This window comes from Carcharhinus amblyrhynchos, chromosome 22, assembly GCF_965287045.1.
Source record: "Carcharhinus amblyrhynchos chromosome 22, sCarAmb.v2.hapA, whole genome shotgun sequence".
NCBI lineage: Eukaryota > Metazoa > Chordata > Chondrichthyes > Carcharhiniformes > Carcharhinidae > Carcharhinus > Carcharhinus amblyrhynchos.
This window is the reverse complement of record NC_137345.1, coordinates 23,709,651-23,781,739: the sequence shown is the minus strand read 5'-3', so window position 1 is coordinate 23,781,739 and position 72,089 is coordinate 23,709,651. Positions and strand designations below refer to the sequence as shown.

The 72,089-nt window shown below is 43.4% G+C and overlaps 1 long non-coding RNA gene across 1 annotated transcript; it reads left to right on the top strand.

The window, feature by feature from the left end:
* The first annotated feature begins 12,757 nt into the window (after window positions 1-12,757).
* Window positions 12,758-62,332, top strand: LOC145356772 (uncharacterized). Its single transcript, XR_013889214.1, has 4 exons — window positions 12,758-12,778; window positions 44,266-44,398; window positions 60,677-60,843; window positions 62,329-62,332. It is a non-coding gene; the product is annotated as an uncharacterized LOC145356772 (long non-coding RNA).
* The last annotated feature ends 9,757 nt before the right edge of the window (window positions 62,333-72,089 follow it).

Genomic DNA, 72,089 nt, shown 5'->3' with positions numbered 1-72,089 from the left:
CTTCCCATCTCTTTTGAGCTGGCAGCTTCCATTCCAGGGCATGCCAGAGGTTAAATACCCCAATGTGGGCATGCATAAGGGAACCAATCCTACACAACTCCCTGCAATTTTATCCTCTCTCTGCCTAGATCCCCCTGGCAAAGGCTGATAAAATTCAGGCCAAGAGGTTTAATCCATTTTGCAGTTTCTGCAGATTTGAATGTCTCTCAGTCAATTTTTAAAGTCTTCCCTGGTTTTATTTTGTATTGTCATTCTTTTTTATGTCAAGAAATAGATTTTCATGCGCGCCTTTCCTTTCCTGAATCCCAACTGGCTGCTGTTTATTTGGTTATCATCAAATATACATTTAATTTATTGCTTATAACTACATTATTTTACCTGGTGCTGTTGTCTGAGTTTGCTATCATTTTTGAAATTGGTTAACTTGTTCCAATCTACTGGGACCAGCCTCCTTTTCTTCAATTCCTTTCTCATGACTGTAAACAATTGTATGTCTTGTAAGTATTAATGATCAGTAATAAATGTCCTCAACCTTTGCAAGGTTTATTTCTTTTGAACCTATTGTCTAACATTTCTGTCTTGTTAATGTAAAATGGCGAAATCTTTAATTCTATTTAGATTATCATTATTTAGGGTTGACATGTTATTCTTTGCTTTTTTCCAAGTAATCATGAGGGAAAGCATAATATATTCATAATGTCTTCACCCTTTGTTTTAGCCTTAGTGGAGTACGTTAGGGTGCCACAGCAGCACAATGGTTAGCGCTGCTGCTTCACAGCTCCAGGGACCCAGATCCAGTTCTGTCCCTGAGTGACTGTCTATGAGGAATTTGCACATTCTCCCCGTGTCTGCGTGGGTTTCCTCCGGATGCTCCGGTTTCCTTCCACAGTCCAAAACTGTGCAGGTTATGTGGATTAGCCATGCTAAATTGTTCCTTACTGTCCCAACATGTAAAGGTTGGAAGAATAAGCCATGGGACATGTGTGGGGTTAAGGGGATAGGGCAGGGAAGAGGGCCTGGGTCAGATATTCTGTCAGAGAGTTGATGCAGACTCGATGGGCCAAATGGCCTCTTCCACAGTGTAGGGATTCTGTGATTCTATATGCCTCCTGTTGATAAGAGAGGCTTTTGAAATTAATTTTCTCTTCTCTCCTCCTCCATCATTGATGGTGGAATGAGACTAAGTGGTTGATACATTTTTTGGAAACCTACCATAATAGTTTCCCATTCCGAGAGATAACTTGAATCTAGAAATGTTTGTTGGCTGTGAAACCTCCTTTATGGTTTTTATGTTGTCTTCCAAAGGGTGCAAACAGTCTGCATTCACCCTAAAACCTAAATAGATAACCTCATCTCCTGTTAATTCTTACCCCTGTTTCTTTAAATTGTTTCAGAACTTCCTCCAAAGATTGCCCTGTGTTTTTCAGGTGTGGCAGTGTGGTAAAACATCGCCAAGACAAACCACTTCATTTGGGGTGCCTTGTAATAGACTTTTCATTGTACCTTGGAAAATGGTGCAGACTGATGACACTCAAAAAGCAGGCATGTATATTGGTATAAACCCTTGTGAGTGTTACCAATCTCTATGAGTCTTCATCGAATTCTAACTGCTGGTAGGCATGACTGAGGGCTAACTTGGTGTATTTCAAATCTCCAGCTAGTTTGGCATAGAAGTTTTCTATTTTAGGAATGGGGTAACTGTCTATTTGAGCTTCTCTTATTAACTGTAAATTTATAGTCCCCACAAACTCTAACAATCTGATCTGGTTTTAGAATAGGGACCTTGGGTGGGGCCCATTCTGAGAATTGAACAGGCTTGGTGATGCCTAAATCTTCTAGCCTCTTGAGTTCACTTTCAACCTTATAATGAAAACATAAGACATAGGACAAGATCTGAAACAAAATGAAAAATATTTTAACTTTTTAGTGCCATCCCTACCATGCAGAAGAAGACCATCCAGCCAATTGAGTCCGCACCTTACCCAGGCAACCCCCCTCTATCCTCCCACCTCTAATCCCCACCTTATCCCTTTAACCCCGTGCATTCACCATGACAAATCCAAGCACATCTTTGGACTGTGGGAGGAAATCGGTGCACCGGAGGAAACCCATGCAGACACAGGGAGAATGCGTAAACTCCACACGGACAGTCACCCGAGGCTGGAATCGAACCTGGGTCACTGGCACTTCCGAATCCTAATTCATTTTGGAAGACCTCGGAATATTTACATAGCAGTTTCTGAAAACCTCCATATCACAGATTTAATATCTCTAACCAATTTAATCTGCTTTAGCCAATCACACACCAATAAACAAGGCCGATGCCCTTAATTACCAAAACAGGTAACTGCACCGCCTGATCCTTGTGGGACACCGTGACTGTTGCCCATAAAGTCCACAATGTTTCTCTGGTATAGGTAAATAATCTAGCTCCTGACTTGTTTAATATCAATGGTCACACGGTGGCAAAATGGTTATCGCTGCTGCCTCACAGCGCTGGGGACCCGGGTTCGATTCTCGGCTTGGGTCACTGTGTGGAGTTTGCACATTCTCTCCATGTTTGCATGGGTTTCCTCTGGGTGCTCCGGTTTCCTTCCACAGTCCAAAAATGTGCAGGTTATGTTGATTGGCCATGCTAAATTGCCCCTTTAGTGTCAGGGAGATTAGCAGGGTAAATATGTCAGTCTACAGGGATAGGGGGCTGGGTAGGATTATAGTTGGTGCAAACTTGATGGGCCGAATGGCTTCCTCTGCACTGTAGGGATTCTACAGTCTGAGGCTTCTTTGAAGGTAACAAAATGCTTCCTTCCCTCTGACTGTAGCTGCAGCTGCTGTGTCGACTTCCATTTTAAGAAGTCTGCCATTTACCATTAAGGCTACCTCTATAGGGGGTACTTTACTCACTTGGACTTGTTTAGTATAAACAATATGTGTCCCTTGCTGGGCTCGTCAGCCAGTTTCTTCACACGAGTTAAACTAACCGTAGTGGGATTTATTTGCACATTCTAACTTAAGTCTCGCCATATTTGTAAATGACCCTTTTTAATGCACCTGAAACACACATAATTCCTAAATCAGCAGACTTCTCGGGAGTGATCCCCCCCACAACAATAACAAGCTTCTGCCCAGGGTGCTAGATCCCTTTTACTGGATCTTCAGTACCCGCATTCAGGTTGGCCTTCACAACAGCCACTTTTCATCGCAAGTGGCTTACTTTGTTTGGCACATCTTGCAATTCGCTTACGCCCTGTTCTACATATGCAGTCACTGGAACCAGCTTCGCAGCTTTTTCTAGAGAAATTTTGTCCTCTGCCAATAACCTATTTTGTATAATCAGGCTGTTTATACCACAGGCCAAATGGTACTTTAATATTTTTCCTAAAACTGGGCTGAAATTACAAAGCTCTGTTAATCCTCCCAATCTGGCCTTGAAGTGTGAAACTTTCCCCGAGTGTTCAGATTGCTGAGAGAAATTTGTACCACAAAGATGAGGGCTGGATGTTGAAATGATTCTGAACCAGCTCAACTATCTGATCAAAAGTTTGAGTTTCTGGAGCATCAATGTTAACATTTTGATTAAACTGTGAGTCTGTGGGCTGCAAACTATGAGCAGAATAACCTTCTGCTTTTAGAATCATAGAATCCTACAGTGCAGAAGGAGGCCATTTAGTCCATCGAGTCTGCACCGACCGCAATCCCACCCAGGCCCTCCCCAGAACCCCATGCATTTACCCTAGCTAGTTCCCCTGACACTAAGAGGTAATTTAGCATGGCCAATCCACCTAACTGGCACATCTTTGGACTATGGGAGCATGTGGAAGAAACCCACACAGACATGGGGAGAGTATGCAAACTCCACACAGACAGTGACCCAAACTAGGAAACCTGGGACCCTGGTCTCTGGAGCTGTGAGGCGGCAGTGCTTTCAACTGTGCCGCTGTGCCACCAAAGTTGTTACCTCGTTTGTTACAAAAAGTAACAGAGCCTCTCAATATACTAGTTTTCTACATTGTAGTTGAAATGCTCTAATTTTCTGATCAAAGGCATTTCAACAATGTGCCTGTTCCTTGCTTATTTTTTTATCTTCGATCCCCCATCTCTACCTCCTCTAGCCATGCATGCGATTCCCAAAGAACTTGAAAAGATTTTCCTTGTCGCCAATATAATAAATCAAGGATGACTGAATGAGGCCTCAGAACAAAAGGTCCTTATAGCCAATGCAACGATTAACTATATACACAAATCAGATTTGACAGAATAACCATGTGACTGTACGCTACTCCTCCAACTGCCGAACCTGCCTAACCCAGGTTACACGCTGTTGCACTTGATTGGCTCAGCTTCCCACCTGGACACTCCTCAGGGAAGGCCCTCTTAAAGGGACCACAGTACCACAGCTGACATTTTTCATGGCTGGAAGACTAGGACCAGAACTCAGTAAGTGGGAAAGTCCAAACTCACACATACTACTCTGTGGCACAGTGTATATTAAAGGGCCAATGAGACATCAATACTGACTTTTTTTTTACATCTGCACTTTCTCTACATTTTCAATTAATTTCCAGGAAATCGTCTCCAGAGTAGAGAATTGTTCAAACGACATCACAGTTTTCCACAATTGGCGATACGGAATATTGCATCACATGTTGCTGGCTGTCAAAAATACCGTTCAAGATCCCACAAAAAGTCATTTGTGGAACTGTTTATGCACAATTTTGGCATGATGTAATATGAATGGAAGAAATTTAAATATTTAAGCTTAAGAACATAAGAAAATAAGAAATAGGAGCAGGAGTAGGCCATCTAGCTCTTCGAGCCTGCCCCGCCATTCAATAAGATCATGGCTGATCTGAAGTGGATAAGCTTGTGAATGACAATAGATCATGGCTGTTCCTATTCAATAATTAGCATCATTTAGTGTGACAATTTGGGTTGCTATGCTCGCAGATTCATAAGAGAAGTTGGAATGGGATTTGGCGACTGCACACCTAATGCACACCAAAATAGTCTGAGGATTTGTGTGATGTGTGTTAGGCATTTTCCATCTTTGTATGACAAACCCAGTGATAACACAGTCAACTGTTAAAGTAATCTTATAAGCGACAGTGCTCGAGTAAAAGCTGTGAAGTGAATTGGCGTTTAGCTGCCAACAACTCTTATCCCTCCGAATAAGCTTGCAAGTAAATGCTACTTGGGTTGAACTCTGCAGGCTTGCATTGACACCAGCTATTGCACTTTACAGATCCTTACTGCACTGGCACACAAATGGCTAATGGAAGTGTTACATTAGTTTAATGAGACGATTACCCTGAATTCTTGATCCCTTCGCGAGCTGCTGAGCTCACTTCAAAAAAAAATGTTGTGCGTCGATGATATTTTCTGTGCCTTAGCAATCATTCGTTTCTCCAATAGTTCTGCTCTTTAATTAACTGATGTGTTAGTCATTAAATACTGTAAAAGAGTCAAGTTGCTTTCAAAATAGCTGCTTTTGGTTATTTCTGAGATTGAATCCCTTCTTCAAAATGTGGAATTGACATGAAGCAAAAGTCCCCCAGGGATGGGTAAGGGCAAAACCAGAGCTTTTACTGCAGTCAGTACAGTCATACCTACTTAGCTTTGTAATACTGGAAAAGCCTTGTCAGATAGAATTAAAGGCAAAGCTGTTTTATATTAACATTAGCCAACAATTAATCTTACCGATATGAGCACAAAGACAGCACATTGGTCAAAAACTGGAAAATAAATTCTTTCTGGATCCTAAAATCCCAGTCTACGCCTCCACAGCACAACGTGCACTTAGCTTCAATGGATCAAGGAGGCATTTTCCATCATTCCAGCTAAAGAAAACATTCACCATTCCACCTGACAACAGGCCCCAATCGCGTTTAAATTTATTTGGTAACGTGACACTCTCCTACCCTGACTTTTGCACAGCTGCAGTATTACCTCATTGGCGTTAAAGTGCTCAATGCTGAGGCTCATGTAAAAATACCATATACTTGTATCGAAGGCAAGCAGGGCAGTAACCCCTTTGTGGGGTTCAAATGATACCATGAGCCATGGAAATGAAGCTTGAGCAATGTATCCATATTTTGGCACAGTTCACGGGATTGAGAACTGATTGAAGGATAGAAAACTCGGAATGGGAATAAACAACTGATTTTTGGTATGGCTGCATGTCGTGGGTGAAATGCCACAAGGATCAGTGGTGGGCCGTCAGTTATTTACAAGTTGTATCATTGATTTCTTACTGATGTGATAAATCCAGGTTTGCTGAAAGGTGGGAAAATAAGCTGTGAGGAGGACACAAAGTAACTGTAAAGGGATGTTGACTGGTTATGCCACTGGGTAAGAAGAGGACAGGAGCAGATTTTTAAAAAATTAGTTTATGACATGTGGGCTTGGCTAGGCCAATGTTTGTTGCCCATCCCTAATTACCATTGTGAAGGTGGTAGTGAGTTGCCTTCTCAAACTTCTGCAGTCCGTACTGCGTAAGTACACCCACAGTGCTGTTAGGGAGGGAGCTCCAGGATTTTGAGCCAGTGACAATGAAGGATTTGTGATATACTTCCAAGTCAGGACTGGGTGTGGCTTGGAGGGGAACTTCCAGTGGTTGGTGATCCCACGTGTCCTCATTCTTCTAGATAATAGTGGTCATGGATTTGGAAGGTGCTGTCTAAGGAGCCTTGGTGAGCTCCTGCTTTGCATCTTGTAGATGTTACATACTGCTACAACTCTTAGTGGTGGAGGGGTTGAATGTTTATGGATGGGGTGCCAACCAATGGGCTGCTTCATTCTGGATGGTGTTGAGCTTCTTGAGTGTTGTTGGAGCAGCACTCATCTGGGCAAATGGAGAGTATTCCATCACACTCCTGACTTGCACCTTGTAGTCTGTGGACTGGTTTTGGGGAGTCAGGAGATGAGTTTTTCACTGCAGGATTCCTTGTTTCTGACCTGCTCTTGTAGCCACAGTACTTGCATGGCTAGTACAGCTCAATTTCTGGTCAATGGTAACCCCTCCCAGAGTGTTAATAGTGGAGTACTCAGTGATGGTAATGCCATTGAACGTTGTGGAGTGATGGTTAGGTTCTCTTTTGTTGGAGATAGTCACTGCCTGGCACTGAAGAGGCACAAACATTATTTATCATTGCAAGCCTGGATATTGTCCAGATGTTGCTGCATTTGGACATGGACTGCCTCATATCTGAGAAGTGGCGAATAATGCTGAGCACTGCAGTCATCAGCGAACATCCCCACTGCCGACCTTATTTGGAAGGAAGGTCATTGATGAAGCAGCTGAAGATGGTTAGGATGAGGACATTACCTTGTGTGATGCCCTGGAACAGAGATGATTGAACGTGCAACAACCACAGCTATCTTCCTTTGTGCTAGATATGAATCCAAACAGTGGGGTGTTACCTCCTGATACTCATTGGCTTTGGTTTTGCTGGGGCTCTTTGATGCCATTCTCAGTCAAATGCTACCTTGATAGCAATGGAGTTCAGCTTTTTTATCTGTGTTTGAACCAAGTCTGGAATAAGGTGAGGAGCAGAGTGCCTGGTGTAACCTACAGGTAACCTGGTGTAAACCTAATCTAAAGTGAGCAGGTTATTGTTAAGAAAGTGCCACTGGAAAGCACTGTTAATGACAACTTCCATCACCTTACTGATGATCGAGAGTAGACTGATAAAGCAAAATTTGGCCCGATTGGACTTCTCCTGCTTTTTGTGTACAGGACATACTTGACAATTTCCCTCATTGTCAGGTAGATGCCAGTTTTGTCGCTGTACTGGAACGGCATAATTAGGGACATGGCAAATTCTAAAGCACCGGTTTTCAGCACTATTGTCAGAATATTGTCAGTGCCTACAGTCTATGCAGTACCCAGTGTCTTCAGCTATTCATCAAATTGACTGAAGACTAGAATCTGCAATACTGGAGATCTCTGATGGAGATGGATCATCCACTCAGCATTCCTGGTTGAACATTGTTGGAAACGTTCCAGGCTTATCTTTTTCACTGACGTGCTGGGCAGCCCCATCAACGAGGATGAGAATATCCAGTGAGCTATTGTCCACACCATTCACAACTGGATGTAGCAGGATCACAGAACTCAGATCTGATCAGTTGGTTGAGAATACTGTGGAGAAGTATTAAATTATCCATTTTGGAAGGAGGACGATTTGTTTAAAGATGAGAGGATTTGGTTTGACTGCCCTTGAATTACAGAAAGTTGCCATATGGCACAGAACTTGTGATAGTAAATGGTGAGGTGGGGGGAGGGAAGCATGGGGGCGTTGGAGCATGAGAGTAAGAAAATCTTTCTCTAATTGTGGGCTTTGATAAGGCCGCACCCCGAGTAGTGTTCTCATCACTTTACCGAAGAAAAAGGGTACAATGTCTTAGCAAGGATGTAACCAAGGTTCATGAGATTGACTCCTGGGATGACAAGCTGCCCTATGAGGAAAGACTGAGTAGTATGGGCCTATACTCTCTGGTGTTTAGAAAAATTAGAGGCAATTTCATTGAAACAAAATAAAATTCTTCAAGGGTTTGACAGGGTAAATGGTTTCCCCTGGCAAGAGAGTCTTGAGTTAGGGCTTTTGTTCTCAGGATAAGCTCTTTGGGACTAAATTGAATAGATAATTCTTTGTTCAGAGTGTTGTGCATCTTTAGAATTCTCAAACTCATGTGGCTGAGTTATTGGGTATATTCAAGATTGAGATCGGTAGGCAATCAAGGGGTAAGGGAAGGGAATAAGGGATATTCCTAGAAAATGAAGTTGATGTAAAAGTTCAGTCATGGTCCTATTGAATAGTTCAAAGAACCAAATGGTCTGCTCCATTTTCAGATTTTTTACATTGTTAAATTAGTGCTGAGATGTTTCACTGCCTTTAAACTTGCATCTGCATATTTGTTTGTTATTATGTATCTGATTAGGTGCTTCAGAGTTAGGAGATGTATTGGAGGTTGGGGCACCTTCTTCTTCAAGCCTGGTTACCTCCAGATCGCCCTCTCTCCTTGCCATGTGACCTATCTCACGAAACCCTGATCTCCCCCTTGTGAATGGCTACCACCCTCTTCATCATCCTCGATCACTGCCACCGTAGGATTAATTTTCCTACGGTTTTTGGCACTTGAGTCCAGGCAACTAGCTACAGTGTCTCGTCTGGCCAGAATAGCACTATTCCTGGAACGACTGGAGACTGTCCAAGGCGGAACTTTCTCTTGGTGACGCGCAGAATTCCAGCCTTCTGTCAATCAGCACTCAGAGTGAGAAATGACATGGGTCTGCTGGAGTTGGCAGGGATCCATTCTCTGCTGACTCTTTGAATGATAGGGGTCAAACTGTAGGGTTGAGAAACATATCAGCTCGATCGACTGGTCCAAATGGCCTAATTCTGCTCCTATATCATATGGTTTTATGTCTTAAACTCCTGCCACCCTGAAAATTCTTGCCAATGGTGTCTACAATGCAACAAATATAATAATTATTAAACAATGTGGACATTTTGACATTGTTTCTGAGACCTTTGCATTTCATTTCACATTGATATTGAACTCCTATGTAAATTTTAAGTTTAAATTACCAAAAGGAAATGAACAGCTACTGAAGATGAACTAAAGTATCACACTGCCTCATCCCCACCAGCTAATTCAGACTGGTAAACGATATTGGTTAGTTGTTAGCAACAGTTCCCACCTAGGTTTGCTAAATTGTCATATTTAGAAGTTGATGAACACTAAGCCAGCCAAAGATTCTCAAAGATTGTACAGATCTAATTCAATTCAATTTTCTTGCCTAAGGCACTCCAACAGGGAAGACCAAATAACTAAGATCTGATTTAGTTGCAGAAAATATCATACTTTCAGCGTATTCTACGGACATACTCTCTTCCACCTTCTTCCATCGGGAGAAAGATACAAAAGTCCGAGATCACATATCAACTGACTCAAGAACAGCTTCTTCCCTGCTGCCATCAGACTTTTGAATGGTCCTACCTCATATTAGTTGATCTTTCTCTACACCCCAGCTATGACTGTAACACTACATTCTGCATCCTCTCCTTTGCTTTTCCCCTATGTACTCAATGAACTCTGCTTTGTCTGCATAGGAACAATGAACAATACTTTTCACTGTACACCAATACATGTGACAAAAATAAATCAAATCAAATATTACAATTAGGTAGCAGTAATAATACGGTTGGTTAGCTCCGTTGGCTAGATGCCTAGTACAAATTGTTAGAGTACAGGGCCAGAACTCCAAGGTATGTTATGAAGCAGACTAGACCCCAACAATCTCTCTATTTTGGCATAAATATGACGAAAGGATGTTTCGCTCCAGAGGTAATTCCATTGACAAATTAGGGATTTTTTTAATCAAAACAAGCTTTATTCAAAGCACATTTTAAGCATAACTCTAACAAAATGAAGTTTAACTCTGAACCATCAAACAATCTTTAAACACATAAAGAAACAACTTTAATTTTGAACTTAAGCCTATTTCAGTTCCAAATAAGCAACATTCTGATTTAACTGGCGGGGATGAGGCAGTGTGATACTTTATTTTTATAGCTGTTTATTTCAGGTGGGATAACTTATATATATAGACTCAAACATACATTAAATATAGTTAGCAAACTATATTTGTATGAAATTTTGGCAACAGCTGTGAAGGTTCCAGAGAGATTTCATGGAGAGAGAGAGAGGGAACAGCTTACAGATATGTCTTCAAACCCCAGCTAACAAATTGAAAAGCTGATTAGTCACCTAATTACAGGAAGCATATTAATGCGGTGGAAAGAATGCAGAGAAGCTTTACAAGGATGTTGCCAGGACTTGAAAAACTGAGTTACAGAGAAAGGTTAAATAGGTTAGAACTTTAGTTCCTGGAGCATAGAAGGATGAGAGGAGATTTGATAGAGGTGTATAAAATTTATGATGGGTATAGATAGAGTGAATGCAAGCAGGCTTTTTCCACTAAGGCTAGGAGAGAAAAAAAAACTAGATGACATGGGTTAAGGGTGAAGGGGGAAAAGTTTAAAGGGAATATTAGGCGGGGCTTCTTCACACAGAGAGTGGTGGGAGTGTGGAACGAGCTGCCAAATGAAGTGGTAAATGTGGGCTCACTTTTATCATTTGAGAGAAACTTGGACAGGTACATGGATGAGAGGAGTGCGGAAGGATATAGACAAGGTGCAGGTCAGTGGGATGAGGCAGAAAAATGGTTCGGCACAGCAAAGAAGGGCCAAAAGGCCTGTTTCTGTGCTGTAATGATCTATGGTTCTACAGTTCTCTGCTACATAACTAGTTCCTCCCAATAATCATTACCACATGATCTAGTATACCTGATCTCACCCTCCATTCTTTTAATTAAAAAAAAATCCCAGGAGAAATCTCCATTTATAAACTAGAAACTATTTGTTCCACATTTGTCAATACTCTATAGCTAAAATGAGTAATTGTCACGCTTTCTCAACAACTGTGCTGCATTCCTTCCAGACAAACTGACTCCCTGTAGAAAAGAAACTAAACCTAAAAGCAGTCTATAGAAACATAAAATATATCAATGGTATAGTGCAGGCACCACAGTGGCACAGCAATTAGCACTGCTGTCTCACAGTGCCAGGGACCTGGGTTCAATTCTGGCCTTGGGTGACTGGCAGTGTGAAGTTTGCATGTTCCCTGTGTCTGTGTGGGTTTTCTCCAGGTGCTCCAGCTTCCTCCCACCCTCCTAAAATGTGTGGGTTAGGGTTGATTGGCAATGCTAAATTGCCCCTTAGTATCAGGGGGATTATCATAGCATGGTAAATGCATGGGATTACAGGGATAGGGCGTGGGTGGGATTGTTTCTGGTGCAGGATTGATGGGCAGAATGGCCTCCTTCTGCAGAGATTATTTGATTCTAGTATCATCACAACGGTCTGGAATAATGTCAACCACATGGTTTTGATTCCCATTCCAAGTAAGGTAAACTTGGGACCTCCTTCCTCATTCTGCCCGAAAAAGTGGGAGGCAATGACAGGCCACAACTGACAGAAACTACTCAGAAAATACCTCAAGACAAAGCATCAACAGAAAACGAACAAACAATATGCTTTTGTGCAGAAGGTAATGATCGGATGAATTGCACTAATAACCCGGCTTACTGTGGGTTTTGAGTGCATAGTAGATTTGCATAGCTTTGTATATTATCTTGCTTACTAAAACTAAATAGAGTAGATTGCTACTAGGGCAAAGAGAAAGATTTTTGCCACAGTGGGCACAATCATATCTATCTGTTTAGCTTCTTCAAATTGAAAGAGTTATGCCAGGCATTGTTAAAGGAAAACTTATTTCATGCTGGCATGAGTGTCTCCATTTAGAAAACAAGTCCCAAATGGTTACGATAGCCTTATTAATCTTGCCAACATGAGCACATAGATTACTTGTTGGCCATGAACTGAGGGAAAAAAAAACTCTTCCTGGATTCATAAATCCCAGTACATCCTCCTACCTCCCAGTAACTGATGGGGAAAGGTTTCAATGGATTAAGAATGCATTTTCCATCATCTTAGTTTTTAAAAAAAAATCACCATTGCCCTCTGACGCATGGCTACAATCATTTTCAAATGTATATGGTAATGTGACACTTTCCTACTCCAACTTTCCACAGCTGTGATATTAACTCATGGATGTTAAAATTCTCAATGCTGCGGATTATATAGAAATTCAGCATCGCGTACAAAGAGACAAGGGGTTTGCAGGCTGTAACTCTTTCTGGGGTACGTTCAAGGTATGATACTCCGGTATTTAAATGAGTGAAATCATTTATAATGGAGTATTTTCTTTCACAATTGCTATGTTTTTCATTAAACCACAGGTGGCCTGCATTTAAATCCATGAACAGTCTCATGATAGCTAGTAACCAGATGCTTGTTCAAAGCAATTACTGATTGAAAAATTTCTGAATGTACCGGGTGAAAGAGGTAGCGATGGATTCAGAGAAAACAGGCTGTTATTTTCTCCTAATTTTCCTTTCTGATCATGATTTGCACATATTTAACTTTTAATTGTATTTTGCCCAAATTAAAATCAATAGAGAAAAATACAGGAGTAGCTGACACTTCCGGGTTTGGTGACTATCCGAACAGTGCACATGATACAATGATCCTTTGGATTATCTAGTCAATAGCACTTCCAGGTCAAGTAGGTAAAGGTGTGTCTGTTCATCATTATATCTCACATCCACTCATGGCTCAGGCATTTGTTCTTTTGTATACAAATGGTGATGGGCCATTTAGTTAGGAATTGCTGGAATGTGCTGACTGAGTCATTATCAGAAGTCTCAAAACACCAGTTGGACTTTAACCTCTTACAATGTTTACCCCAGTCCAAATTGAGCATCTCCACATCATGAGTCGTTGTCGACAGCGATGAGAGAGGGGATATTACAATTGTCTTTGGCATTTCAAGTAATGAAGGACAGAAGTTGAGTTCTCACATCAACAACACAAATTGCTGCCTTCAGACAGAACACATTTTTATTTCAGTACGATTAGAGCTTTTTGGCGGAATTTTCCCATGCTGCCCACCACGCGAGTTGTTGTGGGTGGGACACAGACAATGTAAAGGTCCATTAATCTTGGGCAGGGATTTTCCAGTCCTAGCGCAAGTGCGGCCAGAAAATCCCAGTTTGTTTTTCATCCTGACCCATAGAGATGACAGTATCCTATCTGATATACCATACAGACGTTCTGTAGAAGAGTCATATGGATTTGAACTGTTAACTGCTTCTCTCTCCTCAGATGCTGGCAGACCTGCTGTGTTTTTCTGTTTTTAGTTCAGATTTCCAGCATCCACATTAATTTATTTATACCACTGTTTTTATTGACTCAAAGCAAACGTAAAGCAGATCTGATAGGCAGACAACCAGGAAAATGCATGAAAGACAACACAGCTTCAATGCCAACTTTGCAAACTGAGGCTCTGAACATGTGGAGGTCTATGAAATTTCCCTCATTTATCAGCTAACATAGAATCATAGAATTCTAGAATCCTTACAATGGGCAGAAGAAGGCCATTCGGCCCAGCGAGTCTGCATCAACCATAATCCCACCCAGGCCCTATTTCCGCAACCCACATATTTACTCCCTGACACTAGGGTCAATTTACCATGGCCAATCAACCTGACCCACACATCTTTAGAGTCTTGGTAGGGGGAAATCGGAGCACCTGAAGGAAACCCACACAGACATGGGGAGAGCATGTAGACTCCACACAGACAGTGCCCTGAGGATGGAACTGACTCCTTCGTGATGAGGCATCAATGCTGATCAGTGTGCCACTGTGCTGCTCATGAAACCATGTCGGTGCACAAACCAAAAAGCTTGCTCTAAAATACAATGAAGGCGTTGTACAGAAGTGGCATGAGTAAACCAAATTTAGAAGAACTATTCACCCCATTCCTTGGCTGAGGGTAAAATGATGAGAAAAAGTCCAGCCAGTGAAAGATAAGCCTTTCCTAGGTTTGTTAGCTGCAACATTCAACATTCAGGTTTCAAGTTCTTTTTATGCGTTTCTACTTCATTTCTTCCTGCTTTCCTTTCCCACCCCCACATAAAATGTTAAGAGCACTTGACAAATGGTTCATTCCCAAAATCTGTCTTGTTTAAATAGATTATCATGGGTTTGGCACACGTTGTGGCAAATACAACCAGCAGAGGTGTAGGAATGAGAAACACTTTGGCGCTGAAGTCATGAAATCATTCAGGAGGCTTGGGGAATAGTGAGGACGAGAGGTTCAGTAATAAAAAGTGAGAGGGAGAGATGCCCTTGCTTTTACTGGCACTTTCTAAACTGACCAATATATTCTTTCACATTACCTCATCAGAAAGTGTGTTTCTGCTCAGACTTCTGTCGATCATGATTCAGTAACTGTAACTGTATGACACATGGATACCATGTGTGAATTATGGAACCATAGAATGATACAGCACAGAACAAGATCATTTTTCCTGCCTGTGCATGGCGCTTTGAAAGGATTATCCAATCAGTTCCACTCCTTTACTCTTTCCTCGTAGACTAGCAAATGTGTTCCTTTTCACATATGTACCCAGTCCCTTTTTTTGAAAGTTATTATTGAATCTGCTTCCACCACCCTTTCAGGCGGTGCACTCCACAGGAACACTCTGGGTTAATTATCGCCTGGTGATAAAGGGGCAATTATTGACAGGAAGTCGCGATGCAGTGCTTACCTGTCCTGGGTGCATCACCAGTGACTCCTCATTGTTTTGATTCCCTGTTCATCAAGTGACAACAGTGCTGGGGTGCTGTTGTGGAGGTTGGAGCCCACTACAGATTCTACAGGCAAAATTAGGGAAAGAATTCAGTGAAGCACCCACATAGGTGGCAGAAGAAGTAAAGTGGAGGTCTTTAAAGTCATTTATTTATTAGTCACGAGTAGGCTTACATTAACACTGTAATGAAGTTATTGTGAAAATCCCCTAATCGCCGCACTCAGGCACCTGTTTGGGTACACTGAGGGAGAATTTAGCATGGCCACTGCCCCTAGCCAGCACGTCTTTCAGAGAACCCAGAGGAAACCCACGCAGAAATGGGGAGAACGTACAGACTCCACACAGACAGTGACCCCAAGCCGAGATTCGAACCTGTGTCATTGACACTGTGAGGCAGCAGTGCTAACCACTATGCTACCATGCTGCCCTAAAGGTACACGCACAGTTTACTGCAGGATTCAATACATGGAAATGGTGTTTTTTGCTTCTTTGCAGTGCATGGTCTGGAGAATCATGGAGCCTGTATGGCCACTACCCTCCTCAGTGTCAAGGCCTAGTGCTGTGTCGCACACAGGGAGGAGAGGTGTCAGGTGGGCTGGAGATGCCTAGTATACATTGGCTGCAGGGCCCTGGGCTGTATTCCTGTTGATCCTCTTCCCTTTAGGTTCTCCCCTGAACTCCATGGAATGGAGGGACAGCTGAAGTGAGATCCAGAAGTGCTGCCATCCTTTAACGCTGATACTCATGGATTCCCACCAGTGCCTGCATTGGAAAGTTGAAACTCTGCACCATGGAATCCACATGCTCAGACATGGAAGTCACGAGCTGAGGCCTAGTGCGGACATCTCCTGACGTAGAGTATATGTCCGGTGCCAAGGTCTCCATTGTGGGGGCTACCCTTGCAGTTTTGACCTCATTGCACTGCAGTGACGGCACCATCTCCTTGAATAGAAAGTGAGGGGACTCCTCCAATTTTTGCACTCTGAAGAGCCTCTCTCATCCCTTTCTGATACTCGTGGCTCTGTCTTTGCAGCTCCAGCAGCTGTGGGCCGACCGGACCCAGGGCACATCATCGGCAAGGAGCTCAGTAGAGCAGTGGGCTCCAGCATCTCTTCGAGTGCCGGTTCCCTGGGAAATTCCTGCCTCTGCCTGCTGTGAATCTGCAACTGTGAGGTACTCACCAATGAGTGACCCAGAATCCTGCCTAGTTATTGAACCCACTGGGGTGTGAGCATTAAAGCAAATTAATGCGGATGGTAGAATCTGAAATCGAAAGAGAAAAAGCTGGAAAATTTCGGCAGTTCTGGCAGCATCCGTAAGGAGAGAAAAGAGCTGACATTTTGAGTCCAGAAGACCCTTTGTCAAAGCTAAAAGGCATAAATAGTGGGAGATATTTATACTGTAGGGTGAAGGAATGAAAGAAGAGCCACAAAAACAAGGGGAAAGGCTTAGAAGTGATTATGGCAGTCCACAGGCAGAATAGAAGGAGTGAATGGCCAGACAGCAGAGAAACTGAAATCAGAGGGTAGGCTGGGACAGATGGAGATGTGGAGGGAGATGGGTGGGAGAGTGGTAATATTAATTAAAAGGGGGAAAAGGGAAGCACAGGGAGACGAAAGGGGGGATTTAAAAAGTGGGTAAGAGTTGGAGGGGAAGAAAAATAAAAGAAAGACAATAAAGAAATAAAAGATAGAGAACAGTTAAAAATAAAATGAAAGCAAAGGGGTCGAGGCGGGTTAGAGTTAATTGTCCGAGGAATGTGTATCTGTGGTGGTGCCAGATGCAGGTGACAGCTGTGAAGCCTCTTCAATGGTGGGTTTGGAGAAGTCCTCCTCTGAACTGCTGGAGTCCAGCTGGTTCCTGGGATAATCCAGGCGATTCCACTGGTCAGCCTGAAAGAGAAGGGACACGACATCAGTGCATGACAGGGGATATGGAGGGAAAATTGATCACTCATTGGAGACTTGAGGAATGACAGCATAGGGGTTGAGCATTCTCATGTCTCCCTGTTGCCCCCCCCCACTTCACCAGCAGGGTAGGCATGCTCTTCCTCCTCACCGGCCAGCTCGAGGTCTTGATCAATGAAACATGTGATTTGATTTTAGCTTGGGCATGATTCCAGCTGGTTATGCCTGCTCATACTTATTGTGGTTGAGTTGTCCTACAGAGAGGAAGAGTGCAGTTGGGAGTGTTGACATTTAAGATGGTGATGAGGTGTGGCAGGTGTGGGGCTGGAGTGTGAGCAGTATAGCAGCTATTGGGGGAACATGGTGATTGTGGGAAGGAGAGGGCAACCTGGTGCCTGGTGTTGGCAAGGTGGCTGAGTGAGTGAAAGGGTTGGGGACGTGATGGGTGTGTGAGGAGGGTCCAGTGGGAGATGGGGGTGGGAGAGTGTGTGGTGGGGTGGTTCACTTACCCTGCTGAGCAAAGAAGACCATCCATTTTCTTCTGACACTGCTGCCTTGTTGCCTTCTGCAGTGTGCTTGCACTGACCAGGTCTGTCACTGCATCACAGTCAGGGATGGTGACACTGCTGGGAGGCTGTCTCCTGGAGTGGGGCTAGAGTGTGTCCCACCTCTGCTCCACTCCATCCAGCATTGTGGTGAGGGGCCCCTCCGAAAAGTGCAGTGCGAGCTTCTTGGCTGCCATCTCCTGCAGTCGTCGTGGAACAAGTGCTGGGAGCTGTTTATACGGAGCTCATGATGTGGAGATGTCGGCGTTGGACTGGGGTAAACATAGTAAGAAATCTCACAACACCAGGTTAAAGTCCAACAGGTTTATTTGGTAGCAAATGCCACTAGCTTTCGGGGAGTTTTGATTATAAACAGGGCATATAAAGGCACACACTCAGTTTACAGAATAGTAATTAGAATGCGAGTCTTTACAGCTAATCAAGTCTTAAAGGTGCAGACAATGTGAGTGGAGATAACATTAAGCATAGGTTAAAGTGATGTGTGTTGTGTCCAGACAGGAGAGTTAGTGAAATGTTGCAAGTCCAGGCAAGTCATGGGGGTTACAAATAGTTTGACGTGAACCCAAGATCCCGATTGAAGCCATCCTCATGTGTGGGGAACTTGGCTATCAGTCTCTGCTCAACGACTCTGTGCTATCGTGTGTCGCGAAGGCTGCCTTGGAGAATGTTTACCCGAAGGTCAGAGGCTGAGTGCCCATGACCACTGAAGTGTTCGCCAGCAGGAAGAGAACAGTCTTGCCTGGTGATTGTCGAGCGGTGTTCATTCAATCGCCAGGCAAAGGAATGGCTTCCATTCAATGAAACATGGTGCCATGTTGCTGCCTTAGAGCAACACTCCACAGTGCTTGCAATGTTTGAGAAATATAGGCAAGTGTGTGGATAGTTCCTCATTGACATGGACGTCACTTTATCTACATGGCTCTTGGCAACACTTCAACACACACACACACACACACACACATGGAATAATGCTACAGCAACAGCCATGGGAGCACCCAATTTGCCATCATACAATAGCTATGCTTTTAGACATTTGAACTGATCAAGAGGAAGGTTGTAATATGGTGTATCAACACTGCTGCATTTGGTGCAGGCATTCTGCTTCCTATATAATTCTGCTATTGACTGTGACCCATTCTGGACATGGAGCCTTGGAGATCGCTAACAAATGGTAGCTGAGAGAAGGAGGGAACTTTCAGTGGTTTTTAACATGAGCAACCTGAGATCAAGTGATCCCTCAGTGATTCAGATGAGCCATAGCAATTGAACCTGTCAATATCACTCTTGCTTTGCATCCAACTCAGCCGACTCACTCTTTTCAGACAAATTAAACTGCTGCATAAGACATGCAGGCACAATCTCAGAATGATGACCCTGGAATTCTTAATTAATCAATCTGCATAAATAATAACACTAGACGTAGAACATGGAACAGTACAGCAAAGGCCCTTCTGCCCATGATGTTGTGCCAAGCATGATGCCAAATTAAAGTATTTCCTTCCGCCTCCCCTTGGTCCCATATCCCTCTATCAGACTTCTGATTTCTCTTAATAAAGTGACAAAATTTCACCGAAATTAGTATTTATCCAATGCTTCCCAACCATGTCTTTCATAAATGTGCTTATACTGAGTTTTCTGCTCTAACATGTGGTCTCAGCTTCATGGGTGGAAGGAAGTTGTTATGATAATGAGGATACTTTGGATATTATTGTGAATTGGAACAATGTACTGCATCTCATTGCTGCTGGGTCAACTTGACCCAACTGGTTCAGTGACACCCATGTGTGCTTTGGATGAGGATCTGATGCGGACATTGGCACACTGCCCTCCTGAGGGAGAGGGCACCAGCTGCAGTTTCCACAGTAGCTGTATCGCTGCCTCCGCTCTCCAATGGATTAGAGTATCTCACCATTTGGTCCCCGAGCTGTCAACATTGCTATCCTTAGATATTACTGGCCAGGGCACACCAGTGGCATCAATTTGTCCTTCAATCAAAACTTTGGTGCCAAGGGCGGTGGCCTTGGGTGTCCAAGGGTGTCACCTTGTCACCAAGGGTGGTGACAAGGGCTCTTGTACAGTAGGCCTTGGTTTCTATCATGGGCACCACATACTCCATGGTAGATTGCAGAGAACTCACTCCTTGTAGCAGAATGCCACACATGTTAGAGGTGGACTTCTCCATTCTCAATACCATGATGTGGCAATCCATCTTCAAGCACCTTATTGTAGTTCCAAGATCCTTCTCTTAAAAGTTGGGCCTTATCTTTACCCCCACCCTCTTTAACAGTGCTTGGACCAATGCGTGACCTTTGCTTACCTTTATCCTCTGCTGGTATCTTCCACTGCTGTCAGCTCCTGCTCACTTGTAATGAGGAGAATAACTTGTGCAGACCCCTACTAACTCACAGTCATTCCCAGCCTAGAGGTCGAATAGAGTGAGGGGCGGGGGGGAGATGGAGAGAAGTGAAGGTGCAAATTGTCTTGACTGAGCTTCTGCTGAAGGACCTGAATCTGCAGAGGGACCTAAAAGTAGAAGAAAGAATGAATTGAAGCATGACTACCGGCAGGTTAGTTAGACTCTTACATACCTGGGGTCCTAGCCATGAACAACCAGCGCAGCTATATGACCTTTATTGTGGTCAAGGTTTACTAGATTTTCAACCTTTTCTCTGATCAAGTGTGTAATCACTTCAGAATATTTCTGTTAACCTTCATTTTGGCTGGAGTTAAAATGGTAAGATAGATGCTACAAGTATTTCTAACATCAATGCTATACTACCATGTACATATTAAAAACATTACAGTATCTAAAGTCGCCAGAAATTGATGGGGGAAGTGGGGGAGATTGTGAATCCTAGAAATCTGAAACAAAAGAAGAAACATTTGCGAATGGAAGACTGAAGAACAGATCTAATGTGTGCTGCTTTATATTAACCTTTCTTTCACCATCAACAACGGCTGTGCTACTCCAGCATTTCTGTTTTATCATTTCTGTTTCACTTAACTGCTTACTCCAATTCAGAGTCGTGAGGATTCGGAGCCTGAGAGTTAGAGAGGGTACAGGATGCCAGTCCATCACAGAACATACACTCAAACTCAGAGACAAATTGAGGGGCAATTTACCGTGGCTAATCCACTTAACCTGCAAGCATTTGGACTGTGGGAGGAAACCGGAGCTCCCGGCAAAAAAACCCACAGGGACACAGGGAGCATGTGCAAACTCTGCATGGACAGACACCAGAGGCCAGAATCAAATCCAGGCCCCTGGTGCTGTGAGGCAGCAACGCTAAGCACTGCACCACCATGCCACCTTTATTTGCTTTTTTTTACTCTCTCTGCTTAAATTAGTGGTTTAGAAATCCAGTTTCTAAAAATAGACACATAATTTGCTACTGAACCTTTGAAAAACACTTCCACCCATACTGTGTGTCACATTGTACACTTTCATCTTCAATGTTGATAGTTAGTTCTAATTTCCTTTCATTGAAAGTCGTTGAATGATAACAGTAAAGCATTAACAGAAGTATGAATAATAATAGCCAGTAGAAAGATGTTTTTTCCTTGCTGTGTATAGATTGGTTGTCATTTTTCCTATATTACACTTCAAAGGTACTGTAAATGGTTACGCATTGTTCTGGGTGTCCTGAGTCACGGAAAGTTTTCAAGGTTTTCTTTTCTCTGCCAAACAATTACTGAAGGTGACACTTTTCTCAATTGTACTTCGATCCAAAAGTTGTCATCAGAAAGTTTGCATTTTTATAAGCAGTAATCTTGGAGTATTTCATACACTTCCAGTTAACTTGACTTTGAAATGTCCACCTTGAAATTTCATATATATAAAATATATTAATATATATAAATATAGGACAATGGCAATTTCTGACTAACTGTAATAAAATATCAAGTACAAATTAATGCAATTTGCATTGATGGTTTCCCTGAAAATTGTTGCTAGTTCTTAACATTTTTATAAAATGAGGCAAGGCTGGGTATGTGTCCACCTGCTGGCATTTTTCACTTTATCTACTGGATTTACCTGATAAGGTGTGGGATCTCTGATTAATTTTCTTCCACTATCTAACTAACAGGCAGGCCTTGCGACACAATGGGTAGTGTCCCTGCCTCTGAGCTAGCAGCGCTGGTTTCGGGTCCAACCCCATGATATCAAAGGAAAGTGTGTTCATAACATGGCCAAACAGGTCGAGTGCGTCAACATGCAAATCCTTCCAACATACCAAGGACTGGCAGTAAAGCAGACGAGACTCCTATTTAGCCGTGCTCGATGCAGAATGGTGCCCCTCAAGTTAAAGGCCTCTGATGACAGTGACGGATCTGTCCCAGGTAAAAGCCTTTGTGGAGTCAGTTGAAAGTCTGCCTTGTGCACCACCAGGTGTGGGGAGAGAAACAATAACAAACAGCATAAACAAACGACATTGAAGCTAATCTAAGTTTATATGGCTCAGCACACTGGCACATTGGTTAGCATAGCTGCCGTGCCATGCCAGGGACCCGAGCTTGGGTCACTGTCTGTGTGGGGTCTGCATGTTCTCCCTGTGTGTGCGTGGGTTTCCTCCGGGTGCTCTTGTTTCCTCCCACAATCCAAAAGACATGCTGGTTAAGTGCATTGGCCATGTTAAATTCTCTCTCGGTGTACTCAAACAGGCACTAATTATTGCTGATGGCATCAGACTCGTTTCATATGGATGACCTGATAAAGTAAATGATCAAATTTCCTTCTGAATGTCTGCAACATGAGGCTTCATTCTTTTCTGTTTTGAACTGTTCGTGAATCTGACTCTTGCTCAAAGGGCAACGCCATGTGGTCTTGTATACAGAATACTTTGGACTCATGCCTGTGGCAACAAACTTCCTGCTCAGACCTTGTGTGATAAATCCATCCCATATGAACCTTGTTCAGACCTTAGATTGAGAGTTCCTGTTCAAACAGACATTCTTGGATTTATTGTGTAACTAATTCCCATTGCACTGTCAACGTGATTGAAACACCATTTACTGAATTTTGTTTGGATCATATTTGACAATTGCAACGCAATATAACACAATTATATTTTATAGCCATATGCTAAAAGCTCCATCTAGGAAATTCACTGTTAATGGTTTAGAGCCTTCCAGTATTATTTCTGAATAGAATCAGAGAATTGAGTTGGATTAAGAAGTATGTACACTTCAATAATAGCTTGCATAATGCAATTTCATCATACAGTTTACCTTGGCTTCTACACACAGAAATGGGATGCTGATCTGGATTCACTGACATTATTAAGCCTTGACCACAATGTCAATGGTAACTATTCAGTTCTGTTTGAATGATGTGGATTTTATCGATTGATTCCAAAAGTGGGAAAGAAATCACTCCTAGTGCATCTGTTTGGAAATAATGCCCTCATTCAAGTAACCCAATTATTTGGCATCTCAAATGAAGGATGTGTGGGTGGAAAGTTGGAATAGGAAATAAAAATTAAAATGCGAGCATTTTTTCAGTATTTATTTATTATAATCAGGAACAAAGACATTGGAAAGAGAAAGCATCCTATTGCAGTCACTAGCTGCTTTTATTGGAACACAATCCTTTCTGGCCTATTGAGCTGCAGAGAATAAAAGGTAGATTTTACCCAAGCACCTGTGTGTGCCCTTTGTAATGCGTTGTGTATGTAAGTGCCATCCTGTCCTACTTTGATCCCAAATGTGATTAAATAATTATGAGCTTCTTCCTGTTGGCAGTTCTCCAAGCCTGTCAAGGACAGCTCGCAACTGCTTGAGGCTGGAATTGCACAGAACTGAAGACTTGACCCTGAGGCGAATGGACTGTGGAGGTTAGCCTGAGAGGTCTCAGTGTAACCCTAAATTATAACTGCTTCAAGTTGCAACAAAAGCAGATGTCCTTTCAGATCCTTTGGTCACATTTATGATCCTGGTTATTAGTATATAAAAAATGAACAGTTGTCCCACTAATCAATGGTATTTTTAGCCCACGGTTCTCTGTATTTCCGATCTCAGGTGGGTAATTACATTATTGATTCGTCGCTGACGGCACCTTATTTATTCTGCTGGCTGCACATTGGCTTGAAGAGAGCAAAGTATTCCTGAGCACATCGAGAACTTCACTCTGGGCCAATAAATTCTGCGGATCATTTTTATAAACTCTGCTTCAAAGAACGCCCAAGAGGTTCACTAAATCCTCTTATACATCTTGCAAAACTTGGCTGGAGACAAACAGTTTTAAGCCCCAGCAGTGTGAGGTAGATTCCATGAGGTGGTCTTTGCTCAGAAGTCAGCTTGGAAGCCTCAGTGAGTGCAAAGCACTTGTTATCTGGAAGTGACCGGGTTTTCGTACAGATCGTGAACTTTGAGATTAGCTCATTAAGGCAGAACAGACCGGTAATTAAACTTAAATGAGAATAGAAGTGAATGCTTTTTAAAGCAGCAACATTGTCCCCTCCTGCAGTCAGTGATGTGCTCAGCCAATTAACTATAGCACCGACAGTGAGGGAGTTTAGCGTTGGAGAAACTTTCCTTCTTTAATGCTGCTTTCAGTAAAGTGCGTGGTTCCATACATTATAAACTTGCCTACAAAATGAGCAGTGTCTACTTCTAAAAATCAATTAACTGACCTGTTACATTTTGCCTCCTGATCAGCTGAGAATGTAAACTTAGGCAACTTGGAGACTATGGAGGATTCGAGGGAGGTGGTGGTGAGGGGGGGGGAACTGTAAATCATCATCTTAACATGTGGATAAATGATAGCATTTTTGGATGATGTCTCTGAGGATTACCATGTTAATACTAGATAGGAGGTTGCCAAGTGGGACATCGGGGTAATTGTGTGGAAACGGAAAGATGAACTATTGTAAGTCAACCCCTGGAAGTGGTGAAAGGAATAAAATAGGAACTAGCAGATTGCACTGCGGTCCAGCTGAATGACAGTGAAGGGGCTGTAAGCGGGAAACTGCAGAAGTGTTGGACAACAGGAAATAGGTTTGTACTAGCTGTGGCATTGTTTTGCAATACACTGTGAATGAGAAAAGCCCAGCCCATTTACAGGAAAGCGAAAGGATTTCTTATCTACTGGTATTGCATAATGTCAAACTATTTTTGAAGGCGATGTAACATTTATCGAGAATTGTTGTATATTACAAATCATTAACAGCAAAATTGTCATTTTATTCCCTCTGCTAATTATACAACCAGATTCCATAGTCTTACCCAATTGGCATTTTTTGTATATACCTGGAAATAAAGTGGAATTAAATTCTCTTCAATTGGCTGCTTATAATCAGACTTGCACAAAACAAATTTGCATGAATTTAGACGGACCTAGTGAGAACAAATCTGCATTGATCACTCAAGTTACATTTATCAGGTTAAGGACATTCATTTGTTTGTCATTGCATGTGACAGGTCAAATTTGTTTACTTATTAGTGTCACAAGTAGGCTTAACACTGCAATGAAGTTAGGAGGTAGGGCTGGCTATGGGCCACCCAGCAACTTGTAAAGTACCAGCAAAGGTGGGTTGGCACTGTGCCCCCACCACGCCACCTGAATTTACTGTCCCAACCGTCCTACCTTCCAGGCCACTAAGGGTTTGGGAATAAAACACCAATTAATATCTCCTTCCTTGGCCTGGTGCAAATTCTTGTTTGAGTATGCTAACTCCTGTGAAACCCATTGCATGTTTTACTTTGTTAGATGCACCTCGATGTGCAATTTTCCCTGGTCATTCATCTGATTGTTATTTACATAAGAACATAAGAAATAGGAGCAGGAGTAGGCCATCTAGCCCTTCGAGCCTGCCCCGCCATTCAATAAGATCATGGCTGATCTGTCGTGGCTCAGTTCCACATTCCCGCCCTCTCCCCATAACCCTTAATCCCCTCGCTTATCAAAAACCCATCAACCCGCGTCTTAAAAATATTTAGCGAGGCAGCCTCCACCACTTCAACGGGCAGAGAATTCCAGAGATTCACCACCCTTTGAGTGAAGAAGTTCCTCCTCAACTCTGTTCTAAACCGCCCCCCCTTTATCTTGAGGCTGTGCCCCCTAGTCCTACTGTCCTTTCTGAGCGGGAAGAGTCTCTCCACCTCTATCCTATCCATCCCATGTGGGATCTTTTTCTGTAAAACATGACAATATAGCGGTATCTTGTAATGTCTAATAGACTGAGATGGCCAGAAAGTTACTTCTAACCAGACTTCCTTTGTAGTAAGAATGTCATTGCCAACAGTGAAAATCCCATTCCAAAAATTTATGAGTCCCCAAAGCCTTGTGAATGAAGGCCAAAATCAAGAATGAGCTGTTCACTGCTTGGCGTATGTTCACATCAGTAAGAGTTTACAATGTATGTGTATCTTTGGCAGCTCTCCGTCTCGTGAGACCATGATTTGTGACTTGGTTGTCAACGCTGTGTTAAGCATTGCTTGGCGAGGCTGTGAGACCCATTCTGGCCTGGCAGTCTCCACCATATTTGCTGCAGATGAAGTCAGTGGGCTGAGATGGGGCACAATTCACTGCCCTCTGTTTTCGTTGGCTATGTTCATGGCCACCTGAGCTTTCCATTTCATTTCATCTTCCAATGCCCTCTACAGACGGTTAGCATCTAGAGGTCTCAGCATTGATGACCGTCTCTCAGTTGCTAGTGTCAATGTCATATTTCTCTTGGCAATGACCTGGGAGGTAAAGGATAGTGTCTCGGGATATGGGTAACATAAAGATCATGACTTTGTAAAAGGACAGTGGCTAGTCACAAAAACCCAGTCTGCAGGTGCTGCAGGTGATCAAGAAGGCAAATGGAATGTTGGCCTTTATAGCGAGGGGGATTGAATATAAAAGCAGCAAGGTCTTGCTGCAACTGTACAGGGCACTGGTGAGGCCACAGCTGGAGTACTGTGTGCAGTTTTGGTCGCCGCATTTGCGCAAGGATATATTGGCCTTGGAGGGAGTGCAGAGAAGGTTCACTAGGCTGATACTGGAGATAAGGGGGTTAGCCTATGAAGAGAGACTGAATAGATTGGGTCTGTACTCATTGGAGTTTAGGAGGCTGAGGGGGTTCTTATAGAGATGTATAAGATAACGAAGGGGATAGATAGGGTAGAGGTAGAGAGATTCTTCCCACTTAGAAAGGATAACAGAACTAGAGGGCACAGCCTCAAAATAAGGGGGGGGGGGGGTGGGTGGTCAGTTTAGATCGGAGTTGAGGAGGAACTTCTTCACTCAAAGGGTGGTGAATCTCTGGAATTCTCTGCCCGTTGAAGTGGTGGAGGCTACGTTGCTGAATATACTTAAGTCACGGGTAGATAGGTTTCTGATAGACAAGGGAATTAAGGGTTATGGGGAGAAAGCAGGAAAGTGGAAGTGATCCACTTCAGATCAGCCATGATCTTATTGAATGGCAGGGCAAGCTCGAAGGGCTGGATGGTCTACTCCTGCTCCTGTTTCTTATGTTCTTATGTACCATGGTGATCGCAAGAATAATTGAGGCATTGCTCTGCTGAACATTATGGCAAATATATTTCCCATAATGTTGCTTATGTCAGACTGTAGATCCTCCATCTATCCCAAATCCCAGGTGGCATAGAGCAGAAAGATCCAGAATTGATGTGATCTTCTCAGTTTAGTAGCTGCAAGAAAAAGGGACCCTGAACAAGCGAAGCCAGTATGTATTGCCTTCATTGATCGCCCCAAGATCATGTGAGCAAAGGTGGTCTATTTTAGCTGCTGCAGAAATGAATGGACCTTTGAAGTTGCTCAATGTCATCTCCTCTTTTCCTGACAATGTGAGGCGTAAGGTCAGCTTTGATGGGGCAACAGTGGAACATTTTGGCGGTCTGTGTTGGGGTCAAATAGAGTTGCTTCTTGGTGCCAACACTCTGTACGTGAACCACCGCAAAGAGAATAATGTGCCAAAGAGAGTGTCTACTGACAGATCAGAACTGATGGAAAGCTGTTCAGCCTTACCCACCTGTGATCCAAGAGAAATGTGCAGCAAGTCCTCATATCAGGGATTTGCTCTAAGTTGCCAATGCTGCATGAACATTCCATACTGAGGAACATCTACAGCAGCAAATGGGACAGACTCTCTGATGCCTGTGAAGAGTTTGGCTTGGCCATCAACACCAAGAACACAAATGCCATGATCCAGGATGTTACCATCCTACCGTCTATCAGCATTGACAATGTGATGCTGGAAGTTATTGATAGCTCATATTATCAAGGCTCACCTGAGACTGGGACATTTGTATAGATTCTACAAGGGTGCCAGTTTCTGATGCTTGATGTGTTCAGTTGGTACAACATCATCACTTAGAGCTTTAGCCATGGCAAGTGAGCCCTTTGCTAAACCCCTCCACTTGTGGTTCAATATCCAGCCTCCTCTGACAGGGACGCTCTCTATGCTGTTAAAGCTTCCCCAGTGACTGTGTTCTTCTTTGAGTGCAACACGTATTTTTGCTGGTCTTTGAACGATTTGATAATATAGTTGCTTTCGTAGATTAAAGAGAAATAAAGTGCGACGGATGAAGCAACAAAGGAATTTTACTTCATTAAAGTTGTTGTTACCTAGGTAACAGACAGGTGATTTCTAGTATATGATTTGATTTCTCCCCCCTGAGGTTTTAATTGACCTTTCAGTTTATCCCTGAGCATGCGCACCTCACGAACTGCACAGTCGTGGCCACATCTTCTCTCCTTTAAATCTTGGAAAATGAAAATATTTTTTCAGGATTTTCCAACAAGCAGTCAGACACTTGAACCAGAGCAGCACCTGCCCTTTAGTCTATCTGTTCTGCTGTCCTCCTATGCAGTTTCCAGTCATTTAATTTGATTTATTGTTGCATGTATTGGGATACAGTGAAAAGTACCGTTTCTTGCATGAGCAGGCAAAACATGTCGCTCATGAAGTACATTGGGGAGAAAAAAAGGGAGTGGGTGCAGAATATAATGTTGCAATTACTGGTAGAGTGAAAAGAAAGATCAGCCTAATCCATAATAGAACTATTCGAAAGTCTGATGACAGCAGGGAAGAAGCTGCTCTTGAGTTGGTTGGTACATGTTTTCAGACTTTTGTGTTTTTTCCCCGACAGAAGAGGGTGGGAGAGAGTATATCTGGGGCACGTGGAGTCCTCAATTATGCTGACAGCTTTTCCAAGACAGCCAGAGAGTGTAGACAGAGTCAATGGATGGGAGGCTGGTTTGCATGATAGACTGGGCTTCATTTACAACACTGTAGCTTCTTGCGGTCTTAGTCAGATCTGGAAACACACCAAGCTATGATAAATCCAGATCGGATGCTTTTTAGTGTCATAGAACAAGGACAATGGAAGATCTTTCTGAAATTTGAAAATAATATTGATGCATAGGATTGGTCAACTGTGGTTTCAAGACAGGCATATAGCACTGACTTTCTATTACCCAGTAAACATATATGACTGATATTTTTATTGGTGCTGCCATCAGAGGTTGATATGGAATCTGACTCTAGAGATTCTCCAAGCTCTGATTGCCAATGGAGGGATGGCAAGTTCTGTAACAAAACACGCTGCAAGACTTAGCAGGCTGGTCAGCACCTCCGGATACCCAGGCCTTGTGCACCTTTTTGCCATTTGGGTGAAACCATGTTTCATGTGATTTGTGAACTGTGAGAGGCTGTAGAACCACCCACCGCATCCCCCCCCCCCACCATCACCCTCATTTGAGGGTGGAGGTTTTGGAGGACAGGTGGGGAGGAACAAAGTTGCCGGTGCACACAGGACACCCCCAGCAAAGGGTATCTCTTCCCACCAGCTTCTTTCTTGCCTTTTCCACAAAGTTGAAGATAAAAATGTCTTTACGCTCCTGCCCTTTGACCATGTCAAACAGGTTATGGTGTTGTCAGCTTGTAATAAGCTAAATTGTCCTTTACTTAAAAGTGCTGTAATCAGCAGCTTGTCTGCCTACTGTCCTATGGAGTTGGGGGTGGGACAGAAAGACAATGGGTGGCCACCCATGATAGTTTGTTTGCCCCTGCCTGCCACCACTCTGCTTATGCCCTCCGCCCTCACACCACCCACCCTCCCACCCCTGCCCCCCAAAATGCAGGCCTGGCGGGGGCTGTGAAATACAGCCCAGCAATTCGAAAGCATTTGGAAAGGTAGTGAGAAAGGGAAGGCAAAACAAAAAAAAGAGAAATAAATACAAGAGTGTAGGTGCTTAAAAGGAAAACAGGAGATAGTTAGATGGTTGAACACAGCAAGAAGAAACTAAAGAAGAATGCACAATGAAAAAAAAATTAATGAAAAAAGAAATAGAATGTGCAACTAGCTGAGCTGATGAGCCATTGGAGAGGAAACGGGGCAAGATTAAAATGGGATCTGGAAAAGTTGGCTAAGCGTTTTGAAGGAGTATTCTTCCAGCTATTGTCCACCCATTTCCCAAAGTTACAATACACACGTTACATATCGCCCGGGGTACCATTTTAGTGGAACCATCTGAAAATGGTAAAGTCAATATCAAGACCCAAGGACTCCCATGCACCGAATAGAATGCTGAAATTTAATTCCTTGATCTTTATTGAAACAATACAGAATGTTAAAGGCAAGAGGACAAGAGTGAGACAAAAAATAGCAAGGTGCTCAAGCTTGTTCAAGAAATATTGTATTTCTATAATATGGTGGATAATCCTTTTGGGATTGGTTTCATGGTTGGTGTATGTTCAGAGGTATAATTTCCAATCTGATTTACCATGCACATTGCTGCACCATTTCGTGGCAAGTTAACTAAGCAAGCTCGCTTACACTCAACAAATGCAGCATGACAATTTGTATTTGGATTCTACTGAGAGTCAGTGCTATAGCTGGGATAGTTCTGTTCATGCTGCTGAGTTAAATACCAGTCCCCAGCCTTGGTATAAATGATATCACTACCAGAAGATGAGGGCTGAAGTTGCACAACTCTTCCAGTGTGCTTCATAACACTGGCAGGAATTGACCAATGGAAAGAAGTTGTTGCGTGTGTGGCGTGGGCCAACGTCAAAGGTCCTTATTGACCTTGGATGGGGTGTAGCTTCAACCTTGCACCAAGTAATGTCATGAATGCAGGAGGGGTTGGGATAAGTGTTTCCAACACTTAAAGTTCCTACGAGACTCAGCAGATGAGACTCACAACCTGTAGCATACTTCAGAGCCACTCCCAGCCTGCCAAACATACCTTACATTGATATGTAGGATTCCTTGTATAGTGTCACACGGTCTGTACATTCTTTAGAATAGACACAGGAAACATTCCTTAGAATAGGAACCCTTTCTGTCAAAGCAGTTGAAGTTTTTCTTCTGTAAAAGCTGACTAAGCAACATGGGTAAACACAGTAAGAAGTCTCACAACACCAGGTTAAAGTCCAACCAATTTATTTGATAGTAAACTCACAAGCTTTCAGGGTTTGCCCCTTCGTCAGGTGAATGGAGAGTTCTGGCCTCAGACAGAGCATATAACAGCACACACAGTTTACAGATTACTGATTAGAATGCGACAACGGTTGAATGAACATCGCTCGACAATCGCCAGGCAAGACTGTTCCCTTCTTGTTGCCGAAGACTTCAGCGGTCACGGAATTCGGCCTCTGACCTTCCGGTAAGCGTTCCCCAAGGCGGCCTTCACGACAGCACAGAGCCGCTGAGCAGAGAGTGATAGCCAAATTCCGCACACATGAGGACGGTCTCAACCAGGATCTTGGGTTCATGTTGCACTATCTGTAACCCCCATGACTTGCCTGGGTTTGCAAAACCTCACTTATTGTACTGTCTGGAGACAATACGCATCTCTTTAACCTATGCCTAATGCTCTTTCCACTCACATTGTCTGCATTTTTAAGCCTTGAATAGCAGGTTAGTTGTAAAGACTCGCATTCTAATCAGTAATCTGTAAACCGTGTGCACTGTTATATGCTCTGTCTGAGGCCAGAACTCTCCATTCACCTGACGAGGGGGCAAACCCCGAAAGCGTGTGAGTTTACTATCAAATAAATTGGTTGGACTTTAACCTGGTATTGTGAGACTCCTTACTGTGTTTACCCCAGTCCAACGCCGGCATCTCCATATCATAAGCAACATGGCTGCCATTGCTTGCACCCTGGACCCCAGGAAGACTGCAAAACCAGTTGGCACATTTTTTCACTGCTGTCTCAATGAGACAGCAGAATTTGATTAAAACTTCAGTTGGTTTTTATAGTGTTCCAGTCACCAATTGACTGCATGCTGGTACTGCAGCCTGGGTGGTGTTATGCAGGTGACATGTGACTGCATGGAATAAGCCTGTGATAGAATTGGATGTGATGTAGTCACACGCAGAACAGGATGGGTCCCAGCCAGCACTTTCCCCGTGACCCTTGTATTTACCCTGCTAATCCCTGTGACACTAAGGGGCAATTTACCATAGCCAATCCACCTAACCCACACATCTTTGGAGTGTGGGAAGAAACATCAGCACCTGGAAGAAACCCATGCAGACACAGGCAAAATGTACAAACTCCACACAAGCAGTGACCCGAGGCTGGAATTGAGCCTGGATCCCTTGTGCTGTGACGCAGCAGTGCTAATCACTGTGGCTGCCCCAGTTCCTTGTACTTACTAACCTCTCACGGTTTGTGTGAGCTGAAAACGGCACTGGTTGCAGCTCATGCTTCTCCACCTAACTTACCCGAGTTCTTTGTGAAAATTTCAGAGTTGCATTGTTGCCGGACCTTATCAAAATTTGATTTAAATATGGTACCTCGAAATTCTGTGGACAGCTTATTCAAATGGCCAAAATTTGTGAGGGGGATTTGAGGAGGATGGGTGGGTTTTGCTGCTAATAAACTGGCTTCTTTCTCCCCTCTGATGAAAACATGGAAATTACAGTGAAAATGGAAAGTCTACATGACTCACGCACACTGGCATTTAGCTGCAAACATGGTTCTGTATTTCACATTGGAGACCAGCTGGTTTGAGAAGAGTGGCAGGTGGTGACAAATCTCAAGGACAGGACGTGGAGGCAATGCATCCCAAAACAGAACTAAAAAAAAAACAGGGTAAATATAAAGCACCTGAAGTATCTTGCATGGTGGCATAGTGGATCAGTGGTTAGAATCGCTGCCTCACAGCACTAGGGATCAGAGTTCAATTTTGGCCTTGGGTGACTGTCTAAGTGGAGTTCACACATTCTTCACGTGTTTACGTGGGTTTCTTCCAAATGCTCTTGTTTCCTCCCACAGTGTAAAAATAGGCCATACTAAATTGTCCCTTAGTGTCCCATGATGTGTCGGTTAGGGGGACTAGGAGATTACAGGGACTAGGAACGTCTGAAATGTGGAGTTTTTTCAAGGAGCAGCTACTGCGGGTCTGTGATAGGTATGTCCCTGTCAGGCAAGGAGGAATTGGTAGGGCTAGGGAACCGTGGTGCACAAAAAAAGTTGATTTGTTGGTTAGGAAGAAGAAGGAGGCTTATGTTCGGATGAGGCTTGAGGGCTCGGGTAGTGCAGTAGAAAGCTTTAGATTGGCTAGGAGGGAGTTGAAGAGGGAGTTAAGAAGGGCTAGAAGAGGGCATGAGATGACTTTGGCTGATAGGATTAAGGAGAATCCTAAGGTGTTCTATAGGTATGTCAAGAACAGAAGGTTGGTTAGGGCAAGATTAGGGCCAGTTACAGACAGTAGGGGGAAGTTGTGTGTGGAACCGGAAGAGATTGGAGAGGCATTGAACCATTATTTCTCTTCGGTGTTCACGCAGGACGATATGAATGTAGCTGAGGAGGTCACTGGGGTGAAGGGGTGTAAAATAGAAAGTATTGCAGTTGATACAGAGGATGTGTTGGATATTCTAGAAGGGTTGAAAATAGATAAGTCCCCTGGTCCAGACAGGATTTACCCTAGGATTCTATGGGAGGCAAGAGAGGTGATTGCAGAGCCACTGGCTCTGATCTTCAGGTCGTCGTTGGTCTCTGGTATAGTACCGGAAGATTGGAGGACAGCGAATGTTGCCCCATTGTTTAAGAAGGGGAACAGAGACTTCCCTGGGAATTATAGACCAGTGAGTCTTACTTCTGTAGTGGGCAAGGTTTTAGAAAGAATTATTAGGGATAGGATTTATAGTTATTTGGAGAGTAATGAATTGATTAGAGATAGTCAGCATGGTTTTGTAGCGGGAAGGTCGTGCCTTACTAACCTTATTGAGTTCTTTGAGAAGGTGACCAAAGAGGTGGATAGGGGTAAGGCAGTAGACGTGGTATATATGGATTTTAGTAAGGCGTTTGATAAGGTTCACCATGGTAGGCTTCTGCAGAAAATGCAGATGTATGGGATTGGTGGTAATTTAGGTACTTGGATCAGGAATTGGTTAGCAGATAGGAGACAGAGGGTGGTGGTTGATGGTAATTATTCATCATGGAGTTCAGTTACGAGTGGTGTGCCTCAGGGATCTGTTTTGGGGCCACTGCTGTTTGTAATCTTTATTAATGATCTGGATGAGGGTATAGTTGGGTGGATTAGTAAGTTTGCTGATGACACCAAAGTCGGAGGTGTGGTAGATTGTGAGGAAGGGTGTCGAAGTTTGCAGGGTGACTTGGACAGGTTGCAGAGCTGGGCCGCGAGGTGGCGGATGGAGTTTAATGCGGAGAAGTGTGAGGTAATCCATTTCGGTAGGAATAATAGATGTGTTGAGTATAGGGCTAACGGGAGGACTTTGAATAGAGTGGAGGAGCAGAGGGATCTAGGTGTATGTGTACATAGATCCCTGAAAGTTGGGAATCAAGTAGATAAGGTTGTTAAGAAGGCGTACGGTGTCTTGGCGTTTATTGGTAGGGGGATTGAATTTAGGAGTCGCAGCGTCATGTTGCAACTGTACACAACTCTGGTGCGGCCGCACTTGGAGTACTGTGTGCAGTTCTGGTCCCCACATTACAGGAAGGATGTGGAGGCTTTGGAGAGGGTGCAGAGGAGGTTTACCAGGATGTTGCCTGGTATGCAGGGGAGGTCCTATGAGGAGAGACTGAGGGATTTGGGGTTGTTTTCACTGGAAAGAAGGCGGCTAAGAGGGGATCTTATAGAAACATATAAGATGATTAGAGGTTTAGATAGGGTGGATGGTGATAGCCTGTTTCCTCGGATGGAGAAAGCTAGCACGAGGGGGCATGGCTTTAAATTAAGGGGGGGTAGTTATAGGACGGATGTCAGGGGCAGGTTCTTTACCCAGAGGGTGGTGAGGGACTGGAATGCCCTGCCTGCTGCAGTTGTAAATGCGCCTAGTTTGGGGGCGTTTAAGAGATTGGTGGATAGGTTTATGGACGAAAAGGGATTGGTTTAGATTAGTGGGTCAATGTTTTTTTTTAAAATAAGACTGGTCGGCGCAACATTGTGGGCCGAAGGGCCTGTTCCGCGCTGTAATGTTCTATGTTCTATGTTCTATGTTCTATGTTCTACATGGGGTAACAGGGATATGGCCTGGGTAAGATTCTCTGTTGGAGATATACAGTGCAGATTCAATAGGCTGAATGGCCTCCTCCCATTCTGTAGGGATTCTATGATTCTATGTGCTACCTCACGTGGTATCAGCCTCTGTTCCAAATTCAACATAGTATGCTCTTGATCAAGAATGAGAAACGCTTTGTGCAAGAGGAAGGCCTGAGGGCTTCAAACGAGAATATAAAAGGCAGGCAATAGTGTAATACAACATGCATTGATATTATTGAACAGGATTTATGTGAAGTAAAGAACTCTCCCGACCCTTTGAGAACCCTAGGGGCAATTGTGAAATTTTCAAAAGAGCCTGGATAATGGCTCAATTGGATGCTAAAGTGATATGTAAACTCACCTGCTTTACTGCAAGAATACTGACGTGCTTAAACTAAGCTGTTTTCCAAGCAGACTCTTTCCAGCTCTATGAATGCCTCTGCTTCCTCTCTGAAGTGTGGGAGGAGGCTTATATTTTCATGTATATCAGCCATCCTCTCCTCTCTACCCCTCCTTTATTCATGCCTGAATTGAGACAGCTGTTGGGAGATTTTTCTGAGTCTCGACCTAAATCTTCTGGATTGTCTCAGTACAATGAATAATGGAAACATCAGGTGGTCTAGAGTGACAACACTGGTCATATCATCATGTGATAGAAGGAGGCCATTCAGTTCATCACATCTGTGCTAGCTCTTTCGAAGACCAATCAAGTTAGCACCACCTCCTCTGCTTTTCCCCCATATCACGAATCATTGAATCCCTACAGTGCAGAAAGAAGCCATTCGACCTTCCCAGAGTGGTTGACTCCCTGTCAGAGCATCTCACCCAGGCCCCATCCCCAAAATCTCATGTATTTACCCTGCCGATACCTCTAATCTACATATCTTTGGACACGAGGCAATTTTAGCATCGTCAATTCACCTACTCTGCACATCCTTGGAGTGTGGCACCTAGAGGAAACTCACGCAGACATGGGAAGAGTGTGCAGACTCTGTACAGACAATCACCCAAGGCTGGAATTGAACCCGGGTCCCTGGTGCTGTGAGGCAGCAGTGCTAACCACTGTGCCACCATGCCATGCCTGCATTTATTTTTCCTTCAAGTATTTATCCAATTCCAGGTTACTATTGAATCAATATCCATGACCTTTTAAGGCAGTGCATTACAAATGCTAACCATTCATTGCATAGGTAAAGTTTTTCCTCTCTTCACCTCAAATTACATAAGGAGCAAGAATAGACCATTTCACACCTTGATGCTGTTCCACCATTCAACAAGAACATGGCTGTTCTGAGTGTTGCCTTAACTCTACTTTCCTGCCTGCCCGCGCCCCCCCCACCCCATAATCATTGACTCCTCTGCAGATCAAAACTCTAACTCATCCTTGATATATGACACAGCCTTCTCTGTACTTAGTGGAAAATAATTCCAAAGATTAACAACCATCTCTGGAAGACAATTTCCTCCTCTGAGCCTTAAAGAGGAGACCTATTATTTTAAAACTGTGGCCCTCATTATGGGTTCCCCCACAAGGGGAAATGTTGTGGGGTAGGGGAAAAGTTCTTGTTTCCAATTGGTATATTTGCAGGTTTGGGGTGGGGATCATATAAAATAGTAGCCAGCCCCCTGCCTTCCCTCCCAAGCTGTCTCCTACACTACAATGGGGGGACAAAGCACCAGCCAGCCCATCCACTCTTAAGCTTATCATGGCCTTTACTTGGCCACTTACGGTCAATTAAGGGCTGTTTCCACCCCTGCCACAGTAATATGTGTGGTTGACCAGCCTGGTACTGGCGAAAAGGCTGGAAGGAAAGGTGGCATCTCCTTTAAAGGGTGCCATGCACTTCTCAGGGATATCTCTCCCCCACCCCCAACACAAGATGTTACCCCTCACTTAATGACTTCTTCCAGCCTCCACAGCGCCAACTCCCCCAACCCTCTACCCCACACCCATCTCCCAAGAGACCTGATCCTCTCCTGACTAAGAACCCCAGACTAACCTCAAAGTCTGGTCACCAAGGATGTTTTTGTCAGGATTGCTTGTAGTCCCAGTTGTGGCCACTAATTAGTTCCCTAGCTGTTGAAACTATTCAGCTGCCAATCAATTAGATTGTCTGACACTTCTTCGGGGCAGGACCTCCTTTCCATGAGGACGGGAGTTCCACAAATTACCTTGTTAAGGGCACCTTTAGGATGAACAATAAGCACCCACCTCCTTTAGCCCAACCTCTCAGCCTCTGCCCTATCAACCCCTCTTAAGATCTTACTGACTTCAATAAGATCATTCTTCTAAACTCCCAAGAGTAGAGGCCCCAACTTGGTCAGTCTTATCTTGTAAGACAACCTGGGGGTTACATAGTCTATCAATCTATCAAGATCTTGGGAGTTAGCTTTAACCAAAAAATGAACTGAACCAACCATATAAATACTGTGGCTACAAGGACAATAAGAAGTCTGACAACACCAGGTTAAAGTCCAACAGGTTTATTTGATAGTAAACGTCACTAGTTTTTGGGGTTTGCCCCTTTGTGTTTACCCCAGTCCAATGTCGGCATCTCCACATCATGGCTAAAGAACAAATCAGAGGCTAGGAATTCTGCTGTATGTAACTCACCTTCTGACTCCCTGAAACTTGTCCACTGCCAAAACATTTCAAGTGTGATGGAATACTGTCTACTCGTCTGAATGACTGCACTTGCAACAACACTCAAGAAGCTTGACACCATCCAGGGCAAAGCAGCCTGCATGATTGGCACCTCACTCACCAGCTTAAACATTCACTCCCTCCACCACTGATGCACTATAACAGCAGTGTGTGAAATATCTACAAGAAGCAGTGCAGCAACTCTCCAGGGCTTCTTGCACAGCGCTTTCCAAAACTTCTGCTATTGAGAAGGACAAAGGTAGCAGCTGCTTTGGAACAACACCATTTGCAAGGTACCCTCCAATCCACACACCACGCTGCTCTGAAACTTATATTGCCGTTCCTTCATTGGCACTGGGTGAACTGCCTTCCGAACAGCACTGTGGGTGTTGTTACATGGACAACAGCGGTTCAAGAAGGCAGCTCACCACCATCTTCTTACGGATAATTGGGGGTGGGCAATAAATGCTGGCCTAGCCAGCAAGAGCCGCATCCCATGAAAGAGTTAAAAAAAAACTCCTCCTAGCCTCTCCTTGCCCAATGACAGAACCAGTAAACATCCTTTTACGGTTACACTGTGCCTTCCTCACAGCTTATTTTCCCACCTTTCAGCATCCTGGATATACTACATCACTAAGAAGTCATTGATATAACTTGTAAATAACTAAGGGCAGCATTCATCCTACAAATTAGCCTAACGAACCTTCACTAGCTTCAAAGCAAGAATATCCTTCCATAAATAATGAGACCAAAGTTGTAAGCAGTATTCAAGGTGTGGTCTCACCACTGTTCTGTGCAGTTGTAAGAAGACTTTTTAATACTCCATCCCCCTTGCTAATCATATTAAATCTCTGGTTATCGACACTTCAACAAAAATTGCTCTTTAGTTACTCTATCTTCATGATTTTAAATATTTCTATGAAATCTCCACTGGGCCTTAGTTGTCCTCAGGGGAACAGCCCCGGTTTCTCCAATCTATTCAATTTTCCTTTCTTTATATGAATGGATGGAGAATCAGAATGTTCCTTTGCAGACATGAACTCTCCAACCCACCTGATTTTCTGATAGTCACTATGCCGGGTATAACTTATTGTTGTTGGACCCAGACTTGAGAAAAATGTCCCTTGGGTGTCCAGAGCTTGGTTAGTGGTAAATGTTTTCACAGACAAGCCTCATCCTCTCCTGATGCAACACCCGTACTCACAATATTATTATCAGGGCCCCATTGAACACTGAGCCACAGAGAGAAGTATAGCTAACCTTTCCCCCCTCATTGTCCTAGGTACTGAGAACACTTTCAGTGCCATTGTTACTATTCTGGCTAACTCAATACTTTTTTATTTGATAATAGACTCACAAGCTTTCGGGTTAGTGACTAACCCGAAAGCTTGTGAGTCTATTATCAAATAAATCGGTTGGACTAAAACCTGGTGTTGTCAGACTTTTTACTGTGTTTACGCCAGTCCAACGCCGGCATACCCACATCATAACTCAATACTTGCCAGGGCTCCAAGGGGCCTTTCTGGTCTGAAATAGCTTTGTTTTCCATTGAGCAATTTACCAATTTTTCATTTATTCATGGGATGTGGTGTCACTGGCTGGTCCACAATTTATTGCCTATCTGGAGGGCAATTTAAAGTCAACCATATTGCTGTGGCTCTTGAGTCACATGACCAAACCAGGTGAGGACAGCAGATCTTCTTCCCTAAAGGACATTAGTGAATCAGATGGGTTTTTACAACAATCGACAATGGCTTTGTGGTTATCCTTAGACTTTTAACCCCAGATTTTTATTGAATTAAAATGTTACCATCTGCTATGGTGGGATTTGAATCTGAGTCCTCAGAGCATTACCCGGGATCTCTAGATTACTAGTCCTGCGACAATACCACCGCACCATTGCCTCCGCCAAGCCAGAAGGCAAGTCTACCCAGCCCCTTGATTCATAGCCATTATTTTCAAGCATAATTTATAACTATGGCTGAAAATGAGGTTGGAGCTTTGATTTGTGTTAACTTTGTTTTTCTTTCATTTTATCATCTCGTTTTCTGCAACTAGGTCATTTTAGCTAGTTTTGTTTGTTGCCTGGCAACCTTCCCCTCCCATCCTAAACTATGGCTGAAATATATCCTGGACAGAAATACGAATCATAGCTTTAGTATTAGCATCAATTTGCCTTTAATTTAAATGACACACATAGTTGATGTGTATAGTCGATCTTCACTAAGTCAAACAGCGTTCAGCTTTTTGACAGCTGTCGAGATTTGCGCTGCATTTCTTGTTTTTAATGCAAAAAGTAGCGATAGGAGCCTTCAAAACATGTTATCTTACATGCTTGCTGTCATACCCAGGCAATGTCCTGGCTAGCAAGGAAGGATGAAAGCTATCACATGTAAAAATAAATCTTGAATGCAGAAACCCTAGCACATATACACAATTATATCCACTTCCAAAGTAGTGTAGTTGTAAGACAGGGAAACTGTTGACTCATCGCATTTGTTGTGGGTTGGATGGGCAGGTTTGCCTTCTTAAAATTTTGACTGTGACCGTGTGTTCTCATGCCAAATCTGCACTGACTAACAGAGGATAGTTGGCAAGTTAGTCAGACTTAAAGCATGGAGGTAGAAAGTCAAAATTCAGCAGATAATTTAGTACCAATTGGAAATTTTGCTGCCTGCACTTTCTGTTCTATTACTAATTTTACTACAAAAACGCACAAAAAAAATATTTTGGGGTGGCACAGTGGCACTGTTGACTCACAGCGCCAGGAACCTGAGTTCAATTCTGGTCTCTTGTCACCGTCTGTGTGGAGTTTGCACATTCTCCTTGCGTCTGTGTGGGTTTCCTCCCACAGCCCCACAAGATATGGGGTTTAGGTTGATTGGCCATGCTAAATTGACCCCATGTCAGGGGATTAGCAGGGTAAATACGTGGTGTTACAGGAATAGGGCCAGGGTGGGAGTCGAAGTCAGTGCAAACTCGATGAGCCGAATGGTTTCCTTCTGCACTGTGAGGATTCCATGAATTCAAAAGGAAATGGCATTGATATCGCTCCATTCAGAACACAGTGTGCTTAGGGTGTCAGAGTCCTGAGTGCCAAGGTAAATCTTCTTTGGCCAGCTCAAGGGAGGCTCTGAACAAGAGAAGGACAAAGGAAATGCTTCAAAGACGTCCCTGAGTGCTCACCTCAAGAAAAGCAACATAGATGTCAATGCCTGGGAGACCCTTGCTCAGAAGAGAACTGATTGAAGGGACACAATTCTATGAAGCCACCCAACGACAAGGGGAGACTCGGAAAAGGAACATGAGATAGGAATCCCAGTGATATGGAATCCAAGGACCCAACCCACCTCTCAGAAACTCCTGCCAAGTGTGTGGTGGGAGATGTGACTCTAAGATTAGCCTGATCAGCCATGCATGGACTCACAGAACCCATGACCAGTGACATGGAATTTCTTAGGTGGACAATCATTCTCATTAGCGAGTGATTGTCAAAGAAGAATCCCTAAGCATGACACAGCCACTGAGTTATATCTGAAGTATAGTAAGAAAATGCACAATTTAATTTACTTTCAACTAAACAGTTTTGAGAATGTTTTCAAGATTTCAATCTTCCTCTTTTACAACAGTTTTTTAATAAGTTTCCAGATGAAGGCTGTGCAACAAATTCCAAAGAAAGAATTTACATGCATGATGTGTCGTTGCAGATAAACTGGCCACTGAGGGAATAGAAGCCTTTTTAATGATCATATATTTGTCAGTAACAGAACACATACATATGGCTCATAGGTGTGGCTTATATCGCCCTGTAATCTGAAGCATCCCAATGCTCTGTAAAATAGGTCTTGCCTCCTCAAGCATTGCTGCTGGGTTAGCTGGAGTTAGGAATGTTAACACCACTGAGTGCGTGCTATCTTTCCTGTTATTACTATATCATTTAAAATGCCTGCATATATTAAGGTGGATGGTCCCAGTGGCCATTATCACATCTGGTGGTTAATCAGATGCATGCACAAAGTGCGTGTAAACTTTATGTAATGGATTAGTGACAACAGCTTTTCACTTTTGCCCACTCCTGTACTGCCGGAAAAGTGGCACTATAATAAAGAGAAGCCTCCCTTTCCAGAAAACAGAACAATGTTCTGTATCACTTTTAAAAAATTAACATCTTCCCCGCCCTCAGAAACATCTCCCAATCAAGGATGTTTTTGCTTGATGTCACATGAGCGTGCTGAGTGCAAAATATATATGATGTGGGTATGCCGGCGTTGGACTGGCGTAAACACAGTTTCTTGCATCTCTGTAAAAACTTGATGTCTGTGTCGATATGGTGTTGTCAGACTTTTTACTGTGTAAAATATACAACAGGCTGAAATTTTCCCAGCTCATCAGCAGCGGGCATCCTTGTAGCAGGAATGGAAAATTTGGAGAGAGGCCAAAGTAAATTGATTTTGGGCCGCTCTGCAGAATTTCTTGTAGTACTCGCAATGATGGACTAGAAAATCCCACCCACAGGGCAAAGTTTCATGCGCGACGTGTGCAGTCAGCGGGTGGCACCAGGAATGGCCGCAAATCCCGGTGCCACCTGAGATCAATTGAGAATCGTGATGTTATGCTGACTGGCCTATTAAGTGGCATCTAGTGTAAATCGTGGCTGCATTGGACCAGCAGGATTTGCGGGGGCGGGTGCAGGGCTGGTACCGTATCCAATTGCAGCCTGCCACCAAGTTTAAAGGTGGCATGTAGAGGCCACGGAGGCATCACTGCCCGTAGAACGGCTAATGCTGGGAGACACAGTAGGCAAGAGGGGAGCTCTGGCATCAGGGAAGAATGATGTGGAAATGCCGGTGTTGGACTGGGATAAACACAGTAAGAAGTCTGACAACACCAGGTTAAAGTCCAACGCGTTTATTTGATAGTAAACTCACTAGCTTTCAGGGTTTGCCCCTTCATCAGGTGAATGGAGTCAGGTGAGTTCTCCACTCACCTGAAGAAGGGGCAAACCCTAAAAGCTAGTGGGTTTACTATCAAATAAACTAGTTGGACTTTAACCTGGTGTTGTGAGACTCCTTACTGTATCAGGCAAGAGGACAGCAATGTCCTGAGGGCTACACACTGTGCTGAACTCAACACAGAAATCATCCTCTCAAAACCCTGAAACGCCAACTCAACTCACTCACTGAAACTCTCAATTCTACATCCAGCACTTGCCCCATTCTTCTTCTCTCTTGTCCTTGAATCCAAAAAGATAAAACACGTTTGGACCACTTGTCCCATGCGCCATGTTTGAAAGTGCACAGGGCATGTAGAATTTTGGCCAGTTGGGAATTTAATCCTCCCAAGAAGCTGGAGAACTGTCGATAGGTGCGCAGCCAAGCTGCACCTGCATTCTCCGACCAAAATATCACATAGGCGCACAATAACATTGGGGCATGTGTCTGATGCTCTTTAACAGACGTCTGGGTTGGGTGTGCGTCTGCCTGGCAGATGTCAAAATCTATCCCATAGTTTTTTTTAATAGTAGGATGGTTAAATGACAGGTGGAATTCTAAGTATTCTAAATGCTGAATTTGCATAAAAGTTGCTTTATTTTCAGCGGGATATTCAAAATGAATCTCCCACTCTGTGCATCACAAAGTGCCTTAGCGTGAATCACACTGAAAAGCTGGGGGTGGGGCCTGTTCCCGCTGGAGAGGCCAGCAGCATAGTGCTGAGCAGGCCACTGCACGTAACCCAATCTCTCAGTGTCGAGACTGATGCATGCACAGTAGCTCTGCAATGCTGGCCTCTCAATTACTGGCCAGCTTGACACCCGCACCACTAGCTGTATGACACCGCCACCTCCACCGCCTCCCCCCCCCCCCCCCAACATCCCAATTATTGGCCCGGACGTCTCGGGGCCAGCTCCAATCCCCCACGCCCTCAGCATGCCTCAATCACCCCCTCCCTGGCAGTCATGATCTCCCTCCCCCCACCCACCCCACCGGCAGCACCAATCCCCACCCCCCCCCCCAAACAGTTTTGACCCTATCCCCCTGCAGCCCCAACTCCCTTCGTAGGCCAATCTACCGCACACCCCCACATCCCCCCCCCCACCCCCATATTGATGTCCAGCCCCAATTCCCGACCTCCCTCCCTCTGCCCATGATCCCAAATGCAGAGTGACAGTGGAACCCCTCCATTCCCACTGAACATCCCCAGAGGCCTTGCCCCCTCTGGCCCCATCCCCTTGGCACTACTCTATGCCCCGAAGTCATGTAGGCCCCAGTGGGGAGCTGTTGTAAATCGTGCTGGAGTGAAACACTCTTGGCCATGGGGAGGGGGGGAGGAAGGGGGGATAGGGGTGGAAACGGGGCCCGCTAATATGAAGCAAATCCTGATTTTTAAATAATTTTATTTAGACCCGCACTGATGCCTGATGCGGAGCTGACGATGCTGGAAATCCAGTGGCCGGAGAAGCGGGAAGGCCGTGGTGTCCAGAGGAAAGCTCACTACATAGCCTCTGCTGATGTGGAGGCTGGAGCAGCGAAGCAGGTTGGTAGAATTGCATTGACATGTTGAAAATTGACATTTTAATGCTCAAAGTGCAATGAAGTTATAAAAATGGACTTGCTTCCTAGAGGCACTTTCGGGGAATTTGAAAAAAAATCTAATTTCATTTTTTGAAAGATGCTACAAACCTGTGAAAACATTTCAGCAAAATCTGACAGTTAATACTTTCTTAATAAAACTTCATAGAAGAGATTGTAGTGGAAAGTCGAAGGAAGAAGCAATAGGTCAGATACCAGGTACAGACCTTTGGGCTTTGGGTCATGTCATATCCACACAATTACACCAGTCGATTTATGGTAAATGAGCACCATTTTTTCAAACAGTCTGGAGAATGGAAAATCTGCCTTGAAACAAGAAACATGCTGACATCTCTTCTTCTGTCAATGTACATAAAACTGCCCAAGGCTGGGAGTGATCCTCCGTGCTTGTTCAGCACATTAAAATGCAAATGATCTTTTGGGACATTCCATTGAAAATACATTAAAACTCAACACATACTTGTTGTTGATTTAATGGCTACTTTGCCCAGAAATGTGCCGACACCTTTGCACACTGTTCTGTAGACCAGAATTCCACAGAACGGACGTGAGGAGAACCCTTTCTGTCACATGGAGATGCAAACCTATTGTGCGTCAATGCTTAAGTCATTAGGGAGCACTTGGATTGATAACACAAAAACAAATACTATGGTTACCTGATATAATGTGGAGATGCCGGCGTTGGACTGGGGTAAACACAGTAAGAAGTCTCACAACGCCAGGTTAAAGTCCAACAAGTTTATTTGGTAGTGGTGATTGTTACAAGATAAACCTGTTGGACTTTAACTAGTTGTTGTGAGACTTCTTACTATGTTTACCTGAGATAAACCAGCTTGCAATAAGGAAAATTTATTAACACATATTTTGAGAGCTGTCTTATTTCACTCAGTGTGCCAGACAAGAAGACTCAGAGGAAAAAGACAGCCAACTAAGGAATTGACTAACAGGCAGAGAAGTAGGGGTAGCCTTTTAGTTTACAAAAAAGAACAGAAAATGTTGGAAAATCTCAGCAGATCAGAGAGAATAGAGCCAACATTTCGATCCTGGATGACCCTTCATCAGGGCTGTAGCTAGGAATGGCTCCTGCTTGGATGAAGACCACAAAAAATGACAGGGGGGTTGTGAACGAAACCCAGTCTATCACACAAACCATCCATTGACTCCATCTACACTTCCCGCTGTCTCGGAAAAGCAGTCAGCATAATCAAGGACCCCATGCAACCCAGACACACTCTCTTCCACCTTCGTCTGATGAGAAAAGGATACAAAAGCCTGAGATTACATACCAACCAACTCAAGAACAGCTTCTTCCTGAGACTTTAAAATAAACCTACCTCATATTAACCTGATCTTTCTCTGTATCCTAGTTATAACTAACCGTCTCCTTTCCTTCTCCCCTATACACTCTATGAATAGTATGTTCTGTCTGTATAGCGCAAGAAACAATACTTCTCCCTGTATCCCAATATATGTGACAATAATGAATGAAATTGACCTGTGAGCTATGTTTCAAAAATGCTTCATTGGTTGAGAAGTGCTTTGGGCCATCCTCAGATCATGGAAGGCACAACAAGTCATTTCTTTCCCCATCTTGAAGGTGCTGACTGCAGCACTGGGCAGCTGTCCAGTAACTTGTCCAAGTGTCTGTTCTTTATGTTTGATCCCAGAGAGTGAGCATGGGCAGAATATTCGACTATAGAGGGTGTCATAGCTGAGTCTGATCCTGCTGTCAAGCAGTGTCACCAGACTTAACATTGAAGTGCTCGTGGCAGAATGATTACAGCAGTAATCACATCTCATTTCGGGAACATAATAAGAACAAATATTTGCACATGTTTTATTCCTTGGCCATAATCAGGTTTCTAATGGGGATTAACAGCTTTCAGGTTGCCAATGAAATTTCAAATAAACAGATTAACTACTGTGAGATTGGGGATGTAAATGGATATTGCATTCATCAGATTTATATTGAAGTGTTTCTCTGTATTTTGCAGCTGCAGGCTTGCTTCAATGTAAAATAGATGTTAACTACCTATAATGGAAGCTGATCATATTTACATTAAAGTTTAAGGAGTGAATTGGCTTTGTTAGGAGTATATTTGTTAGTAATCACACTGCAGTTGATTCCCGCAAGTTAATATTCCTATCTCTTAAAACAGGCCATAATAGTCATAAACAGTATAATGTCCAATTGACATAAGAATGTCTTATGTCTGATACAAGGCATTGATGAGGCCGTACCTGGAGTATTATGCACAGTTTTGGTCCCCATATTTGAGGAAAGATGTAATGGCAGTGGAGGCAGTTCAGAAGAAGTTCACTAGATTGATTTCAGAGATGAGGGGTTTATTATATAAAGACAGATTGAACAGTTTAGGCCTATACTCTCTGAAATTTAGAAAAATGAGGGGAGATCAAATTGAGGTATAAAAGATGATGATAGGCATGGATAAAATAGACATGGAGCAGATGCTTCCGCTGGTGGGATATTCTAGGATGAGAAGTCATAGTCTTAGGATAGAGATAGCAAATTTAAAACAGAGTTGAGGAGAAATTATTTTTCCCAAAGGGCTGTGAATCTGTGGAATTTGCTACCCCAAAGTGCGGTGGATGCTGGAGAGTGAATAAATTTAAGGAGGAGTTAGACAGATTTCTAATTGGTAATCGGTTGAAAGGTTATGGGAAGAAGGGAGGAAAATGGGGATGAGGAGCATATCAAACAGGATCGAAAGGTGGAGCAGACTTGATGGGCCGAATGGCCTAATTCTGCTCCTCTATCTTATGAGCTTATGAATAGGTTAAACCTGATTTTTTTTTTCTGAACTGGAATTCACCTTTGCATTCAGTGTCATATTTGGACAAATTTTTCAAGTTAGCTGCATTAAACTTGTAACTTCTAAATGAGTTAATTTAACATGATTTAGAACTGTGGCATATGCCTGATCCATTTATTTGAAAAACACATTAAAATATAAAGCTGTCCCCTAAAAATCCACGTGCTTATTTATGTATATATTGCGCACAGAACATGACGTTTCCATTCAATGATTTTGTTCTGGACCAGCCCCATGTAATTATCCATTGGCACTGACCAAATGCAACTCGCATGCAACCCAGAAGCATTCAAAATGTGAAAGTTGTAGGTGCCAGCTTTTAAAAAGCAAAGCATGGCTGAAGATTTCAGTAGCAAGTAAGTAGGTAAGTTCATGTCATAGTGAGTTGACCATCAAGGAGATGAAACAAATGACTCATCTACCATTTACAAGTAATGGCCGGAATTCTCCTATCCTTCCCACCACTGGAATTCTTGTGGCAAGGAGTGGGAGAGCAGGACCATGTAAAAATCCATTTAAGACAGGTAGGAATCTTCAGTTTTCAGGCAAGTGTGCCTGGAGAATCTCACCCTGTGGAGGTCCAGACAGTGACACCCAAAGAAGGGCACCTATTATTTAAAGGAAGTAACATTTTCCTTGTGCACTCTGTTCAACACAAATATCGAAATCAACTGCTTGAACCACAGTCAGAAGTGACTTAAATATGTAAAAATTGCACCACCAATTGACAAATAATGATCTACTCCCTGCTTCAGCATAAAATAACGTTTCCCAAACAACAGACAGTAAAATAAAGCAGCCAGTACTTTTTTTATCTCTTTTTGACATTGGTTGAAGTCACAGGGCACATTGCAGAGGCAAGATGTATATGAACACTGAGTGAAAGAAGCGGGGATTAGTAGAGGAGGCCAAAGGCCGAATCAAAGAGATGAACTTTAGTGACTAGAAAGGAGTCTGGAGAGGCTAAGGAGGAAATTTCAGAGCAATGATGGTCAATCTCTGTTAGTGAGTGGGCCACATAAATGGCTCCCTCTTCATCTCAGTGGGCCACAAGATAGAAATCAGCTTGTTTTCTAACCATGACCCCATAAATAGGATTAATTGCATTTAATACAAGGCTGAATATTTCATAATGAGTTATAAAAAAAATCTTAATCTTTTAAAAAGATAAAAAAATGTCAAAAACAAAAGAAATATTTGTATTTTGGGCATGGAGGGAATGCACGTCTTATAGTCAATGTGCGTAATCAGCAAGCACCTCACTTCACTTGCTTTTACTTTATGTGCGTATCACTTCAGTCATACCAGTAGCAATAAAAATATATGGATGGAAAATCAGCAGAATGTTGCAACCCTGTGCGTGAGCAATGGCCAACAAAATATCCCGTGGGCTACAGTCAGAACAAAGGCGTGTGGCCACCGGGCCAAAGATTATTCACCACTGCTTCAGAGAATGGGACCCAAGTGGCTAAAAACACAGTGGAGTAAAGGGAAGAGTGATGTATTAGAGAGCTTGAGGTTAAGATGTTGAAGGGTGAGAGGGAGTACATGGGGATGGGGGTTGTGAAATCACAGCGGTTTTAAAATCAAAGAGGAAAATTGTTGGCTTTAGGATACCAAGAGCCAATATAGATTAGCAAGGATAAGGGTCAAATTCTGTGGGATCTAAGTTTAGTGTCGACAATACTCTAAGTGAATAACAGGGGGAAGGTTGGCCTCTCCTAAACTGGATGTCGACAATCAGCCTACCATCAGGGAAATGAAGGAAAGTTGGATAAAGTAGTGCAGCAGTATAGCTGATGTCACCAAGGGACAATATATAGTTGAGAAGGAAAAGGTAACGAAGAGGCTAAGAACGTATCTTCGGCGTTTGCCAAGGTGATGATGCTGGAGTGGGAAGAGAAGTCATTCCTAGAAATGCACTGGCTACAATCTGAAAGGTAAGAGTGGAGCCAATGAAGAAAAGGCGTTGGCGAAGAACAGTATTCACCCACTGAAGGCTGCAAAGATATTGAGAAGGATCTATACTGTGACAATTCAGATGGATAATGCATTACAATCACTGACAATGTCCCTCACTGTTTTGCTTAGGGTTGTTTTAGTGCAATGGGAGAGATAAGTATAATTCTGAATGGGAGGACAGCCCATTCAAGGACTTAAAAAGGAAAGGGAGGTTGAGATGATGTGCAGAAAAGTGCACATGGTAAATGGAAAAAGAAGTGAAACAAATTGGAAATTTGTTAAATATGTGTATACTCTGCTTGCCTTCCTTTTGAGACACAGCTACATATTGAGCTTATGATTTTGTTACTCAGCTAAAGTGAAGCATATGTCCCTCTTGCTTTTTGAAGATTTCCCCAATAATATTTTGCATACAGCTCATAAAGCTTTGTTGGGGGCGATTGTCCCAGCTCACTCGCTGCTCTGCTCTAGTTGTGCAGTGGGCCAGGAGGTGCCGTAGCTGTGTCGACTAAGATTTCCAACGTAATCAGCTCCACGTTGGAAATCGGCTCGGAGCTGATTACCATACGGAAACCCCCATTTGCCTTTCGTTAGAGGGCCTGGGACTGAAGTCTCCAGGCCCGGTAGCATCTCCCCTGCTAGCGTCCCCCTCACCCCCCCTCCCCCCGCCCCCCCCAAATCACCACCTCCTCCCTGCCAGAGTGCTTCACTCCAGCGGGATTTCCCCTGCTCGCCATTAACAAGGGAGCCAATCCCCCTGGAGTGATGAGAGGCCTTTGAGGCCCCCTCCGGTGGTTCGAGGATAAGGGGGATGCCCTTGACAGTGCCATCCTGGCAGTGCTAGTCTGGCCCCCTGGCACTGCCCGAGGGGCAAAATTGGCACTGCCAAATGTGCACCTTGGCACTGCCCACCGGGCATTGGGCAGCGCCAAAGGAGCTGGGCCTATTTGAGCCAGGGCCTATCGGGAGGAGGGTGATCGGTGAGGCTGGGGAGGGCTGTCCCGCTGCCACTCTGAACTTGGGATGACTAGGGAGAGGTGATGTGGACATGCTGGCGTTGGACTGGGGTAAACACAGTAAGAAGTCTCACAACACCAGGTTAAAGTCCAACAAGCTTATTTGATAGTAAACCCACCAGTTTTCAGGGTTTGACCCTTTGTCAGGTGAGTGGAGAACTCACCTGACAAAGTGGCAAACCCTGAAAGCTAGTGGGTTTACTATCAAATAATAATTTAAATAATAATAACTGGTTGGACTTTAACCTGGTTTTGTGAGACTTCTTGCGAGGCAGAGGTGATCAGGGCTAGCCATCCGAGTAGTGGCGGGGAGAGTGTGGGCTGCTGGGGGGAGGGTCAGGGCCGTTGGTTGGGGGAGACAGTGGGGGTGGGTTGTCAAGGAGATGGGGCTGGCCAGGTGAGGAATTGGGGCGATCAGGCCTGTCAGAGGTGGGGGGTGGGCATCGGGCCTGGTCCAGGGAGGTCTGAGAGACCAGCATTTGGGGAGTGGGGGGAGGCGGTGGTTCTGAAGGCCGATGTTGGGGGACTGGAGTTGTTGGAAGGCCAGTGGTGGGAGATGGCAGGGCTAGCCAGCAAACAGGCTGGCCAGCTATTGGGCGGTCAGCAAACCAGGGCCACTCCGCATGCGCTGATCTCCGCCCTGACAGATCTATGGGTGCACAATGGTTCGCTCAGTGCAATGCTGCTGGTTTCTCTGGTGGGAATAGATTCCACCCCCATGATTCTCAGACTAGAGCATTCTACAGTGTTCAGAGTGTGGGAGATTCATTCTGAAAATCACACTAAAAAAACCAGCAGGATTTACTCGCATTTTCCCTCGCATTGGAGACTTAGAATTTTATTGAGAGAATCCCAATTGTTGTGTTCCGGTAGTGTTGCTCCTTTGCACAAGTCTCCAGTATTGACAGTGAGTGTTGGCTGGTATTTTGACTAAAAGGAGAGTTTGTGTTTATCACTGCAAAGTCTGTGCTTAACCTCCATCTGATATTTACATGTGCATATTTCCAAGCGGAGTCATTGAACAGTCATCGTGTGGGAAACCCGTCCAATCTTTCCTCCCTAACCCCAGGCACTGAAGCCAACACCTTTCTTCCCATCTTGGTCCAGATGTGTTTATGAAGTAGAGATTGAGAAACCTATTTTTCACCTTGCTGGCTGCGTGTTTCAGCTGTCACGGAGATGAACTGCTGGGTGAGCCAACTGTTCCTTTTCTTATTAAAATGAATTTATTACCATGCAAATTTTCACATGGGTTGGGTCATAGTGAGCCACATACACACTGAATTACAAGTTATCTGAAGAAGCCTTAAAGGTTAAGTTTGTTTGTGTTGCCCCTCCCTCAAATATGGTGCACTTGACAAATTCTTAGGAATACAGGCGTGGATTCAAAATTACACAATGAAAGTAAAAACAAATATTTCAAGTGACGTTCCCTCTCTGCACCTGTTATCCTTTCATGAGAAAGCAACAGGAAGGATGTAGGCCAGGTGCCTCAAAGGGCTACATCCTTCGCACCTGTCAGCATCACCTTGACAACACATAGATTCTGCCAATCTCAAGTGCATAATACCTCTCATTATTTGTTTAATAGGAAGTTTGGAATAGACTTTTGTTAAGGAAGTATACCCGGAACAAATTAATCTGGGCTGAATTAAACATAGTTGTTTGGCAAACATATCCAATGCTTCTTTATCGACATTATCAGCAGCACTTCATTTCTGCATTCGATAAAGAAATGGCTATAAATTGCCTTTGCGTCACTCACACAACATAACGTTCCTTCCCAAAGTAAAATAAAAGCCATGTTTTAATCTCCGGTGAGATCCCAGTGTAATTCTCATCAAACACCTCTGCTGCTGGGTAACCATTTTCTTATGCAGTTAAGTCTCTGTGAGATGATTTTCTGCATTAGGTTGATGTTAGCTGAATTCTCTTACTTGCTCCATGAAAAGTATGCCCTGCAGTGAAAAATTATGGAAAATGCAGCAGGGAGGAAACATTTGGTATGATTTGAGTGACGTGCTGGCACAGTGGTTAGCACTGAGGTGTCACAGCACCCAGGGACATAGGTTCAATTCTGGGTGACTGTCTGCGTGTGATTTCTCTGGGTGCTCCGGTTTACTGCCAATCTAAAGTTGTGCAGGTTAGGTGAATTGACTGTGTTAAATTGTCCCTTTGTAACCAAAGATGTGTTGGTTAGGGGGTGTTGTGTTTAGTAGGCTAAATGTGTGGGATTACAGGAATAGGGTGGGGGTTGTGGCCTGGGTAAGGCACCCTGTCAAAGAGCAGATGTGATGGGCCAAATGGTCTCCTTCTGCACTGTAGGGATTCTATGATTTGGTTAGCCTGCACTGCAGCAGGCCATCCTTGCATCAGAATGCTGATGACCTGTTCCCCTGTGGCCAGGTTAGCAGCATGATCCTCATTTTGTTATTCTTCGTGATTGTCTGAATAGGGTAAGTACCACAATCCAATATTCTAGGCACTTGGAATAACGCTGGTGCTATGAATGGATGTTAAATGAATGAGTCCCAGCAACTGCCAGGTTAGCTGGTAGTTGCTAACTATGCTATGATAGAAATCATAGAATCTCTACAGTGCAGAAGGGGGCCATTCGGCCATTGAGTCTGCACTGACCACAATCCCACCCAGGCCCTATTTCCGTAACCCCCACATATTTACTCTGCTAATCCCCTGACATTCATAATTCTATACCTGGAGTCACCAATGAAATGTACATTGATCAAATGGAATCCCATTCTCCTCCTGAAGTGGGTGACATTCATCCCAATGAGCACATACATTTCACCTAACTTTTCTGCAATTTGTGATACAGTTGCTTAGTAAATGTACTGGGCTGCCTGGTGTTGCCATGTGCCCTCATTAATTGCAAGAGAGATCCAAGTGAGAAGGCTCTGAATGTACTTAGAGCCACTTGCAGTAAAGCCCAACAGGCTGCAAGATAGTGAGCCAGTGACTATCCATTACAGCTCTGACAAAGAGTCACCTAGACTCAAAACAGTGGATCTATCCTCTCTCCACAGATGCTGTCAGACCTGCTGAGATTTTCCAGCATTTTTCTGTTACTGTTCAATACAACTTTGTCAGACGAGTCAGATGTCCTCCAACCCAGGATATGATAGGGGCATATATGAAAGGTAACAGGTTCATCAGCAAAGAAAATCCACTGAAAACAAAAGCAGGGAGGTCAGCAGTAACCACAATAAACAGTTGGTGTAACAATAATGAGTTATACTCTAGGGAGAACATGATCACTGCAGATGCTCGAGGCACCATGGAAAAGCTGCCAGTCACAGCAGAATTGGACATTAAGCCTACAATGGAGGTCCTTGTCAAAGGTTTTGGCTCACTTGCCATGGACTAAGCTCCAGATACCGACACTAAAAAGGTACAAGACCCGGTACTTCTGCAGTATCTGCACAAACTTCTCTTTCTGCTGGAGCGAGGGGAGAGTGGACCTAGATACACGTAATACAAATAGTGTACAAAAACCTGGACAATTGCAATGTTTGCAGTACTTATTGAGACATCTCCCTGGTGAGTATCCCATGTTGTCAGATTGCAGATCCCAAATCCCTATATGATTTTGGAACTGGAAGATCTACAATTGGCATGATCTTCTCTGCCCGGAAGCTGCAAGAGAAACAATGGAGACCACTGTACACTGCCTTCCTCAATCTCACCAAAGCATTTGACCACATGAGCATGACTATTTAAGCTGCAGGAAGTTGTTCGGCCCTGCCCACCTGAGGTTGAAGGCAAATGTTCACCAAGACCTCCACAGATAGTTGCTCTCTGCTGACAGTGCCACTCCAGCATTCTATCTTTGTACATCTTCAATGGTAAATGGACGGATTTCCTCAAACTTTGAAAGAGCTTGAGTTGACAATCTGTATAAGAAGACAAATGTCCTGGCTGGAAATGTTATCACCATCTACCAGCATTGATAATGTGGATGCTGGAGGATGTTGATTGCTTCATGTATCCAGGCTCCACACTCCCAACAATTTGTCATTTGATGCTAAAATTGCCTGGATTGCAAAAGCTGCAGCTGTTAGTTCAAGCTGGATGAGAGTGTGTGGAGTAGCAGCAACCTGAGTGACAGCTCCAAACTGTGGCCGAAGCCCTAAGACTTCGCCTGCCCCGATTCTATTGCCATCGGGCGGGATTTTACGAGCTTGCCTGAAACAGGCCATAAAATCGTGCCCTGCGAGTCGGCCAAGCCTGAATTCTCAGTGCACTCCTCTGCTGCAGCGAGACCAGGACAACATATGCTCGGCAGGAGAAAGGTTTCCACCTTCACTGTCTTAGGTGCATCCTTCACATCTCTCTACAGGATACCCACTCAGTGATTCCGGAGTCTGCTAATTCTAATCACTCATTGCGAAGCCAATGACATCTGTGTTGGCTCCACCACGTTCATCAGTAAGTGAGGATTGTATACCCAAAGACTTTCTTTATGGTGGACTGATCACTGGGTCACAACCTCTTGGAAATCTATACCTCTGCTACAAAGATGCCTGCAAATGAGATACGAAGATGGCAAGCATTGATACTGACCATGAGGAGAGAGTGGCTGTCAGCTGTCACAGGTGGAGGTTGAATTTTAGAATGGAATTGGAAGAAGCAAGCAGAAATGACAAGCTCTCCAGTCTGAGAAGAAGGCCCAGAGTAAACAGAGGCCAGCAAATTGTGCATTTTCACAGCGCACTGTCTCCACCTGCGGTCTACATGGAAGAGACTGGCATTCCAGAGTGGGGCTCCAGAGTCACAGAATTGACCATCTCGCAGTAAACCATTGTCTTGCAGGATGGAAGGTTGCCCAGTTGAATTGAATCTCTGCATTGTTGTAGGGTGGGGAGGGGAAAGCAGAGGAATTGAAGTGCAATTTAAGAAGCAATTGTAGCAGATCAGAAAAACAGTTCAACAGCTGATTAACAAAGACATTCCCCAACAGAAAATCACAACAGGTACCAGCAGGAAATTCAAACAATTCTGACCCCTTTAAGAACAAAGGAAGATGCCTCCATTACAAAAAAGTGTTTATGGTTATTTATATGGACCATCCATTGCATATGAACTCCGACAGTTAGGGTTATATTATGGGGCCTATGTTCTTATTTATCTGCATTTTGGAACTTCAAATAACCTGTCACATAATGGGATAATTTTGTCTTTTGTTCAGCTGCCCATTATACATCTCCCACAATATTCATTTCCTTTGTGGCCTCAAACTACTTTTGAAAATTTTCTTTTGATGCAGGATAAGGTTCAGATTTCCATAATCATTCTAACTGGGGTCCCACCAGGGCATTGCCAATGCTGTTCATGCTTTATATTAATGATTTAGACTTTGGAATAAAGAATACAATTTCTAACTTTGTTGATGATGTCCAAATTGGAGTGGAGGAGGGGAACAATATAATCAATATTGAGGAGGACTGCAACAAATTATAAGAAGATTTCAATTGACTTGAAGAACGGGCATATAATTAACAAATGAAGTATAACAGAGGTAAGTGCAAGTCATTACACTTTGGGAATAAAGACAAGGGAGTCATATCTTCTTTGGAAAGTAAGAATCTAAATGGGGTAGAGTGAAAGGATCTGGGAGTATAAATACGCAAATCATTACAGGTCACAGCACAGGTTAATTTAACCATTCAAAATGCAAACCAAGAACTAAGTTTTATTTCTTGAGGGATAGGACTGTGTGCACCACTCCAGTTCAGCAACTTCATAAAGGAAGCAGCCAGCTTCTCCTACAAGAAGACATCAGGTAGGCTTTGGTAGCAGCGCTCCATAAATGGGTTTTTCACCTAAAGACTGTTTCCACTTGTGGGCAAGAACAAAATTAAAAGTCTGCAATAGATGATGGTCAGCAGTGGGGAATGCAGAGGAACCCCTTTACCCAGAGCAAATGTGGAGCTCAAAAGGGTGTGGTTGAGATGAATTGCATTGACGTGTTAAAGGTGACGCTCGATAAGCATGTGTGGGAGTAGGGAAGAAATGGCTATGCTGATAGAATTAGAATGAAAGAAAGACGGTGGAGGTTCAAGTGGACCGTGAATGGCATAATGGAATAGCTGGGCCGCTTCCATGTAATAAATCTGCTGGAATCTTCCCTTTGTCTTTTTTTTTATCTTGTTAATATGTCATATTTGCATCTCTGACAACTCAGTTGATAAATGTGTTGCCAGTGTTGGTCTGAGCCACATAGAGCTGCAACTCCTGACAATTTTTGCTGAGCTGGCTATTTCAGTCGGGATGGCTGTAGGACTGCTCCAATTAGCTTCACTGTCCTGAGTTTGTGAAAGGAAAGGAATCAGAAGAATTCTTGCTGCTGATCACTAGCTGAAGAGTACAAGTAATGTTTGGGCAATGGGTAAGGGCCAGTGTTGGGGGTGGTGGGGAGAGGGGTAGAGATCAGACGTGATAGTGAAGGAGATTTTCTTAGTTGATGTTTCCGGTGAAATTGTACAAGCTTTTTTTTATAGAATTAATTTAAGATTCTTCTCCAAACATTGAGGAAACCTTTGTGCTGTGCTGACAGTGTCACTGATGAATGGTGACCAAAGGCAGGGATTCCCCCATGCATGGACAAGGGTAAATTTAAACTATGATGCACACCAAGTCAAATAGTTAGCTGACTTTATGCATTAAACTTGGGTAGAAATTCTCCAACCTCAGCCGCGGCTGGAATTATCCAGACCCGCTGCTGTGAATGGTGATTTGGCTGAGCACCAAATTTTCCATTCTTGCTGGCCATGGTAGCGGGGCATGCGAGACAGAGAATTCTGGCCTTGTCCACTGGAGCTGAGGCATAGAGAGCATATGACCCCAACTGGAACTACACTTCAGCATAAATTGATGGCTTGGAGAGAAGAACAGAACGTGGAGAGGAAGTAACTTGAAAAAATAAATGTAAAATTAATTACTATGATTTTTGTATACTATGGTGTCAAAAGGTAATATTTTCACTTACAGTCAGTTTCCTAACTACTAAACGATTAATTTTTTTTTGTCTGTTTACTTCTGCTTAATGCAAATAGAAAATGTATTGAGGTCCCACTAGAAATTCTATTTATCCAAGGATGGAACTAACGTCATGATATTGTTATGGCTTTCCTGTGCGTACTTTGTTATATTAGGCCCACCCCTTCATCAAATATTCAATTTCACAAGCTTCGGATGTATCCAATCCTTATATTGCAGGTTATAACTCTTCAGAGATGGACCTTTAGACAGGGAGCATAAGTGTTTCCAACAGTTGACTTCAGATTTAACATCAGCTTCTGGCTGTCCTTGCCATTGATATTCCTGTTGTCAACTCTTTGGTTGACAAGCAATGAGCTGAACTTCGAAGAATGGCAACAGGTGGGACTGCATACTGCTGAAATCCCTCGAGAGAGAGAGCTTGAGTTGGCAACAGCTGGGCATAAAATAATCATACAATCATTACAAGGAAGAAAGTGATAAGGAATTAGAAATGAGATTTTACTATGTCAACACTGCGGTTGAAGGCTGGGTGGGTCAAAGTTTATTAAACGTGGTTGAGCCAGTGGACTTGATCCAACTCAGCAAAAGCATACACGCAAAAAATTTAAAAGTTGGACTCATGTCAGCACAGTATTGCCTTGTAAATCGGAGTTCAATGTATTGAAAGGTGCACTAGAAGGGATGTTATAAATCAGTAATTTAAGAAGCTACAACAAGCATTGCTTGCATTTCTAAAGCAGTATTTTGGAGCTGTGTGAATATAATAGCAAATGATACTTGCAATGTAAATAAAGCTTTATTGGCAATCATTAGCAATGGTCATGAAATTGCATATGAAATAATATTAAAGCATGATATTTTTACAAATTCCTTGAAATCTCGGTACACATTGTCGCATAACTTCACCCATGATAATGCGGATTTAGAAGAACCTTGTTTGTTCCTGGTGCTGTGATTCCAAAATTGCGCACATTTGATCATACAATCATTACAAGGAAATGGTCTACATCTATTCCTGTGTTCCCTGTAGAGGAACAGCTTTCTGAGGGGCAGGAGTACCAGCAATTCAGAGAGATACCCCAAGAGGCAAATATTTGGGCCAGGGGATCATTTGAATTAAATATATAGGTTTATTTGAAACGTTAAATGTGACAGTTACCAGAGGACAATCAGCTTGAACCATCATCTTCATGAAAGGAAAGTGGATAACCAGGGTCCAGAGGATAAAGAGAATTTGGTGTATTTTACTGGCAAGTGTGCAAAGAATGCAATAACTTAATTATGTGTTACGTAATTTTGTGTGGTAATAGTGGTAGTAAGGGTGAGTTTCCACGCAATTGTTCAGCCATTAGATAGCATTAATAAATGACTTAAGCTTTGCTCTTGTCATTTAGTCATGTGAATTAATTGGTTTGAAACTTTTGTAGCTTAGAAATGCTATGAATTTTGCACTTTATTGGCTCATAGGATAGGATCCCTACATGCAGAATGAAGCATTTGGCCCATTGAGCTTTCACCAACAACAATTCCACCCAAGCCCTAACCCTGTAACCTCACAGATTTACTCTGCTTGTCTCTCTAACAATAAGGGGAAATTTTGCATGTCCAATCCACCTAAGCTGCACATCTTTGGAATGTGGAAAGAAACTGGAGCACCTAAAGGAAGCCCATGCAGACACGGGGAGAAAATGCAAATTCCACACAGATAGTCACCCAAGGTCAGAACTGAACCCAGGCCTCTGTGCTGTGAGGCAGCAGTGCTAGCCACTGTGCCTCCATGCCACCCTGCTTTTAGGGTGTCCTGAGGATGTGAAAGAAACTTTTTGGATAAAAAGTTGTGTTGCTTATTTCAAAACAAATCACCCCCAAATTGACATAGCCCATGCAAAAGGTCATGGAAGTTCAAGCACATATTCTGTTCAGCAGACATAGAGTTGGCACCATACTTTGCATGAGTTTAAAAATCATTGTCTTAAAACTGGCCCCATCCACAAAACTGATGATGTCCCTCAGAATGAATTAAAGTACCATTGAGGCTATTGAGTCTGAACAAATTTAATACCTTTCTCTGCGGCACAAATTTATTAATAGGCACATTTTACAACCTGTCGAATGTCCCCTTGTTTTCATTTCATAACAAGTTGAACACTGTATCCTAATATAACTCAAAAATTGTTCTGTATCTTTAGAGTCACAGAGCCATAGAGGTTTACAGCATAGAAACAGGCCCTTCGGCCCAACTTGCTTTTTAACCACTAAGTTAGTGCCCAATTGCCTGCATTGGGCCCATATCCCTCTATATCCACCTTACCCATGTAACCCATGTAACTGTCTTAAATGCTTTTTAAAAGACAAAATTTTACCCACCTCAACTACTACCTTTGGCAGCTCATTCCAGATACTCACCACCCTGAGTGAAAAATTGCCCCTCTGGACCCTTTTGTATCTCTCCTCTCTCATCTTAAACCTATGCCCTCTAATTTTAGACTCTCCTACCATTGGGAAAAGATGTTGACTATCTAGCTGAATTATGCCCCTCATGACTTTATAGACCTCTATAAGGTCACCCCAAGTTTCCAAGTCCCAGGGAAAAGAGACCCAATCTATCCATCCTCTTCTTATAACCCAAACCATCAAGTCCCAGTAGCATCTTAATAAATCTTTTCTGCACTCTTCCTAGTTTAATAATATCCTTTCTATAATAGGGTGACCAGGACTGCACACACATGAATGGTAGAAGTCATTTAAAGCCTTTAAAACGAAGCCTAATTTTTGCAATAACTCCATTTCCTGCGGTATTAATCAAACTGTACCAAGCTACCACACGTAAGTACAGCAAGGGATATTTTTTGATTAAAATTTAGAGAAAGAAAGTTTCAAAAACACCACCCAATGGCAGCAAATGCTGACCATCTTCTATCGCAGACTTTTAATTTTGTTCTTCATGGCAGAATTTGTATTTGGCACCGTGCAAATGAATTTGAATGGAAAAACCTGAGAGAAAAACACTCATCAGATCGGACACAATTTTAGATGCATTTTCTTCCAATCACCATTTGCGTCCTTAGCACAAATTCTAGGCCAGGTTCTTAAATGCAAATCCTGTATCGTTCTACCCATTTATTTCATTCTACTGCAGGATGTTTTATCCTTGCAGGGTGATGGAAAGTGTTGGCATTGGTCAAAATTATTTGCCTGATTTTGGAACCCAGCGCTTTTGTCAATTATCACAGGATTAAGTGGAGCACTGAAGAAAAATTCTGGCTGAATCTTTTGAATAGTGACATGTGTTAGTACTAAGCATTGTTAAAATTCAACACCAAAGCATTTGGATTGTGGCCATCTGCCACGTAAAAGTAGATCTAAAACTGATAATTTTTGGATTTCTAGGTAAATCATTGGAGCCCACCATTAGACTGCAGCTTGCAAGAGCAGTGTGAAGAACATTCTTTTGATTTGCATAAGGTGGCTACTCCTAGTTCTGGTATGCAGTGGGTGAGTATCTGTTACATTGCTGAACAATGTAGCTTCCACCCACCTTGTAATGATATCTTAAGGTGACATTCCCACAGTCTTTTTAAGTCCACCATTTGAGAATACAAGCAGAAGACAGCATAACCTTGATACGATCATTATTGATTTCTCACAATAGTCTACGATTAAGGAAGGAGTACATATAGCTTATTGTATTTTATGGTAAAAAATTTACTCAATTTCAAAAAGTGCAGCAATCTATATTTACAGTAATCAAATCCTGTAGTTCAGAACAGCATAAATGCTTAGAGCACATTTCCAGCATAGAATGGAAGAGAGCGAAACACGGAAAGAAACTAACTTGCATTTATTTGGCACCATTCTTGACTTTAGGACGTTGATGGAGGCAATTCATAACTGAGGAATTTCTTTTGAATTGTAATATTTTTATGTATGGCAGCCAGTATAATAGCTAGAAAGGACTCACCAATAGTAACGTGATAAATAATCAGGTAATCTGTTCTGATGATGTTGGCTGAGGTATAAATATTAGTCAGTTGATTAGGAAAACATTCACAGCATCAGATTCTGGCCAACTTTACCTGAGGAGGTGGAAGGTTGACAGCCCACCTTCCCACAAGACGTACCCTATCAGATTTTTATGAGTCCACTTCAGAGGGCAAGCGGGGTTTCATTCGAAAGATAAAAGTTTAAGGAACTGAAGATTTGCTGATTGGATTTGGAATGGCAGGAGTAAAAGTATAGAAACATAGAAAATAGGAGGAGCGGAAGGTCTTTCAACCTGTTCTGTCATTCAATATAATCATGGCCAATCCTTTGCCTCAATGCCATATTTCCGCTCTCTCACCATAGCCCTCAATGGCTTAAGAGTCTAGAAATCTATCTATTTCCTTCTTTAATATATTCAGTGACTTGGCTTCCACAGCCTTCTGTGGTTGAGAATTCCAGAGCTTCACCACCTATTGCTTGAAGAAATTTCTCTCATCTCAGTCCTAAATGGTCTACCCTGTATCCTGAAATTATGACCCTTTTTTTACACATCCTGTTGGGATTCCCTCTCATTCTCCTAAATTCTAGTGAACCCATGCCCTGCCAACCCAATCTCCCCTCATACATAAATCCTGCTGTCCCGGGAATTTTAGAATCATAGAACTCTACATTGCAGAAGGAGGCCATTCAGCCCATCAAGCCTGCCCAGGCCCCACCTCCTCAATTCCGTGTAGTTACCCCAATAATGACAATTTACAATGGCCAATCAACCTAACTTTGGATAAGCCCTGTGAACCTTCGCTGCACCCTCTCTCGGGCAAGTGTGACTGGAGAAGTGTAGGTTCGGATTAAAATGACCCATCCATGTGCCAATACTGGCACAAGTATGGATTTTATTTGCTTTTTTGTAGAAAGAAAGCTAGTGCAGCAGTGTCAATTTGCTAGTGCCATAAAAGTCGGTGTCAGGGAATTTGAAATAGCAGGTATCAACTAGGCCAACGCTATTTTTGTAGAACTGTGACTTCTCTGAACCACTAATCTGTCCTTTCCCTTTCTAGGTAATTAAGAAGGCAAATGGAATTTTGTCCTTCATTGCTAGCGGGATGGAGTTTAAAAACAGCAAAGTTATGTTGCAGCTGTACATAGTGCAGGTGAGGTCACACTTGGAGCACTGTGTACAGTTTTGGTCTCCTTACTTGAGAAAGGATATACTGGCACTGAAGGGATTACAGAGGTGATTCATAAGACCATAAGATATAGGAGCAGAATTAGGCCACTCGACCCATCAAATCTGCTCTGCCATTCAATCATTGGTGATATTTTTCTCATCCTTATTCTCCTGCCTTTTCCCCATAACCCCTGATCCCCTTATTAATCACTAATTGACTCTGGAGTTGAGAGGGTTGGCTTATGAGGCGAGACTGAGTAGAATGGGGCTATACTCGCTGGAATTCAGAAGAATGAGGGGAGATCTTACTGAAACATATAAGACTATGAAGGGATTAGATAGAAGCAGGAAGGTTGATTTCACTGGCAGGTGAAATTAGAACTAGGGGGCATGGCCCCAAAATAAGGGGGAGCAGATTTAGGACTGAGTTGAGGAGGAACTTCTTCACACAAAGGGCTGTGAATCTGTGGAATTCCCTGCCCAGTGAAGCAGTTGAGGCTATCTCATTGAAGACCAGGATAGATAAATTTGTGAATAGTAAAGGCATTAAGGGTTATGGTGAGCTAAGTGGTGCTGAGTCCACAAAACGATCAGCCATGATCTTATTGAATGACAGAGCAGACTCGAGGGGCCAGATGGCCTACTTCTGCTCCTAATTCTTATGTTCTTATATATATATATATCACCTTTTATTGTTCATTGGATGTTGGAGGGTTGAAGGAGATTTTTGAATGTTGTTACCAACACATTGTCAACATTCATTTAGGAAATTCTCTGAGGAATTCACCTAAAAGGCATAAGTGCTGTGCTATTCTATCTTGTCGGGGTGCCTTAGAGGAGTCTTCAGGAGTGCTTGGCAATTGGCATTTGAAAAGGGTTCACAGGAGAAATGGATGGTGAAGATCAGATCAAGGTTGGCCCAATCAGCTGCAACAAGAAGGAAGGGCAGGAGGCAAGGGTTAGTGAGGGAGGGAGGTGGCCTTCCCCACTGAACTTCATCCACTACTACTGCGTTTGAGACCTTCTCATCTGATCCCTGAACCATCATGCAATGTGCTATTGTGTGCCAGCCAATGCATTCAACTGCTTTGGTTGAAGTGAATGAGCTTCTTTTATTTATTAATTTATGGGGTTGAGGCATCAGGCCAGCATTTGTTGCCCATCCCTAAATGCCGTCCCTGCATTACATTGATTGCACTTGAACTAACACTGCCTCCTAAAGGAGACTATCTGATTGGGAGTAATCGTTTGCAGAGGCTTTTGATTACTACTTTAAGGTATATCACCTTTTACTTTTCATTGGCTGCTGGAGGTTTGGAATCATATGTTGGTCAGACTGGCTAAAAATGGCAGATTTCCTATCCTAAAAGGCGTTAGTGAACCAGAAGGGTTTTTACGGCAATTGATAATGGTTTCATGGTCATCATTAGACCTTTGATTCCAGATTCTTTTATTTGCTGAATTCAAATTCCACCATCTGCCATAGTAGGATTCGAGCCCACATTCCCAGATTATGCCATGGATCGCTGGATTACTAGTCCGGAGACATTACCACTGCACCACCATCTCTCCTCACAGTGGAGCCTGAATCTACAGCTCCATGAAATTGTGCTTGATAACTTGAATGTGAAAACTGTAGTGCTTGTGTAGCACGTCCAGGCAACATCACATTATGGCCATCAATAATTAGGACTAAAATTGCATGTTAAGACAAGACTTTGAATCGGGTGTGCTGCAATTAGCACAGCATCTATTAAACACCAACTTTTACCCTCTCACCAGAATAACTTCTGTCTTTGGAGCGCTTTCTATTTTTCTACTTCAGTTTTCCAACATTTACAGCTTATTTTTTTTTGCCATTGTTGCTTTAGAAGTTTCAAAAATGCACTCAAGACCCGAGTTTTTACTGTTGCCAGCAAGACATTTAATTGGCTCAAGCTTCATATGTATGTGAGTATTTTGGCCAGTAGACACTGATTCGATGCCCTTGCCTTCTTAGACTGTGTTTACTACTTGAGTGGGCACTGGATTCCATGGAATCCCCACATAAACCCCAATGTTCTTTTTACTGGCAGCAGTGGAAAAACCACCTTGTTTAGACTACTGGTTGTTTTTGGAGCCAGTGGGGAGAGAGAAATGTAATGGCTGGCTCCTCAGTCCTCCTGTAGCTGGCTCACATCCCACGCAGTTCTTCATTGCCACAGTTACCTTAGCAGCTGCATGGAGAACAATGTGAGAGCTATATGGAAATAGTGCAAAGTTAAGCATATGGAGACCGCAATTTTCCATCCATTAAGTCCAGTGGACAAAAGGCGCAGACAGTGAGTGGGTGGGCAATTTTGTGATGTGTACCCTGGTATTTGTTGGAAGCGGGTAAAAAAGCAAATTATTATCTCTTTTAAAACCTTGTGGTGTTGTTTTGCTTTTTGCAAATCATTTGGAATGCTAAAAACCTATTCAGACCAGTCAATAAATGCTGATCTTGCCAGCCAAGCTCCTGCGAATGAGCTAAAAAAAAGAGATGGACACTATCGCTTTTCATGAGTGGAAGTATTTTTCTTCCCTTCTGAAAGATATGTCGAAATCTGGCATCCAAGGAACATATCAATGTGCTTCTTTTTTATTTACCACGTCATTTGATTGTCATGGGGAACATGGTAAGCTGAAACTAATCCTGTCCACACATGTATTTTCACAGTACATGCTTTTCTGTAGAAGTCACTGATAACAATCAAGGGCAGCCACCTGGCTAGTAACCTGGAAGATTTCTAGACTGAATTGCTCACTTCATCATCATTAATGACAACAACAACAAGTTTACACAGCTTTTAATACCCGGAAGAATGCACAAGAGGCCAGGGTGGAAGGACACAAAGTAATGGAATGTGTTGTAAAGTTGGAGATTACAGAGAATTTTAAACTGGAGGCGTCGGGAAACTGGGAACTAATGTTGGCCTGCAAGTCAAAATGAAAGATCAAGTGGGTTAGTATGCAGGCAGCAGAATTTTGGATGAGATGAAGCTATGGGTGATGACTGTACAGATTTGGAAGATAAATTTCAGTATCTGAGGAACAGCAGTGGCAGCATGGTGGCACAGTAGTCAGCGGTGGCACAGTGATTAGCACTGCTGCTTCACGGCACCAGGGGCTCCGGTTTGATTCTGGCCTTGGGTGACTATCTGTGTTGTTTGCACATTCTCCCCATGTCTGCATGGGTTTCCTCTGGATGCTCCAGTTTCCTCCCACAGTCCAAAAATGTGTAGGTTAGATGGCTTAGCCATGTAAATGCGTGGGGTTAAAGGGAAAGGGCAGGGGAGAGGGTAAGATACTCTATCAAAGAGTTGGGGCAGACTTAATGGGCCGAATGGCCTCCTCTACACTGTAGGAATTCTATAATGGTTAAACCAGTTGTATGCCAGTTCTGCTCAAGGCAATGGGCATGATCTTACCAGCCATTCATGCCATGCTCCCACCGCAGTGAGGTTGGAGAATTTGGCAGCCAGCCAAATCTCCATTCACTGTGGCAGGATGGAAAAATCCCACCAGCGTGAACAGTGGTAAGATTCCAGACTATATCTCTTCTACATGAGGGAGTGACGATGTGAGTTATGCTGGGCCAACAAATGGGATGAAAAGGAGAAAGGCTTTCCTGAGGGAAAAAGCACTAAAGATGAAGGTGGGGAAGTGGCTAAGCAGACCAATAACTATAGAAATGTCATAGTGAAAAGACGGCCAAAGGTTAAACAGTTGGCAATTACAAGTTAGTGTTTTGGACAGAATTGTTCCAGTGGAGGTTGCAGAAGGAAGTGATATTGGAAATGATTAAGCAGATGTGATTGGTGAGGGATGTAAGGGAATAGTTAGAATCATAGTACCATAGAATCCTACAGTGTAGAGGGAGGCCACTCAATCCATCGAGTCTGCACCAATCACAATCCCACCCAAGTCCTATCCCCATAACCCCATACGTTTACTCTCGCTAAGTCCCTGACACTTAGAATCGCCAATCCACCTAGCCCGCACATTTTTGAACTCTGGGAGGAAACCAGACCACCAAGAGTCTACATGTGTGGAGAACATGTAGACTCCACACAGACAGTCACCCAAGCTGGGAATCAAATCTTGGTCCCTAAAGTAAAACCTTGTGCCACCCTAAAGTAAATGGTCTTCTAAGAGTACAACAAGAGACAAAATAGGAGCTGGAGATGACCATTTGGCCCCTTCAGCCACATCTGCCATTCATTAAGATGACAGCTGGTTAGTTCTTGGCCTTAACTCCACTTGCAAGCCTGGCACCCCCCCCCCATAACCCTTGATTTCCTGGTAGGTAAAAAAATCTGTCAAACACAACCTTGAATATATTCAATGGCAGTAAGAAGTCTCACAACACCAGGTTAAAGTTAGACTTTCACCTGGTGTTGTGAGACTTCTCACTTTGTTTACCCCAGTCCAATGCCGGCATCTCCACATCATGTATTCAATGACCCAGTCTCCACAGCTCTCTCAGCAAATTCCAAAGATTAAAGATCCTCCGAGAGAAGAAATTCCTCATTTTTCTCTCAAATGGAATTTCCTTTATTCCTTTATTCTGAAAGTGTGCCCCCGGACCCAGATTCTCCCACGAGGGGAAATATCCTCTCGGCATCGACCCTGTCAAAACCCCACAGAATCTCATTCAGTTGATTAAAATCGCCCGTGGTGATAGTTAGCATTGCCTTTACTGACTGAGAACACTTTAATCTTGATGCCCCTACATTTGAGTGTAGCTAAACTGAGTGGGGATAAAGTTCCAGGACATCGGGTGAACACGTTAAACTGTTTTTAAATATCCAAAAAGGATTCATCTCCAGAGTGCTAAATTGTGTAAAAAAAATGCATAGGGAATGCCTTACAGCATAATTGGCAATGTACGCTTGTCTCTTGCACTAGAGAAGTGGTTTTTGTGCTAAAGTATGCCAAAAGCCTCTCCATATATTTACTTAAAAAATGCCTTTATACAGTGCCTTTCACAGCTACAAGGCATTCCAATGTCCTTTAAAACAAATTAAGTATTTTAGAAGTGTATTCACTGTTCCAACATAGGAAGCAACAGTCAATTTGCCCATAGCCAGCTCCCCACAACCAACAGTGTGATAAGTGATGATTGAGGGACAAATATTAGTCAGGACATCAGTGATAACTCCCTTGCTGATCTTTGAAACAGTGTTATGGGGCTGAATTCTCCAACCTCACTCGCCTCCCTGCAGAAGGAAGTGATGTTGGAAGTGGTTAAGCAGATGTTCCCCCATTTCACTGCAGTGGTTGGAAATTTGGCTGAGTGCCAAATTCTCCGTCCTCGCACACAGCAGCATGAACGGCTGCAAAGTTCCAGCAATGGTTTCTTTCACATTCATACGAGAGAACAGACAGTATCTCGGTCTAACATCTGATTAGCACCTCTGACAGTGCAGCACTCAGACAGAACAGCACTGAAGTGTCAGCCTTGATTTTATCTGTACAAGTACCTGAAGTGGGATTTTAACTCTCAGCCAACTGAGTCTCAGCTGGCACATGCACGTATAAAAATTGGCTAACATACAACATACCACATATTGGGGAAGCAATGGTCTAGTGGTATTATCACATGACTATTAATCCAGATAATCAGCTAATGTTCTGGGGACCTGGGTTCGAATCATTGCATGACAGTTGGTGGAATTTGAATTCAATAAAAAAATCTGGAACTAAGACCCGAATGATGACCATAAAACCATTCTCGATTGTTGGAAAAACCCATCTGGTTCACTGATGTCCCTTACAAAGAACAATAAGAACATAAGAAATAGGAGCAGGAGTAGGCCATCTAGCCCCTCGAGCCTGCCCCGCCATTCAATAAGATCATGGCTGATCTGTCATGGCTCAGTTCCACATTCCCGCCCTCTCCCCATAACCCTTAATCCCCTTGCCTATCAAAAACCTATCAACCCACGTCTTAAAAATATTTAGCGAGGCAGCTTCCACCACTTCAACGGGCAGAGAATTCCAGAGATTCACCACCTTTTGAGTGAAGAAGTTCCTCCTCAACTCCATTCTAAACCGCCCCCCCTTTATCTTGAGGCTGTGCCCTCTAGTCCTACTGTCCTTTCTGAGCGGGAAGAGCCTCTCCACCTCTATCCTATCCATCCCATTCATCATCTTATATGTCTCAATGAGATCTCCCCTCATTCTTCTAAACTCTAACGAGAACAAGCCTAGAAAATTACAGCACAGGAACAGGCCCTCCAAGCCTGCACCGAATATGCTGCCTGACTGAACTAAAACTCTCCACCCTTCTGGGGACCTTATCCCTCTGTTCCCATCCTATTCATGTATTTGTCCACACGCCCCTTAAAAATCACTATCGTGTCTACTTCCACTATCTCCCCCGGCAGCGAGTTCCAGGCACCAATGGAATTTAGAGAAGGAAACCTGCTGTCCTTACCTGATCTGGCCTACATGTGATTCCAGAGCCCCAGCAATGTGGTTGACTTTCAATTGCCCTCTGAAATGGCCTAGCAAGTCACTCAGTTCCAGGGCAATTAGAGATGGGTAATAAATGCTGGCCAGTCAGCGATGTCCATGTCCCACGAATGAATAAAAAAAATCTGGGTCAGATTTTTTAAAACATATTTAGCCTCAGAACTCACCACTGCCAAGACCAGAATTTACCATCCATCACTTTGTTGCCCTAAAGGTTTGACACAACTGCCTGTTTTGTTTGAACATTTTAGAGTGCTGGTTGGTGTGGTACTGTCCCTTACAAACCAGTTTTCCTATCCAAAAGGCCATTAGTGAAGAACCTGGGTTCAATAACAAGCCAACAGTTTCATTGTCACAGTTACTAATACCAACTCTTTGGGCAGGATTTTTCAGCCTCCTCATCCCAAAACCATAAAATCCCGCCCCTGGCAAACGGACTTTTCCATTGTCCGCCCCTCGCCTGCTCCGATTCCCGCTTAAATTCCAGCTTAAATTTCCACATCATTTCTTTTTAAAAGAACCAAACACAAATTCTCAAAGAGCTATGATTTATTGAGAGTATTATTAAGTGGTTAAGAGTACATTATGGATGGTTGAAATATTTCAGCATGTGGAATTCAGCATGCAGGTCTAATTACGCGAAACACCAAGAATGAATATTAATAAGGCGCACTCTAAAACCTCCGGTCATTCCTCACACACACTCCCAGGCACCATCTTTTTTACACAGGAGTCCAGGAGTGATGGTGATTGTGTTCTCCTGGGCTTTACACAGATGAAAACACTTTCAGTTCTGTTTGTAGTGACATTTAGGCTTCATTCAGAATTCACAGCTGTTTCAAATCAAAGGCACACAATTAAATGATAAAATGCTTCTGCTCCAATGGTAGGTATAAGCTGAAACTCTGATCCAACAATGAAAATTTACTACCAGTAGAGCAAACTGATTTGAACCGGGAGTGTGGAGCCTGTTTTGGGGACCTTCAGTCTCTTGTTCTTCCAGACCAATTAGCTTTATTTTCCCAGATGTCCAGAGTAAGGTTAGGAGGCAGGACCAGGAGCAAATTTGAAAAATAACACATTGGGCTAACTACTCGCCTTCCGCTCACCTTGCTGCAGGAGGCAGATACTAATGGGCCAGTTGGGGGTAAATTGATGGTGCTGCCAGGATCTTCTCGTGATGAAAGACCCAGTCCAGAGGCTGGAGCCCAACAAGTCATTCTCTGGGGGCTGCCTCACAGCGGCAAGCTAGACATCTGTCTGCACCTACTCTCAGACACCTCAGGACAGACCTGCTGTCAAGAGAAGGTCACCCCTGCAGCCAAGTGCCTTGACACTTCTGGTCATGCATAATTTTTATTTGTTCACAATATTGCCCAGGACACCTTCATTTTGAGCACCCTCCTGCCCACTTCAGAAGTACCCACCTGTGCCAGTGCAGCAGGGCATCGTTTCAGGCCCTCTTATCCACTTCCCTTACTCACCTGCTGCCCTTGGCTGGACTGGGACCTCAGTGGCCAAATCTGAGGTGGATACCTCCAGAAAAACACAATGCTTTGCCTCAGCCACTTCCGGCTTCTCTACCAGGAATTGAGGCTGACGCCAGGATGGTAACCCATCTGAGAAAATTCAGATCATGGGCATCAAATAACAGATATTGTTGCAGCCCTGGGCTAAAATGTGAACTGTGATTAAATAAAGAGCCACCATGTGTAAGAAAATACTTCAAACTATTGCCAACTAATCGCCAGGCAAAAAGTGTCACAAAGCAAAACTAGCACAAAAAAGGAGGCAATGTCACTCATTTAAAAAGAATTCTAGATGGTAAAAAAAGCAATTAACCATTACTCATTGCACGATATCACATCCATTTTGGCCTCAAGAATTTATGATAAAGACCCTGCTCTATTTCGAGAAAATCTATAATGGATTTGGTTCAGTTAAATCTACCCAACTACATTTGCCGCCAAACCCATTCACACATTGTTAGTGCAGACATAAATACAAAGAAGCAGTCGTTCCTTATTAATTTTGCAGTGCGGGGCGACACAATGACACAGTGGTTAGCACTCCTGCCTCACAGCGCTAGGGACCTGGATTTGATTCCCGGCTTGAGTCTTCCCGTGTCTGCATGGGTTTCTTCCACACGCTCCAGTTTCCTCTCACAGTCCGAAAGGCATGCTGATTAGGTGCGTTGGCCGTTCTCCCTCAATGTACCTGAACAGGTGTTGGAGTGTGGCGACTAGGGGGTTTTCACAGTGTTAATGTAAGCCTACTTGTGGCACTAATCAATTAAAAACAACAGTGGCTCAAGTGCTCAACTGACCCCTGTAATAAAACCAACTTTAGTGTACAAATTGACTGGAGTACATTCACTTCTCTAACTTCATCATGCATTGCTTTACCTCACAAGGTCTTACAGAATTGACTGATTCTGGACTATTTGCCAAAATAGTAATAGGATTCCTGTCGCCTCTGGCTCAGTGGATAGTACTTCAATGGCTGTGAAGAGCTTTGAGATGCCCAGTGGTCATGACAGTGGCCATATAAGTGCAAAGTCTTTCTTTTCTATTCTTGTGATGTCTCCCCCACTGGCTCTGTGGGTAGATGCGCTATATGGCACTCAACCAGAATATCCCTGATAGGTTGCCTGATCTGTGCAAAGTTAACCAATTGATGTTGGGAGTTCCAAAATTGGACATCAGATAGTCAGATTGCCTGTTTTTGATCACTGCTGTGTAATTGTTTACATGAATTTGTCATATTGTCATAGAGGTTTACAGCATGGAAACAGGCCCTTCAGTCCAACTTTGTCAATATGGAAAAGAGAATGCAATCCCATTCAACTGTATTGATCTCTCTCTCTATGCTTCAAGAATGGTCCCAACATTCACTATAAAGGTCATTTTGAGCATTGCATTGCTGCTATCTATGGAAGCAGAGTGAGGGCCAGTGAGAGGACGGATAAAGGAGTAAAGAAGGATTGAGCTGATAAAAAAGGCAAATCTCTTGGTTCATAATAAAGGTGTCAATAGAGCTTCTGCCAATTCTGTGACCTTTGGTCAACAGAAAAGCATTACAACCTCGACTGAAGTCAATATTTGCATAGTGTCTGATTCATGCTTCAGTTCTGGGAAGAGGTGGGGATAAATA